Source organism: Crinia signifera, chromosome 2 (genome assembly GCF_055691185.1).
Source record: "Crinia signifera chromosome 2, ASM5569118v1, whole genome shotgun sequence".
In the NCBI taxonomy this organism is placed as follows: Eukaryota; Metazoa; Chordata; class Amphibia; order Anura; family Myobatrachidae; genus Crinia; species Crinia signifera.
The window spans coordinates 145,008,218-145,069,165 of record NC_139218.1 but is presented as its reverse complement, the minus strand read 5'-3'; the positions used below and the strand labels follow the sequence as shown (position 1 = coordinate 145,069,165).

The 60,948-nt window shown below is 43.6% G+C and overlaps 1 protein-coding gene across 3 annotated transcripts; it reads right to left on the bottom strand.

Annotated features, from left to right (window-relative positions):
- Positions 1-382: 382 nt before the first annotated feature.
- On the bottom strand, positions 383-30,083 carry RBM15 (RNA binding motif protein 15). 3 transcript variants are annotated; one of them, XR_014470378.1, is made up of 4 exons: positions 19,732-26,132; positions 5,825-6,185; positions 4,350-4,537; positions 383-3,820 (listed from the first exon to the last, which is right to left on the bottom strand). XR_014470378.1 is itself a non-coding variant. In XM_083173079.1 (4 exons), the coding sequence occupies exons 1-2, from the start codon at positions 29,966-29,968 to the stop codon at positions 6,138-6,140; spliced, it is 2,562 nt and encodes an 853-aa protein (XP_083029205.1). In that variant the 5' UTR covers positions 29,969-30,082; the 3' UTR covers positions 3,093-3,820; positions 4,350-4,537; positions 5,825-6,137. The 3 variants fall into 3 exon arrangements, 2 of the variants coding, with proteins under 2 accessions (XP_083029205.1, XP_083029204.1); XM_083173079.1 differs by lacking the exon at positions 19,732-26,132 and adding an exon at positions 27,455-30,082 and having other exon boundaries at positions 3,093-3,820; XM_083173078.1 differs by lacking the exons at positions 383-3,820; positions 4,350-4,537; positions 5,825-6,185 and adding an exon at positions 27,455-30,083 and having other exon boundaries at positions 20,711-21,193.
- Between the last annotated feature and the right edge of the window lie 30,865 nt (positions 30,084-60,948).

Below are 60,948 nucleotides of genomic sequence, written 5' to 3'. Positions count from 1 at the left end.
CTCTGACACAGGTAATGAGCCCGAAATTCACATTCTGACACAGGGAATGAACTGAAATTCACATTCTGACAAGGAATTTCAGCTGACGCCTAACACATAAATTACAAGCAGTGCCAAACTCATGGCCCTCCAGCTTCTGTGGAAGTACATGTCCCAGCACGCCCTGCCACAGTTTTAGCAATCCATTATATAAAATCTGTGGCAGGGCATGCTGTGTACTTCCACAACAGCTGGAACCATCTTACACTGAGGGTCACTGATTGTTACCTTTTTTTTTTTACTTTTCATAGAAAACATGGGGGCCATAAAACATCCCGGTGGGATCAACAGACCCTGTTCCTCTCCCCCCCCCCCCCCCCAACCGACCACCCCACCCCACCATAACTGCATTAAGCACATTTAAAATCAGTCTAACTTTTTTGCAGCGCCGCTGCCGCTCTGCCCTCAGCCGCCGCAAATATGCCTTCCCGTCTCCACATTCCTTTGGCGTCTGATGAAAGCACCCTAAGCTGGTGCGCTGGTGCATCGTGACATCACCTGTGCACAGCACTGCTGGGAACGGGCTTCAGAAGAAACTTCAATCCCATCACCAGCCCTTGAAGCCCATTCCTGGCAGTGCTTTTCGCAGGTGCCTGCAGGGTGAGTGTCACTTGTTGCTGCTGTTGAGCTACGAGCACCTGGCAACTGTGTGATCCTTGGTCCCAGGCACTGGAGCGCTGCTTGTCAATGTCAGCATCAGCAGCCAGCCCATCAGCCTGTGGGCCGCAAAAGTAGGCGGCCAGGGCCGCGAGTGTGACATGCCTGATGTACACTGTAGAGCAGTAAGCAGTGATCAGGCCGAGTAAAAAAAAAAAAACAATGTGTGGGTCCCAGGGACCCCACACCTTCGTAAATTGGCAAACTACTCCACGGTTTGTGGGTCTAGTCACATATAAATGGCGTTTTGGCATGCAGCAACTGGGACAGTGCTTGGGGCAGGTAGCAGTTAGGGAAGAGGGGGTTAAGGGCAAGCAGCCGTTTGTATAGGTATAAATTAGAATTTTTTTTATTGGGGTCCACCCCCAATGCAGAATGAGCCAGGGATCTTGGAACTTACACTGACATTAAAAATACAGGGAGGGGGGTAGGGGTCCCCCATATTTTAAGAACCAGCACCAGGTTCCACTAGTAGGGTAGTAATGCCACAGCCAGGTTCCATGGCCGCCAAAGCATTAATCCACCATAACTAGTCACCCCAGGCCGGAGATTCTTGGGGAGGTGGGGAACCCTCAAATAAAGGGGCCATCCCTCCTCCAGGGTACCTCATGCTGAAAAACATGGCTATCCACCATGTGTGTGCAGGGTTTATAGCTGGGGTGGGTAGCATAAGACTTATGAAACACGTGCAGATCGAGGACGTTATTGCCAATGTACGTCAGTGGGAGCCCCCCCATCCAGGGCCAGATTAACAATGGGCCTGATGGAGCTACAGCTCCAGGCCCACTCTCCAAATAGGCCCATTTTGTAGCTGAGGTCCAGGGCTTTCAAACGAGCCCAGCCCCGTTTCACTAGCCTCCCGGGAACCGGAGATACTGCCAGGCAACCCTGGAACGTTTTCCCCATAGGATAACATGGGACCTGCTAATTCCGACCCCCACCCAACCATTTCCCCCTCCGGCATCACAGAAGCTCGAGGTTGATCTCAGTCCAACCCAAATCACTGGGCCTTGAATCTGATACCAGGCTGGTCCATATGGATTTATTGGTACTAGAGATATTGCGGGTAAACCAATTTTATCATTTCTGAAATGTCATTTCATGGCTGTTCATGTTGTTTGAGGACAGATTTCTCTGGCAGTTTCACAGGACCAAAATCATTCGAAGCCCACATGTACATGGGTCAGTTGGTTCCGAAGATATAGCTGGTTGTTTAAAGGGATGGGGGTTGTTTTCTCTCCCTCTCAAACCAGAAAATGCAGGAACTAGGCTGGTGTAAAAGGGGCCAGCCGGGGATGTCCCTGCATTATCCTGGGACCATATTCCCGGGTAAGTCCCTGCATTTTGTAGTGTGAAAGGGGTATTATTTCAAATAGCCAGAACCTGCAGTGCTCTGAATACAGCCGGGCAGCCCCCTGCTCTCTGCCCGGCTGTCATTTCTGCCCAGCAGTTACCGTGAGCATGTATTCCCCCCTGGCAATGAGCATGTAGGTAAGCAGCACTTATGTAGCATAATTTTGAATACGCATTATGGTGTTTGGCATAACACGTAATGGACATTATGGTTTGTGGCTTAACATGTAATGGGCATTATGGCCCTTTGGCGCGCAATGCCCCTGTTAATGAAGCATATTGTGCATTATTGCTCAATCTGTTTGGTATAGTGTTTATTTTGGCTCAATCCATGTGGCAAAATGTGTAAGAGGCAAGTACAGTATGAGGGTGTGGTATTTGGTCCCGACAGTCATTAGCCCGATGTCGGGATCCCGACTGGCCGGACTCAGACATCGGGGCAAGTGCAACAAAGCCCCTTGCGGGCTCCCTGCACTCGCCATGCTGCGGGCACCTTTGGAAGGCACCCGCGAATATATCTCCCTGCATTTTTCCTACGCCAGCCACCTGCCTTTTCCAGGCATATATAATTAGTTGAAAGTATTCACACAAATAGAGACACACCCATGAGCAGACCACCCAAACAGAACATTGGTCACGCCTACCACATTATTAGGTGCTGGCCACAACCCCTTTTATTGCGCATAATAGGCCATTGATTATTTTCAGCTCCAGGCCCATTTAGACCTTAATCTGGCACTGCCTCCAGCGATCATATGCCGAAGCTCGTCTGACGCCATTCACAGCAGTGACGAAGGTGGCAGGCTCTGGGATGTTTGGGGGGACTCGGGAGCGCTCAGGAGTTCAGGCACCGAGTCCTCCCGAGCCACCGCGAACATCCCCGAGCCTGCCGCCTGTGATCACTGCTATGACTGGCAGGGGAGCTCCGGTATTAAAAACGCCAGAGCGGAGGTGAGGGACCCCTATGTTCTGTGGTGGGTTTAGCTGGGGTAGGACAAACCTGCCCTGGTAGGTTTGTCCTGCCCCAGCAAAACCCACCACTCAAGGGGTTAATAGTCTCTTTCCTAGTGTAAACATTCCTAATTTGGGTAGTCAGTTATAGTAGCTTAAGTCTTTTATTAGCTTGGTTCTTTTCCTGTGACTGATTGCTGCAATCACAGCAAAAGAACCCACATTGCAGGTAAATCGCCCAGTGTATAGGGGCCTTTAGAATGGTAAGGTCTTTGTCAACCAAAGAAACAGAAAAAAAAAAAAAAAAAACTTAAAACTTATGAACTCAACACTATTTGATCCTTGTAAGGAAATTCATATTCCTATCCCATGCATGTTTAACTTGCTCAACTGCCTTAGCCTCTGGCGGGTACCTGGATTATTACCACCATGCACATCCTGTTTTCATCCCAGATTCTCTTCCGCAGACCAAAAAACATAACACGTTTAACTAGCATAATGTAACAGTGACTTGCTGGTTCATCTGTTAAGATCATTTTATACCTATGGCTTTATTTGTTAAAAAGTACCAGCATTTTCGTGGCAACTTTATATCCACCAGTCCTGGGAATTACTGAATACCCAAATAATTTGTTTACGATACCTTTAGATTTCTCAAGTTCGTTCCAGTAAACAGAAGTTCCTGTGACTCAAGCCTTGTCATATAAACTTGCTCCAAATTTTAGATGTCTCCAGACTAAAATGACAGCCTCACTGAGTCTTCCAGTAGTGCTAGAGGGCATTTCCCAGTCCCATTACAACCTTAGAAAGAGATAAGGATCTGCAAAATCCAGAAAAATCCTATTAAATGAACAATTTTCATACCTTGTGATCAATGAGATCACATTACATATACCACACGCTGTAATGACCATTACACCTTTTACCATACGCTGTAATGCCCATTACACATTATACCACATGCCGTAATGCATTACATTATATTACATGCTGTAATGCCCATTACACGTTATACCAAACACCAGGGATACCCCTACCCAGCAGCCTCCTAACTGCCTGGCTCCCCCCACCCCCAAGAAACAACCTCCTAATTGTACACACCCTCTCACCCAGCAGCAGCCTCCTAATTGTATCCCCCCCCCCTCACCGAGCAGCAGCCTCAGAATTGTATCCCCCCCCCCTCACCCAGCAGCAGCCTCCTAATTGTATCTCCCCCCTCACCCAGCAGAAGCCTTTTTACTGTACCCCCCTCACCCAACAGCAGGCTCCTAACTGTACGCCCCTCACTAAGCAGCAGCCTCCTAACCATCTCCCCCCCTCCACTCACCCAGCAGCAGGCAGTGACTCACCATCACATAAAAGAAGCAGCGACAGGGCTGGCTTGACCAGCAAATTGCTTGCCTGTAAGTCCCAGTGGCAGCGTGTTGTCCCCTGGCCTCAGCTGAGTAGCATCCCCGTGACACAGGCAAGTGAGCAGCGCCTGACCCACCACCATCAAATCCGGACACAGGCAGGTCCTCTCCAGTCAGTAGTTTCCCTGCACAGAAACAAAATAACTCACCAAATCTAAATCTCTCTGCACATTACATCATCCCCCCCCCCCTGCAGTGCACATGGTTTTGTCCTTTTGAAAAGGAATTTGCCTTTGCGAGTGAACCGGAATAAGGGTCCATATTCACAAATAATTTCAAAGATACCTTTATGTGAAAATACCTACTTTGATCCTTGCGAGTGTGGTACACCATTCCCATACATTTCAAACAGAGGTAAAGATACATTGATATAGGTGCCTTTAGCACATTTTATGTGAGTTGGGGTACTTAATACTTACGATTTATCCTGGTGGTCGACTTACTGACACATAGAAGTAATAAAAGAAACCTTGATACATGGGCATACACCCTTTTCTATGCTATGTGAGTCAGGGACCCACCACTTCCATAAACTACTGCATGTCCTTAGACACAATAAAACATTCCAAATTTTATTTTTAGGAATTATTTTTTTACCAATATTTGCATAACTCTTCTATATAATATTCTTAGAACTTTTTGTATCCACCAAATGTCTGATATCACCCCACAGATTTGCAATAACATTCAGGTAAGTCTTTGGACTGAAGTCCATTTCAGGACCTTACACTCTCTTTATCAACTAGTAACTTATGGTTTATTTTGTGGTCTATATTGGATTGCTGCCTTGCTAAAATATACATCCACTTTTTAGCTTTAACTTGTTCTGACTTTGGGACATGAACCCCATGAGTGGTGGGTTTAACTCTGGCAGGACAAACCAACCAGGGCAGGTTTGTCCTGCCCCAATAATACCTACAGAAATGGCAGCCTCTGGCTTCTGAAGCAGCCCCTGGGGCTGCTATTGAAGACTCTGGCTGTTTGCAGCAACTCAGTGAAGTTCATGTGTTCATGCGCTCTCGCATTCATGTGTTTGGGCACCCGAACACTCCCGAGTGGCCCTGAACTTCCCCAAGCGGTGACGGGGAGGATCGGCGGAGGGGACCAGCTCTGCATTTGGGGGGGGGGGGGGGGGCGCTGGAGCTTCCACATGTTGGTGCACCGCTGGATATACCACTGGCACGCACCTGCCTATCAGTGGCATGCCCGGAAATCTTCCAGGAGAGCCCGCTCCTGCGTACATCTGCATATTAATGATGGTCACTGGCTACCATACAACCCTGATAGCTTATTAGATACACCCACCTGCTGGAAAGGTGTTCTTTATTTCAAATGTTTCAGCAAAAAAATGGAAAAGCAGATTACAGCACTGGCAAATGTTTAAGGTGTGTGTCAAGATGTGTTTTACCTACTTCCGACTTTTTGTGATGTAGGCCATTGGAAGGATTTCCTTCTGACGACTTTCCAGGTGTCAATGAACCTCTCTAGGTCATGTGCAGTGATATTTAAGGTCACTTTTATTCCTCTAGATAGTTTACAGTACACTCAGGTCCAAAGGAATTTTTCAGTCATCAAGAACATGCAACAGGAACAGTAGAAATTTCAAGCCGACAACGTGAAGATATTTGTATAGCATCTGACAAATTGTAAGTCTTCAGACTATTACTTAGAGCCACCCATGGCTGCTGTTGATTGTAGGCATAACATCGCAAGAGCTTAGAAGAATTATAAAATCGATTCAACTCTGGAATGATCATCATGTGGTTTTAATGCCTGAAAAATAAAAAGTTCATGATCAACTAAAGGGTATTTAGGCTTTTTCACATGGAGCTATTAAATAAAAAAAAATAAAAAATGCAAACTGAGGAGCAGAAATGAACCATATTTTAAGTATGTTCCCCATAGTTGTATGAATAACCCATGGCTCGGCATAGCTCATTCATCTGGTCACCTAAAAAATAGTCTAAATTGTCTAACTCCTGAGTTGGCAAAGCCCTGCTTTGATCATGGTTTTGCCCTTGCCCAGGGACTGAAGTATGTAGAAGAAAACTCAGGATAGACAGTAAGTAGGGCTCTGCCATCAAACCTGGCATCTAACGCCAAAAGTATATGGTCCAACATGGTGGAGAAGCACCATGTACTATCTCTGGGAAGAAAGAAAATGTATCAAGCTTTGGGTGGCTAGTATTCACCTGGAAATGGTTGAATGAACAGCAACTCTCTCAGTAAGTATAGAGGAGCAGTGTGGATTTATGATAAAGGACCGGGGTTAATGATGGGTTCACTATTATTGTAAAGATAGATAGAAGATGCAGCACAGTGAGGAGGTACACAGGAGGTCAACAGAACTGAAGAGTACATACTATGATACCAGGACTGGGATTATATAGAAAAAGGAGGGGTAATAAGATGGAGAATGGTTTAATTGGCAATGATAATTTTGAGAAGGGGTAAATGGAGAAACACAAGAGAGATGAAAGATTTGAAGGTGGATTCAAGGAGGGTAGGATATGGATTGAATTGTGTCTATAAATAGATGTGTATCAAACATATACAAAGGAATAGCTATGGCTACTAGTGGGTAATGATTATGCTTTAGTTTGGAAAAAGAAAATTAAACTATGTTACCAAGAAGAAAAAAAAAAGTACGAATATAGAATATAAAAAAAAATTCTTAAAATAAAAATAAATGAGCTGTCATGCAACTGTTCTGTATTCAAATAATTGCAAAAGGTCTATATAAAACTAGTTAAGTCCCTCTATTTCAGTATTTCTTAACCTGAGTCCTTAAGGCACATTAACAGTCCAGGTTTTGTGGATATCCATGTCTGAGCATAGATAGATTAATCAAAATAACTGAGGCACTAATTAAGCCACTTGTATTCAAGTATGATGGCTATTCTCAAAACCTGGACTGTGAGGCCGGTTTCACACACTCCGGCTCCTGCCGGACGGTGAAATCCCGCACGGCCAGGGAGCCGTGCCGCACACATTAGTTGTGAATGGACACTATTGGTTGCAGCCGGACCCCGCCACTGGAAGGGACGGCTGCCGGGCTGTGGCCATCCCCTCCATGATAATCTACTGTGTGCGGCACAGCTCCATGGCTGTGCGGGTTTTTGCCGTCCGGCAGGAGCCGGAGTGTGTGAAACCAGCCTTAGCGTGCCTTGGGGACTGTGGTTGCAAACCCAGCAATGATCCGGTATGTTTAGAGGTTCCCCCATTAATGCATCTATAGCTGCTAAAATCCAGTCAATGAATATTCGGGCTAATATAAAAATAAAAAAGGGGATAATTACACTGAAAAAATGGAGTGATGTAATTTAACAAAAAAATAAAATACCTAAGTGAAATAAGTACATTATGAAATGTCTGAACATTTAAATGATTTTGTATTTAGCAACGGCTCGAGAAAAAAAAAAAAACCTTCACAAACCCATGGAAGATACACAAAGTAAGCTCTCACAAACAGAGCCTTCTCATGTATTTCCCAAATGGTTTGAAATTATATTCCTTTAAAACGGCAATTTAACAAAAAATGTGCTCTTTATTTAATAAATGGCATTTGCAGCTTACCGTATATACTCGAGTATAAGTCACCCGAATATAAGCCGAGGCACCTAATTTTACAACAAAAAACTGGGAAAACATTTTGACTCAAGCAGGACCCTCACCTGATTATAAGCCGAGGGGGGCTTTTTCAGCATAAAAAAATGTTCTGAAAAAGTAGGCTTATACTCGAGTATATATGGTACCTAATTGAGTTGGACAAGGTCTAATTTATCCCTTTTATATAAAGTAGGTTTTAATCAAAAAAAAAATGTTATTCTCTCATTGCTAGATTTAAAGTAAAAAAAAAAAAACAAGCTAATCTGCTTCAAGAGGTTTCACATTAGACGGTTTAAAAATAATGAAAATGTGAACTCTTGGTGTATATTATGTACAATGACATCCTATAATTAACTAAAATAAGACTTCTGCAATAATTTGTCTTTCACATATTTTAAGTTTACTACAGATTATTACCACTTGGTGCTGCTGCAAACTGATGCATTGGAACTCAATGCATTTATGCTTAGCATTTCCATTTCAGAAAGGGTACACATTCAAATGGTTGCAGATAACAGATTCACCTTATATACAACATCTATCATAGGAATCCACAAAACACAGATATTCCTTGGGTTTTAAAATGAGGGTGATGTACCATCTGGAAGGAATAATATTACTTTCACGAATGCGAGCCACATTTTGTTAGTATAGACAACATTACATACTGTACCCACTTTTCTTGAAATGTTGTCACCATCTGTTCCAATTGATTAAGTGAGAAAGAAAAGTCTTCACAAAAGAGTTTTGTTGTGGATGCTGCAAGTATGAGAACATGGAATTTCTGGGTACCAGGAATTGTTACTGTGCTTTTAAAACAATCATCCAAAAACATTGGAGTCTTAATATGTTATTGTGTTAAAGATGTTGTGACGTAATAATTTTATCATATGGACATTGCAGGCTTTTGCTCGGGGTGTTAACCTCTTCACTGTGTCAATTACACCATTCATTGCAAGGCCCTTTGTCATGTAGTTGCGGGAAAATGGCACTTTGCTTCTATACCAAAATCATCTTTAGGAGATCACGAATTGGCAAAACTTTTTTTCAAATTGGGTGACTGACCCGTATGAGAAACAAAATCCTTTTCTGGTGGTTTTTTAAATGCTATCTTCATGAAGATTGAGTTTCCTTCTGGAAACAGTCTTGTGTTCCAGGCAGTATGAAGCAACATAGCTAGAGTTTGTTACTCCTTGGTCCACCACAAATGGGAGAATTTGTAGTTAGAGCAAATATTGTGTGTGTGTGTGTGTTTGTGTGAGATAAGTCAGTCATTCTACTATAGGATGCAATAAGGTGACCATTATTTAACGTTATTAATCACTTGCCAGGCAAGGTCTCATCAGATGCGACAGCACAAGACTGGACTTCACCTGACATTGTTACATCTTATGCGACCAGTCAGAAATGCCCACTGGTTAGCTGCTGGAAGATAATTTTCAAGCAGCCACCAATGTAATAGGGACCTCCTAGCTCATATTCCACCCAGTTCCCTTCCCCAGTGCATGTCATGCATCCAATCACTGCCAAGTCTCAGCATCCCAGTGCATGCACAGCAGCAGCAGAGAGTAGAAGCTTCTGGGAAATTTAAAGTGCCAATTCAGAATTAATAAGTAATAAAAAAAAACAAAAAAAATTTGAGCGGTTTTTGAAAAAAAAATAAAAAAAAATTACTAGACGTTTAATGGTTAATTAATGAATGGATTTTCCCACGTTTAAATTTTGTTTCCCCACCCACATAAACACTAGCATCGGCTCTCCAACCATAGCAGTTTGTTAAAATCAATCAATAATGGGAGAGCTTCTGTATACCAGGCCTCATCTTAGGAAAACAATACCTTTTTAATTCCTGCTTTCTCATACCATGTATGAAACATTAAGCGCCACTTAAGAACAATACTACATTTTGTTTAGGATCATTGGATCTCATAATGATACTTACTAATATGACACTGGTATTAAAATGACTTGTCTCCCTCCTGTGTGGAGACCTACTTTGTTGCTAGTAGCCTTATGCTGCCAGTGACAGGTACCAAATACATGCACATACAGCTTCAACAGCAATGCCTGGAAAGCTTTGCAGACACCAAAAAGGATTAGTGACTTAAATTCCAGCAGTGGGAATGGTAATGCTTAAGCAATATATTGATGGCACAATTTTTTTCTTAAATAGTGGTAAACAACGTTTGCAGATTTTTATCATATACAGCATCGCAGGAGGGCAGGGTGCTGGAGGACAAGGGGCACTTTGAATGCGTCAGGGCGGGCCAGACATCACTAATGTGGGCGGGTTTGCCGCTGATGTCACCAGTGTGGGCAGGCCCATCCACCGACACCACCAATGTGGGGGCTTGCCCGGCACCTATGTGTGTGCAGGGCTTCTCCTTAGAGCTCCGGAAATCTGCAGCGGGGATCGACGGGCTGGGTTGTTTTAGCAGGGCACGTTTTGCCCTTTAAAAAACTAAAAAAATAAAAAATCAGGCAGGGTGCAGCACCCTGTTAAAACAGCTCAGCGTGAATACTACATCATAATCTGAGTGCCGAACAAGCACTTGAAGACTACTATCCCACACTAATAGAACATTTCTCACTCTGGTCTCTATAAAGGCCCATACACATAGTAGAACAGTGGTGGCTAAACAGTTGATTGCGGAGTTGTCGCAGGTAGATCGCGATCAAATGCTCATAACATGCATGCAAACTTCTGGCTGAAGCCACTGAGAGGTTCTGAGGATTCAGCATTCCCAGGCACGCAGGGCGGGGTTTCCCGGGTGTACGAGTGACGTCATCTGCGCACTGCAAGTGAGGTGCCTGTGTCACTGTGTGACAACCAGCAGGACTGCTCAGAAGCGGGAAGGAGGTGGCGGGAGGCTCAGCGGCAGAGGCACGTAAACTGCACCCAAGTAGCAGGGCTCAATGTAAGTGGGGACAGTCACTGAATGTGTGGGGAAAGAGGCGTAAGAAAGCAGTTATATGCTGCTATGTGTAAGCTTATACCAGTTGCTGTCTATGATTCCTTTTTTTGCCGCCCCCCCCCCCCCCCCTTAAAAAAGTGTGTGTGTATGTATATGTTTTATTAGGGGGGCACAAAACTCCATTAGAGGCAGAAACTGGGATGAACTTGCATTTTTGACCCCCTCCCACTGCTTAGCAGAAGTTTGTGTAATTTTGTGTGGCAGATTGTGTATTTTGGCTCTTTACATGTGGCAAAATATGAATTTTTCGCTCATTCAATGTGGTAAAATGTGAATTTGTAGCTCATATGGTGTGGCATATTGTGTATATTGGCCCATTCCATGTGGCAAAATATGAATTTTGGCTCATTCTGTGTGGTAAAATGTGAATTTTTGGCTTATTCTATGTAGCATAATATGAATTTTCGGCACATTCTGGGTAGCATAATGAAAATTTTGGCATAATGTGAATTTTGCCACATTCCATGTGGAATATTGTAATGTGAATTTTGTCTTATTCCGTGTACCATAATGTGTAAGGGGCCTATTGCACTGGGTGGGAATATTTTGCACCAGGGGAGATGCTGGTAAATCACCGGTAAGTAAGTGTACAAAAGTCTGGCCACCCCTGCAGTAGAAGATTATCTTTCCAATCTGGCTGGTTGGAATGAAAATCTGGAAATTTCTGGGAACAAAAAGCAGTCATCTGCATAAAGGTTAATACACACTAGAAGATATTGGCATCAATCTAATTCAGAAAGGGGATTCTGAAAGATATTGATTGCAAGATCTTCTAGTGTGCATGCCTAATATCTTTAACAATGCGCCCTCAGGCATCTTCCAGACATGCAGGTCAACCTACCAATATTGCTCATGCACCCATCGTTCAGTGTGGATGCATAATATCTCATGATCAGCTCAAGGGAAATTGTTTACCAATATCTTTTGTCTTTCATTTTGTCTAGTGTGTATGACCAATTTTTCTTTTTCCATGTTTAGGAGCAAATGGAAAGATAATTTTCTAGTGTGTATGGGCTTTTACTTCCAGATGCCTCTCATAATGTTATGTGGAGTTAAATTCATATGAGGCTTTCATGAGGTGCCATCTACTACTTATATACAGTAGTAACAATTCATATTTTATTTTTATTTTATTATTTTCTTTCATCCAAGCTAGATACAGATTCTGTTCTTTAGAATGAAAGATAGCTGCACTTACAACATGAAATGTGAATTTTCACATCAATGGGTTTTTTGTACGGTCTTTTTTTGCAGGCTCTACAGGAGTACAAAACCGAGTACTTGTGTACTTTCACGGCTCCCATCGCATGTCATATGTAGTGGCATGCGATGCGATTTTACCGTGGTTTTATGCATTTTTGGTAAAAATCGCATGCAATCGCATCGCATGTGATCTGATGCGATGCGATGTCATTTTTCACTGAAATTATGGACATGACTTGAAATTATGTAAAATGCACCCCAAATGTCATTTTTCACACTACCACCCCCACCCCGAAGCGTGGCGAGCGCAGCGGTACGTGTCCTACGACCTTTTCATACCCCCACTATCCACGTCGGCGTGGAGTTGAGAATAGAAAGTGTGGCGAGCGCAGCGAGCCCGAAGCGTGGCGAGCCCCGCGAGGGGACGCGGATACCTTCACAGGTATCCGTGTCCCCTCACGGGCTTCACAGGTATCCGCTCGCCACGCTTCGGGCTCAGTGGCTAGCTGAGCTCGTCACACTTTCTATTCTCAACTCCACGCCGACGTGGATAGTGGGGGTATGAAAAGGTCGTAGGACGCGTACCGACGACGCTCGCCACGCTTCGGGTTGGTGTTGATAGTGGAGGTGGTACAGTGTGAAAAAATGACATTTGGTGTGCATTTTACATGATTTCAACTCATGTCCATAATTTCTGTGAAAAATGACATCGCATCAGATCGCATGCGATCTCATGTGATCGCATGCAATGCGATTTTTCCCTTTACGATGCCCATCGTGGGAGCCGTGATTGTACACAAGTACACTAAACCGCAAATCTGGTCCACAGTCCAATTGCACCATTTGAAAAAAAAAAAAAAAACGTTCTTTCCTTCAGTGAGTGCCCACTTGCCTATTTAGGGTCAAGTTTAAGCACTATCGGACTGACAAGCCATGTTCAGATTTTTGGATTATTATAACCAAATCTTTAAGGGTTTTAGGGTGTCTTTACCCTCAATTAGGAATGGTAAAGTATGAAAAAAAAGACAAATAATCAAGAAAAACCAATGTCGACTATATGCTGTCCAGCAACCATTTGACCATGTCGGCCAATAGTGGTAAACCTAATTGTCGATCAAGTATACCAAGTAAAAATAATCTACCTCATTACATAGCATTCCCTTCATAAACATAAAGGGTTCCACAGATTTTATATTACAAAATGGTTTTGATGTGTGAACATAGGGAAAAGGGGAATAGGACAGTTTTACCTATGCACTAATACCCACCAATAGTTGTTTTATAGGTAAATATCATAAATAAAGTATCCACGGTTTTTTGAATTGATGTGCCTCAGCACAGAGATAAACTGTGTGGAGGTGCTCCCCACAGAGTAAGGTAGAGTCAAAACAGAGAAAGGCAAAGTACTCTCTTTGTTTGGGGGCACGCTTTAATTAAAACTTAACGTTTAATTCTTAATCATTAAAAAGTGATTTTAACATAGTATCGGACATACATGACACACGTAACATATATACATGAAAAAAGTTCCTTATTCAAGATCCCCGCCTTATATAAACAATATTATCTGCCTTCCCAGGGTTTGACTAATAATGTGGGTCACATTCCCTGGTTGATTGATATCAATGAGGTAAGACTGTTATATTTTGCGGTGAAAGTAAGGAAACTACTAGAGGACACCTCTATGTTGTGGGTGAGTTAGCGAATATACTCTATTGTGTTTGTCAATGTCTAATCTCCAAAGCTTTATATCAGTCTATGGCATTGACAAACAGATACAGAGTACCCCTGGTATACTTGGAAATAGGGGGAAATTTTCAGCATATGCACATGAGTGATTTCTGTGGCTGTAACAATCTGGTTTGCACGTATTATACCAACAAAACAAATGGTGAGTGGTAGTCAGATTAGAAATGAGTTAGAATTTTGAGGGTTAGATAGATTTATATAGAAAAAGATGTGTTAGTTTATCCCTGCAGTGTGATTGTTTGCACGGCAACTGCTGCTGATTGTCGTTTGATGGATTGATTGTATCAATCCCCACAATTGAGCGGGTTGGATCCGTGTGACAGTTGCAGATATGGATATTTAAACAGTGGTTTACTCCTGTCCACGTTAGAGAAGAGACCTCCCTGGTTGGCTGCCACCCTTGCAGGGAATCGTCACTTCAATCATGAATGGGTGTACCAGGGGTACTCTGTATCTGTTTGTCAATGCCATAGACTGATATAAAGCTTTGGAGATTAGACATTGACAAACACAATAGAGTATATTCGCTAACTCACCCACAACATAGAGGTGTCCTCTAGTAATTTCCTTACTTTCACCGCAAAATATAACAGTCTTACCTCATTGATATCAATCAACCAGGGAATGTGACCCACATTATTAGTCAAACCCTGGGAAGGCAGATAATATTGTTTATATAAGGCGGGGATCTTGAATAAGGAACTTTTTTCATGTATATATGTTACGTGTGTCATGTATGTCCGATACTATGTTAAAATCACTTTTTAATGATTAATAATTAAACGTTAAGTTTTAATTAAAGCGTGCCCCCAAACAAAGAGGAGTACTTTGCCTTCTCTGTTTTGAAAATGGTTTTGATGGCAGAATCAGTGGCTATACTTAGGGGGATATTCAATCGCCGTCGAGCATCTCCCGTGGGGGAGATGCTCGACGGGCCCTATTCAATGCTGTCTTCCCCAACAGCATTGAACAGGGTTTCCTGGCAGAACGAGCCCGACATCTCTAGCTGTCGGGCTCGTTCTGCCGAGAACAGCCGAGAAGTGACGAGCTGCCGGCTGCAGCTCGTCACTTCCCGGCCGCAACTCGCGGCCACGCCCCCTTCTCGCCCCGCTGCAGGCGGGACATTGAATCCCGCCTGCATGTTCTCGGTCGAGCTGACCGAGAACAGGACTGGGTCACGGCGGGCGAGCAAGCTCGTCTGCCGTGACCCGAAGATTGAATATCCCCCTTAAAAGTTAAAAAAGCGTAAGAAATTTTTAGTGGAAAAATATATCTAGGGATACAACAGATTACAATATATAAAAGTAATGAACATGACAGACATTGGGTCATCGAGAATTCTATCTGCATTGATCCATGATCAATGCAGATAAAGATTTCAGCAGGGCCTCTCTAAACTTTATTCTAAAACGGTTTATTTTAATATAGGTTGAACTTGACTGACTAATGTATTTTATTCAACCTCAAACTATGTTACTATATTTATTACAATCTAAGATCAAATCCTACCTCTTAACCTGCCCACATATGAATAGCTTTATTTAAACGATGTAGCCGTTTTTGAATGGTCTGCATAATGATGCAATGCACGGGATAAAGCTTGGTGGTCCCCTCATACAATTTTTGTTTAATTATGGACTTGCTTAACGGAGTGATCCACTTTCTTACCAAAACCACCAACAGTAAGAAATGTTGATCTTCAAATTTTTTTTATTTTTTATAACCTCCTTATCTAATCCTTGCACTTACACCATTTCTTTACCATTTTAAAATGTGCATAACAGCACATAAACCTGAATTAGGTAGTATGTTTAGAATTATGATTGCTAATTCATAAAACATCTTTATTAGAAGTTAAATTACTTAAAAATAAAATAAACAGATGATATGTATTTTTTTTTCTGTGCGGACTGCCCGCCCCACCACTACACGCACAGCCCCTGAGCATTTCATGCTGCCCACCCCTTCACATAGGTGTGTGCCAGCAGTGCTTCACCTCTGGCACACACCTACAGATCGGACCAAAAGCACCTGCAATGTGCAGAGGATGGGTCCAATCCAATAGATTGAACCTACAGCAGGTTCAATCTGTAGGGACCGACCCGATGTGCATGGGACCACGCATCGGGTCGGATGGGATGTCAAACACATCCAATTTGGACCAATTTCTTGTTCCGATATGTCGGAATCGGCCAAAATCAGCCCAAATTGGGCGCCTTAAAGCTGGTTAAACCTACAGATTTGTCTGTCCAATCTGTCTAGTGGGAACAAAAATCTGGTAATATATGGGAGCAAAGGGCAATCAACCATTCACTCCAAAATGCTTGAAAATGGAAAACAATGATTGTGTAAATGCATTTGATTTAACTAATGTATGCAAACAATTTGTCTTAATGACTGTCTGTTTTCCAGTGTTCACATTATAAGTTTAGCTTTCCAATATGGCAGGTCGGTATGAAAATCTGGACATTTTAGGGGGGGGGGGGGGGGGCAAATGATAATTGACCAATGACAAAAATGGTAAATCAGGCAAATTGGTTAAATCAATTTATGTCCATTTTCCAGCTTTTGGGAGCAAATGGTTGACTAATTTGTTCCCCCAGATATTCATTCCAACCAGACAGATTGGAAAGAATCTTATAGTGTATGAGCCTTCAGGAAGAAAATCTTTCATTCTCATACATTACCAGATCTTTGTTCCCACCAGATAGGATTAGAACGACAAAGCTTTAGGTGTGTACCCAGCTTTAAGCTGGGTACACACTGGTGCAAACAAAAATATGTTAATGCATGGGAGCATGAGAATCAAAACATTTGCTTCCTTACACTGGAAAACAGACATATTGGTAAAAGCTATTTGATTTTACCCATTTAATCAGTTGCTTTTTTTTTTTTTTAAATCCATTTGGGAGCAAATTGTTGATTGGTTCATTGCAAAATTTTTGTTCACACTAGATTGGACAGAAATCTTTCGCTGTATGCCCAGCTTTAGACTAACCATACACACCTAAAGATGTTTTGTCCAATATGGTTGGAATACAAATTACAATTAATTTCCTCCCCAAAAAAAACAAAAAAAAAAACAGACTATGGCCAAATTGGTTAAACCCATTTAAAGGCACAAATTGGTTAAACCCATTTAAAAAGGCACATAATGTCTTCCAGCATTTCAGAACAAATGGTCAATTGTCATTTTCTACCATACATTACCAGATTTACTCCAACCAACCAAAAAGGTTGGACAATGTAGATGTATGGCCATCTATAGACTAGAGTTAGTCAATAGGTTAACTTGTTTACAATTAAGTCCAAAAATGTTTGCTTCATTTACCATCCATGTAGATCAATGAGGATAGTAACTTGTGGCAAGTACAGCAAGCCACCTTGCTGTATAGGTCCATTAAAATGGGCGTTTTTAAACGATGATGGGGAAAATCTGCTGGGCTGAAAAACGCTCCATGCGTACACACTGAACGTTTTTCACCCGTTTCAGTGATTTTCCCCAGGGTGGATGACATTCCATAGCAGGGTGCTATGGAATGCCACCCACTCCAACCTTCATCTGCTGGTAATACCAGGAGCTCACCGCTGCCCCATACACATCGGCAGACTTTCAAGCTAAAAGCAGCTGTTTACTCATCTAACTCGCCTAGTGTGTATGGGCCTTAAGCATGTCAAGCATCTAGATTTTCACTAACCGTGGTCACAGACTGTGAAAGGGGCACATTTTGATAAAAAAAAAGTAAAAAAAATAAATTGATTAAAAATCTACTTAAGACGGTCCACATTATCTGATCAGTCAATTGACTATTTTATGTGGATTGATTATACAACACTCCTCTAGCACAGCTTCTAACCGATGAGCAGCAGAGTGGACGGCTTTCCATTGCATGCCGCTATGGAAAGCCGTCCACTCCAGGGAATAAAAAAAAATAAATGCATTCACACTGGGCAAAAACGCCCAGTGTGTATAGGCACTTTAACGGTTTTGCCCATGCTTTTACTAGCTGGGTACACGCTTGAGGATTCTAGCGGCCACCTATCACGAATTCTATTGAGTGTAACACTGCTCGATAATGTTCAAGATATTTGTCAGTGATGTCACCCGCCCCCAGCAAGATTGTCAGATTTAGCTGCATGTACAAACACATGGGATCATTTACTATATTGACTGTACACAATGGACAATCCGCAATATGGTCCACGAAATTGTCCATATCATGGATAACGCCCCATGTGTATCCAGCTAAAGGAATACTTAGACATGCATACATTTCTAAGTAAAACTAGCATAAATAATAAACATTTTCTCTGTCAGATAGATTATTAGTAGTGATTCAACAGGGTTCTTTATTCAGAGATGGACGCAGTTTGTACAGCAGCTCCATCATTAGACAAAGCTGCTGTTATAAGATATGCAAATTCCACAGGAGTCGTCCTGTGTAAATTGACGCCGCTTGAGATCAGCTGCTGGGTCTGAAGACACAGCATGGAATCACTTGGAGTGAACATAGGCCATCTGAGTAACAGTCAGTGTGGTTGGGGAATTCACAATATTGGGTCAGAAAATATGTGTGAGAAGATGCAGATATTGGCGTTGGTATGCCTAAAAAATGTGGAGAACAATACGCTTTGAAAACAGTCTGTCATCGCCCCGAACAGATCGACATGCTGCAACATAGAGGGCACTGCATGTAATACTGTGTACACAAAGTGTGATTTGCAATAGCGATTTTGACTATAGTCAAAATCGCACAGCACAAATCGTACAGTGCTATACAGCACCCGATACCAATGTGCAGTCCCGCGATATCAAAATCGGATGTAGAAATAGACTGTGCTGCACAGTCTATTTCTACTCAATGCAGCACCCCCCCCCCCCCCCCCCCCCCATGCTCTCTCTCCCTCCCTGCAGATGCTGGCCGCCGATATCAAATCTATATGGGCAGCCGTACACAGCATAATGATGTAGGTCCCATTCTGCACATGTGCATCACTACAGACATCGAAGTACACAAACCATCGAGTTTGCACTGCATTTTGAATTAGGCACAGAAACCCTGATTCTGTCTCCGATACCAAAGTAAAATGGAACAAAAATTGTATTGCCTAAGTAACACCAATGTGCATATACATTCACATAAAGTATACACTACATTGATGTTGTGTTTATCTAGTGCAATTTAGTGCCTTGGAATTCAATAAAATGGTTCCCAAGCACAGAACTGGAATCTGTGCCTGTACGTTACTAAAGAAAAGAATGTGCTATTAATTTTCCATCCTGATTAAAATGCTAATTAAGTGACTTAATTGCTCTATCACCATTGATTAAAACATATATATTATCTCAAAACTCACTGTAGATTCAAATAGATTTTGGTCATTTCTACAAGTGATCTTGTAACACTAGCCTTCATTTGGTAGAATGAGTATTAAGCGGAAACAAAAACCATTGAAAAGGAGTATTCTAAAATAAATGTTGCGTAAACCGTTAAAAGGTAATAAAGCAGAAAATGTATCTTAACACTTTAGTAGGCCTGCTTGCAAAGGGACAGATGGAATACATATTGCGATACCTGATGTTTATTAACAATTTTTTGCAACAGCATATTCCATCATTCTTCATAGTTGGGATATGAGTTTTCTTCTGATGCATCTACAACTATGTTAACCTGTCTAAGTACAAATAACTTATCAGGTGCTCTAAACACTAAATTAGTGAATAAATTGTGCAATAGATTTAGAAAATAACTAATTTACAGCTTGGTTTTTCACTACCTTACCTTTATACAAGGGATTTCCATGGGAAGACACCTGCAGATAAGATATCAGGGCAGCTGAAATTCACCTGTTCCCTATAGCAGTAGACAGCTCAACTGGATGCAGCCGCCACAAATTCTCTTCCCATCCGTTGGGAAATGGAAACAGTAACAGCTGCTACTGATCAGCACATGCACGATTTCACCACCTTTGTCACTGCTGCATCCTGACCAAAAATCAGAAGCAAGAGACAGAAGACTCCAGATGTTCTTCTCTAGATGCAGTGTGTCATGCATTCTCCTGCTGCAACACACTATGCTTTTGTAACAGCAAATGATTTCCCACAAGGTGCTACAAATGGTGCAAGACCTGGCACAGAAGGGATGCAGCAAATTCTCATTTCGAGGAAGGCTCCAAAGAATTCATGCTTGACCTCATAGGGAAATGCAAGGCACATATTGTGGTTCCTCATGCTAATGTTATAACAGAACCCTTTCCAAATGGCCTTCAAAATGACCAATGAAAAGGTATAATTACATTCTGGTGATGCACAGAAACTCTTCTCCTGAGAGTAAACCACCCACGCATAAAAGTGCTCAGATCCCAGAAGTGGATGGTTCTTCAATCTGTTACGAAAACCTTTATTACATTTTTTTTTTTTTTATTTCTATGGTGATTGATTTCTGTTGTTTGATTGCTGCAAACGAAACGTGATATAAAGTAAACTTCAAATTAAAATAAATTTGGATCATTCTTTATGATCCAAACAAATCAAACGCTTTAAAGTGCTCTCCAGAACAGCGGCATGTCACACAGAAAGCAGGTAGATTTTTCTCTGCATCTTGTAGAAATTAACAGATCCCTCCTAAGGAGAATGAGGAGCCAAATGATCCGTTCAATAGAAAGAAAACGGATACAGCAATCAGAACTAGAGGTTATTCCAGTTGCACAATAACACAAAAGTTTAAAAATAAAAACATAACAAAAATAAAAACACAAAAATGAGTATGTCAATGTTTTACTTCCTGAAGATTATGAAATATCAATTTGTTTGCTACAATTCAAGCAATCAGGAATTGTGTACCCCTCAACCAAAAAGGTCAGATGTTTGCTGTCAATTCACTTCCAGGCAGAAAGACATTTTCCTCAAATGAAAATTTATTGAGAATGAAAACAAAACCAGTTGAATTGTGTGCACTGTTTCAATGACCATTACGTTAACTTGTGAGCCAGAGGGTAACGCATCACTTTCCAGAAATCTTGTGTATACAGCACAAAGCAATGAAGTCATCACGTTTTCACTTAAAACACGGGAACTGGCATCACAATAGCAGATATACAATATGCATATTTTTTTCAGGGTTTTTTTTTTTTGGCTGCCAATGTAGTTAAATGCGCAAATACTAAACAGACACTTTCCTCCATCAATGTTCCTTTTGTTACCAGCCTCAGGAAGATCAGAATCTTCTTTTTCCTAGCTTCCAGCTGTACAATGGTGAAGGGAAATTGGTTGAATGTTAAATAAGTACCAGCTAAAACAAAATACTATAAATGGAGTGCTGAAAAAGGTTGAAATTGCTATGGAATTACTCTGCACCAACTGCTGCTCAAAATGATTAACAGTTCTTAAATCATTCTGGACAAAATACAAAAAAAAGTAAAAAAAAAAAAAAAAAAATTGAAAAAAAAAAAAAATAAATAAATGTAGTGCCATCAATTATAGAGCAGGTCTGTAAAACTGTATATAAAGGGTGATTCAAAAGTCGCAGTACACCCTTTTGTTTCAGAAACTGTGCAGGAAATGGAAAACTGAATACTCCAGTAAGATATGGGTGAGGTGGGCTATCTTTTATAGTATGTATACCTTACCGGTGTACTTAATTTTCCCATTTCCTGCATAGTTTCTGAAAGTACTGCGACTTTGAATCACCCTGGATATTAATTTGTCATCGGAAACAAAAAAGATTCCAAAGTTTGGCCTAATGGGCTACAGCAAAATAACAGATGAATTGGCAATTGGGGGAATCTAATTCGCCATTGGGTTTGCTAAAGGAAGGTTCACTATTCAATTAAACTTCCTTTTTCCTAGGTGCAAAAACAAGAATCATGCATAAAATGCACAACTAATGTGTTTCCCACATGTTTAATGTGGTCACACACGGTAAGTTTTTTCCTCGATGCGGTTTGTACTAGATCGTATAGCATGCTATATGCTAAAACAATACTAGATGTTCTAGTAAAAAATGCGGGAGTGCACATCACAAGCCAAAAGAGACACAGTCTAATGTGAACTGCATGCAACGATTGCACTGTGTGTGGGCCCCTAAACACCAGGATGGTGCTCCTAAAGCTGCATGGAAAAAGTGTTCTTCTGTTTTCACGTGCTAACCCACAGCTAATTGGATTACTTCCTGTATTCTCATGATCAGCTAAGGAAATGGATACCTCATATAGGTGACAGCTGCACTTTCAAGTGGAGTTCAAAAGATCCAGTTCTTAAGGAACTAGAAGTCTTAAAAGCAATAAATATTCAACTGTGCGCATACAGGATACCAACAAAGATCCTCAAATAATTACTATCTTGTTTTATTTCCTGAAGAAAAAAATTCAATATTTTGGGTTGGGAAGTTTTAAGGAAAACCCCTTAAATGATGTGGTATTTAGTTAGATTATTTCTGATACTATGACCATGACCACAGGGTTCATGTATAATTGATAATAGACATTGAAATGTTGACATACAGAACATAGCATTACAACTAGACTTATCAAAATATCCATGACTATGCAAAACTGCATGGATTATTTGCATTTGCTTTAAGGCTGGCAATCTAAAACAAAAAGGTACAAGTATATTTAGCAGATCAGATGTCATACCATCTGGGTGCCTCTGCACCTAGTTAAAAAAAAAATATGTTTGAATTCAGCCTGGTTGGACGGTTCTGTGCTACAATCATTCTACATCATGGGTCCTCAGACTGCGGCCTTCCAGATGTTTTGAAACTACAAATCCCAGCATGCCTTGCCACAGTTTTAACACTCCCTTATAGCAAAACTGTGCAAGGCATGCTGGGATTTGTAGTTTCACAACATCTGGAGGGCCGCAGTTTGAGGACCCATGTTCTACATGAACAATTAGGTTCCCTCAGGACAGCTTTGTAAGTGTTAATAGTTCAACTGCTTTAGTATGAAATTTCCTTACACAAAGAAGAGGATCAAAATAAATGTATGGCAGACTTCATAAAAGGGATTTTGCAATGGAGGGGGGGGGGGGGGATTCAATTTTTTGCACACCGTTAAGTAAAGGGCGCCTGATGGAGCCATGTCAGCCTTCTCAGAGGCGACTGTCGTAGTCATTCTCCTGAGATAGTGACCAGACATGTGTGGCAAGTTAGACTTTTTAGCTCCCAAAACGATTTTTTGTGCCATAAGATAGGCACACCACAAAATAAATAGAACAGCTCCATTGGGCAAGCATTTCTTACTAGTGCATAAACAATCGAATCCCCCCCCCCCCCTAAACATCAACTTATTTTGATAAAATAGTTGTGCCCTAAACTAGGAGACCACCACCTATATCTACTACAGTAGTCACTAATATCCTGAAATAATCCCCCTTCACGATGTGTTACATTTGACAGGGTGAATAGCCCTGAAATACAGAGGTTACACTATAACTCGCAGGATACCACCTACATATCTTTAAGAAAATCCTGAAATAAGCCTGTTTTACAATGGGGCCCACACATGGAGCAATTCGGGCTGTACGTTTTGGACTAGATCACATCTAGTTCAAAAACGCATGCAATATGCTAAAGCAGCATGCGTTTTAAACTAGATGCGATCAAGTCCAAAAAGTATGTGCAGCACATACTTTTTGTGCTGTGCACAGCCATAAAGAGGTCACTACATTTAGTGATCCCTTTTAAAAACTTTACCTATATCAATACATTATTTTCATCATGTGCATGGCAGTTCTGTGCCCACAGGTCAGATTGACAAATCAGTGGTATTGTGCTGAACTCTGACCTGTGGACCATTGAGACTTTAAACATTTTGCATATAAAACACTGTTTACAATTAATGCCCTCTGTTCTTTACACTTGAAAGAAGCATTTTACAATGGGTATAGTTGGTGCAGAGTAAACGGAGTTTGAAAACAAAGTATAATATTGAAAACAGAAAGAATCACTGCTGTTGATTACACCAATGTGAAACAGCTGCCAATGTAATAAAGAAAAGCACAGACAGCAACCAAATGTAAATAAATCAAATGCTATAAGTTTCTAAAATGCACCAATGCCAGTGAACAACAATATGCATGCACCGGTGAGGAAACTGCATTTTAACAGTTATTTTGGAGTACTCTTTACACACACTTACTAATTCTGAAAAAAATATTTGCACAATGGGTAGTAAAGATTAAAAACCATCCAAAAGGTGACCTGGACAGAGCTACAAAATAAACGATACTGTTCTGTAAAGGGCACATAAAAAAATGTATTCTGTAACTCATAAATGGACAAATCAGCCCTGAAGACTGATAACATTAAATAGCAAAATAAATGAGAATGCCACATCTTCAATGTATATACTCCAGTTTTACAACTGAATGTACCAGGGCGAGTTTAATCATGTAACAATGGGTCTTGACACTACGCAAGTAAATAGATTTCCCCAAACAGCTTGCATTCTTTCTGTTATCAATCACAAACAAGGATACAATGACACAAACAGATGCAAGCATAGGAATGTGTAGACAATATATCTCAGAGTTTCATATCTTTATGCACCTATCTGCAATTAACTGAAAATGTCTGTATGTAAATCTACCAATTCACTTGCATTCTAGAGTAAAGCACAGAATATTCAGTTTAACAGTTTTTTTCTTCCACATTTACCAAACAGAATAATGTCTACAAACCGGGACTGTATTATGGGATACAGTTAAACTTGTAGAGAAGTAACAGGACATTTCCAATACTTAAACAATGGCTTCCAAATATTGTTACATAGCCAGTAAATATATAAAGTATAATATTATCAACTATTTGCTTATTAAGCAAAACGTTGAAAAAGCCATTGTGTAAGCAGTGATCATTATGATAAATGGACATACTTTGTGTACACCCATGTCAAAATGTGCAGAAAACTTTACAACTGAGCTAATTGATGTTTCTCGCTGCCTGAAATTGTATCATAATGAAATGTTAGACACTTAAAAAAAATATATAACAAAATTAAGTCATGCATAGTTATAGGAATGTTAAGGATAGCATATTTCTACTAAAGTAATACCATGCAATTTTTGGAAACACTAAACCAGCATATTCCACAGATACCTAACATTGAATAAAAGGATTACAAATAGTACACAAACTGTGTCATCACTGAGATATTGAGAAATAACATTGGTTACAGGGACCTAAAGCCATTACAGAAAAATAATAAATGGGACAATTTGTAATTTGTTTTAAAAAGGCTTAAGGTGCCCACATACGCTGTGATTTCAACTTTTTAGTTGAACTCGCATCATGTCTAGTGCATGTTTATTTTCCCCTGCGATGCAGGTAGCCTATTGCAAGGTAAAAAATAAAAAAGTATGCACAGGCAAGTATTTTTGAACTAGATTGCATGTTCCTTGTAATCGACTATAGGAGTGTAGTTAAAAAAAAAAAAATCATTGGGTTTAGTTTAAATCTTATGTATTTAAAATCGCACCCAGTGTACAGTCCAAATTGTATGGCTCAAATCACACCGTGTATAGGCACCATAACTCCCAATAACTGAGATCTATTTGATTGGACATATAATTGTTTCTCCAATCAGATTAGCAGTCACATTTCTTGTTGCAGCCTCCTAAGGTGTTAGAAAAAAAAGGCCAGTTTTGGCACCCAAAGCCAGAATAGTTTTTGCAGCTTTGTGCATCTAAACTCAGGGCTGTTTAACTACTAATGGGCTAATCTGAGAAACGACTACCTAGCAAGAATCTGCAAAATGCATCAAGTGCTTTTGCAAAAAAGCCTTGGTGGGTGGGGTGGGGGTGTATTATTACTATTGAAGGTCATAGTAGATTGTTCCTACTTAAGTGGATCACTGCTCCCAACAACAATCTGCTGGACTGTTCTAGAAGGCCAAGCTTACAGATACATGTGCAAACTATTTTCACTCATATTAAACACTATGGGCCTTATTCTGATCTGAGCTCAGTACAAATTTGTTCTTAAAATGGGCAAAACCATGTGCACTGCAGGAGGAGCAGATGTAACGTGTGCAAAGAGAATTAAATTTGGGTGGGGTGTGCTGAAACTGAAATCTAAATTGCAGTGTAAAAATAAGGCAGCCTGCAAAGAAACAAAATAACTCACACAAACCTAACTCTCTCTATACATGTTACATCTGCCCCACCTGTAGTGCACATGGTTTTGCCCATTTTAAGAACAAATTTGTACTGAGCTCAGATCAGAATAAGGCCCTATGTGAGCAATTCAATTGTGCTGTGTATGCCCAGCTAGGCATATATATATACAAATGGACATCTACCAGGGCTATGCAATTGCTGCCATGATCAGACACCCATTATCCACATCACACATTTTTTTCCAAAGCCTCTGGTGGTGCTGGAAAGAGGAAAAAAAAAAAAGTTTGGGCACTTAATGTCAGACTTTAGAACTTTAGATTGTTTTGTGCTGCTAAACTGGGAGCATTTAGGGTGTTAAATGCTAATGGTCATTTCAACAGAGCAGCAACTGACTAGCTTCAAAAGACACCAAGCAGGAGGTATGTAACCAAATTAAATTGCCTCCTATAGTGTTTTTTCATACACAGAGGGGAAAAAAATGTCTGCACAATATCAAATTTCAACGATATTAAGGTTCCCAAATGTTTGTTAGAAAAGGCTATTTTTGAATGCTTTACTACACTTTGAATGAGCTATAGAACAATTGGCAATTAAAGCAAAGACTGCATAGCCACCCAAGAGTTATCTCTACAACAGTTTATACGTTTTGTCATACGGAATATTGTAGAACCCAATTTGAAGGTTTTGTATATTCTGCCAATCTCTCATTTTGACAAGGGTTGGTGACAAAACTTAAGGAAACTATGTGCTAGAGGAGCAGTGACCAAACAGAACATGCTGCCCTCCAAGGCACCCTATGCCCCCCTCGCTTAGGTTCTACCAAACCCTTTTGCTATTAGGATTAGCATTTCAAGAAGGAAACTATACAACCTGTATTATATGGAGACTGAAAAGTGACCTTATTATCCAACCATTTGAATGTTATATACTATACCAACTTGCACTTTAGCTACAATAGTCAACTAAACAGATTCCTTATAGGGGTAAAATGATAATTTGCTGTAGATCATAGATTTGACAAAACAGAAGATGACGCTTTCAGAAAGATATGATCTACAGTAAAATTCATAATTCCAAATCTACTTGCAAATGGCTAGGAATTAAGACATTAATTTCAAGACATTAGAAGAATATTAGGACCTTGCAGCATAATTATAAAAAGGAAAAAAAAAAAGGTCAGCTGCTTTATTAAAGAACATGAAAAGCAAGCACGTATTCTAGAATATGGGATAGAAGATCTGTTTATACCTTTGATAAGCATGGCACAATAGCACTCAATATAGAATGAATTAGTAAACCCAAAACAAAAATTCTGTACTGTATCCCATAATACCATGTGGGCAGTGCATGTGAATATAAACATTGAATTACGATGCCCCGCGTACAATTATCATGACAAGGTAGTCATCTTCTGATCTGGCCAGGGCTTTCGCTGTTGAATCCAGGAACTGCTGAGAAAATTCACAGGGTGGGAAAGCATGAAGAACACCTGTGTTCTCTTTATCTTTACTGCCCCCCACAGGAAGGCTAATGACACCTGCAGCCTGTTTTTGCTTTAAATAGGAGACCAGGTTTCTCAGGGGACGCTGAGTAGAACTTGCTTGATCTCCAGCAAAATTACCCTCTGTTGTTCCAGGAACTGCAAGAAGGATGGCATAACCATTGGGACCTGCCACTTTAATGCGTCGGGTCACTTCATCGAGCTTGGGCTGATCCAGACGTAGACGTTGGGTGATTTTTAACTGTGCAACTTTTCCTCCGGAAGAGCCTTCAATGAGCAGGCCAGATGCTACTGCAAGATCACCCTGCAGCAAATGCATGTTGGACGGAAAATTACTGTTTTTCAAAAGCAGCATACCTTGCCAAGCCAGGCAGAGTTTCTGAGTTGCATCTGGTTTCTGTGGTGATTTAACTTTACTGCTGGGTTCTGGACGTTCATCCTTTTTGATTGGGCTCTTAATCTCTAACATGCGATGTTTTCTATCTCTTTCAACAGAGTTAGAGTTCTTTCGATCACGTTTATCTGCAAGACCACGCTCAAGGCTGCCTCGCCAATCTCTAGAAGGGGAGGTCTGCTCTGTGCGGCTGGCTGCACGATCTGCTTCACTGTAACGACTGTCACGTCCACCACTGCCATCAGGACTTCTGTCAGGACTATTACAGTGTCTCTTTCTGGATCGGTCACTTTCAGGAGATCTGTCAATATGACGGCTTTCATCCATGAGCCTCCTTTTCCTGGGTTGATCTTTATTTACTCCATCTCTTTCACGATCTCTGTCCAAAGACCAGCCATCAACTCGTCTATCTAATGTGTCTATAGACTCATAGGTGATCCTATTTCTGTCTCGAACAGGAAGAGGAACCCATTCAGTCTCTGCATACAAGTCTCTTTCTCTGTCTCTATACAATAAAGGAGGGGTGCGATCTCTGGCTCTAAGAGGATCTGGGGTACGGTGGGCAAACGCATCCCCTACTAAGTCATAATGGGGCAGAGGCAAAGGCTGTAGGTAAGGGGGCTGATAAAGATGTTCTGTGTCAGCAAAGTCCACGCGTAGCTTCCGGTGTTCACCACCCAATGGAAATCCCCTCATTTGAACACAAGCAGCCTGGGCAGCATCTAAGCTCTCATACTGTATATAAGCCCAGCTGTCTCCTTTACGATAATCAATAGACCTGATGGTGCCAAACCTATCAAATTCACGTGCCAATGATGCCATGGGCACCCACGGTCCAAGTCCACCCACCCACAAGCGGTTGGTGGGTGTAGCTTTGCCATAGCCAATTTTAATAGAATTGCGCAGGATATACTTGCCAGACATCGCCATCTTAGCCCTGTGAGCCATGTCCAGATTCTCAAATTTAAGAAATCCATAGGTGGAGGTTTGCCCCCGGCCAGCTCGCTTGATGTCCACTTCTGTGATAGTCCCAAAACGTTCAAAGGCCCTGCGAAGCTCGCTCTCAGTCACATTGATGTCCAGGTTGCCCAGAAAGAGAGTCCTGTTGGCCCTTATATCGTTCTCCGGGGAACTCCCGTCCTCTCGGATGCTGATGCGAGGATCTAGCGGGTAGGTGGGCCGCACCCGATTCTCGTAGAAGCTGTAGTCCCGTTCCCTGTCCAGCTCCCTAGGGGGGGGCGGAGGGGGAGGAGGTGGCAGGCGGCCCAGGGCCAGTTGTTGCAGCCGATAGTCTCTGTAGCCCAGGCCACCCGGGGATAGGCCGCGCTGCCCGTGCGGGTGCCGGTGGGCAGGCAGGGAGGACACCGCAGCTGACAGGCTGGCATACGGGTCCTTGTCCACGGGGGTCCGGCTCCTCCGCCGGTTGCCGCCTGTCACATACACCGCCTCGATCTTCAGCGGCCGGTCATAGAGCACGAGCCGGCCCCTCGCGTGCTTTGCGGCCCGAGCGTCCTCCGCACGCCTGAAGTTCACCAAGGCCACGCGCTCGTCGCCGGAGCGGGAGATCTTCACGCTGACGTCCCCGAACTTCTTAAACTCGTGGAAGAGGCCGTCCTCCACCGCCTCGTCGCTCAGCGAGGAGCCCAGCTCACTGATCCGTAGCGATTTATACTCCGACTCGCCGCGTCCCTCTGCGCTGCGGCCAGCAGCGTTTCCCCGGCTGTCTGCGCCCTTGCTGCTGCCGCTCCCGCTGCTGGCACCCGGTGAACCGTAGCTGTGCAGCCCCGGTGCCCTTCCCGAGGGCTCATACTCTCGGCTGCCTGAAAGGGCCTTGTCCAAGTTCAGGCCGCGGCGGCCGGAGCTGCCTTCCGAGGCCTTGCTGGCCGAGCCGCTGCCATTACTACCACTGGCGGAGCTCAATTTCTTCCCGCACCGTTCTCGAGTTGACTCCTCCGCCCCCCGGGACCGCTTGGCCTTGGCCGGGGAGCGCTCCTTTCCTTTCATGGCAAATTCCTGAGGTATCCGTCCTCATTCACAGCTTATCGGCGCCATCTTGCAGATTTTGCTGTATGGTATCCGCCCTGTACGCTGATAGGCTAGGGTAAGTCAGCCTAACCTTTCCATTGGGCCACTACGCCGTCACTCTCGGAACAGGCAGATGGGCATGGCACTAAATTTACGTATACAGACGTCATTTCCGCTTCTCAGGCCGCGCTGAGCCTGACTGACATGTGAGACTGAGAGGCGAGGTTGTGTCGCCAGGAAAATGGCGTCTACGTCGTACTGGTTACGTTTGCTGGAGGAGGTGTCAGAAGCAGCTGCAGTAGTCAGCGGTGTACAAAGATGGAGCGGAAAAAAGGGTTTTGTCCATATTACAACCTCTTCAGGGCTGAGCCTGTGTTGGCACGTTATTTATTGTCGAGCTGGTTTTATCCTAAAATGATTACTATACTAATATTTATGTACAGTCATTATTGTTTAGCGATTTAGGTGGATTTTGATTTTATGAAAATAACATTAGTGGGTGTTTACTTTTTCTACTATAACTAAGTGTACATGTCTCCCATGAGGGAGAAAATGCTCTGTTGCTGGCATTTCCTGGTAATGTATGATTGCCATCACCTGTGGTGAAACACCTTATCAATTAACTATGCCCCATTTTTGGGGGGATGTTGGGAGTCGGGAGTCCCCCCCCCCCCAGCCTGAAGTAATAGACGCTGCATCTACTCAGAGATACAGAGGGTAAAAAAGGGACGTGGCCTGGCAGGGGCATCATTTGCATAGGCCTAGAGGGTCCGGCTACCTATGTTCCAGAAGTTGGGAGGTATGGTATATGTGTTCAGAGAGAGTGAGAGTGCTCCAGGAAAGGGGGCATGGGCACACAAAAGGGGAGTGACCAGTCAAAAGGGGGCATGCCCATAAGTGTAGCGTACCACACTATGGGGGTTATTCACTCTTTCTGACAAAATCCTTCTCAGACGGACAAAACCATGTGTACTGCAGGTGGGGCAGATGTTACTTGTGCAGATATAATTAGATTTGGGTGGGGTTTTACTTCAAAGTGAGATCTATATTGCAGTGTAAAAATAAAGCAGCCAGTATTTACCCTGCACAGAAACAAAATAACTCACCCAAATCTAATTCTCTCTGCACATTTTACATCTGCCCCCCCCCCCCCTGTAGTGCACATAGTTTTGTCCATCTAAGAAGGATTTTGTCAGAGTGAACTAGAATAAGGCCCTATATACTCACGGAATGATGCGTAATACCCACGGAATGAGCCAAAATTCACATTCTGCCACACAGTATAAGTCAAAATTCAGGGACATATGGAAAAAGAGAGGGAGAGTGACAGCAGGGACAGAGAGAGGGAGGGATGACCGGGAGAGACGATAGTGACAGAGGGAGGGATGGCAGGGAGAGGGACAACAGATACATACAAGTAGGAGTGTAAGATTACCTTACCTTAGGCTGTGATCTACGGAGGAATAGACTGTGGTCGGTGGCAACAGAGGAGGCTGTGATCGTTGGTGGTGTACAGGAGGCTGTGGTCGGGAAGAAGAAAATGACAGCAGGGAAATACAGGTGTGAGAAAGAAAGCAGAAGGGTAAGATTACCTTACCTTAGGCTGTGATTGGCGGTAGCGGTGGTTAGAAAAAGATTTTGGTTTGCCGGCAGCGGTTCAGAGGAGGACGTTGGGTCTGGTGGCAGTGCGGAGTAGGTGAATGGGTTCGGCGGTGGCAGTGCAGAAGAGGGTGTGATTGGTGGCAACGGCTGGGCAGAGGAGGCTGTGGTCTGCAGCAGTGGCCGGGCGGTGAGGAGGAGGCTCTGGTTGGTGTTGCCTGAGGCCTGCAGAGAGGCTCTGGCTGGGAAACAACCATGCGTTCAGTCCACTATCATTTCAAATCGATCTAGCAGCCAATCAATAGCGGCTGGCCCTGATTGGCTAATGGTTTGAGAGCTCCAATTGGCCCATGAATAGGGCACAATTTCAAATGATGGCAGTAGCTGGATTTTTCAGTCAGTGTTTGAAGTGCTGCTATGACATACCAGCCCACTTCAAACACTGGACAGATGTTGACACACTGAAATTGTCACACTAACCCCGAGACATGCTGACACACTGATGCTGACATACAGACAAATGCTGACACATGGACAAAAACTGACACACTGATGCCGACACACAGACAGATACTAACATAGAAAAGATGTGGACACACTAATGCTAATGCTGACACAGAGACAGATCCTGAAACATGGACTCTGACACAATAACCCTGACATACTGTATGCTGACACACTGAAGCCGACATACAGACAGATGCTAACACACGAACACAACGATGCTGACACACAACACTGACACTAACTCCAACACACGCTGACACACGGACACATGCTGACACACTGATACCGACACACATACAGTTGCTAACACACAGAGACGATGCTGACACAGACACATGGACGCTGACAATGACGCTTCCATTTTGCCTCCCTGCACAGGTTTCCCACAGTTGCTGATCGGGTAAAGAAATGGCATGAAGGAAGATAGCAAAGGGGGATGCCCAGACACAGCCAACTGTGGGGTGATTGGGGGCTTGCTGGAGACAGCTGAGCCAGATGGGACTGGATAACGGAGACCGCAATACCGGGCCATGGTTGAGGAGCCTCTGCTGGGTGTGTAAGCAGGGATTGAAAGGGGCAGAGACAGTTCCGTGTGAGGCAGGCGGCCATACAGGCGGGTGGGTGTACAGGCAAATGGGTGTACAGGCATGCAGGGGGGGGGTTGCGGTTAAAGCGCTCACGGTTGGAGACAGGCAGCTCCCTGTGAAGCAGAGCTGCTAAGTGGGTTAGAATATACAGCTTCCCTTGTGGGTGAGCAGGGGAGGGAGCCAGGTTCTGTGCCTAAGTAGAAAAAAAAAAAGCAGTGCTTGAAGAAGTGCCGGTATGCCATACCGGCCCAATTCAAGCACTGTATACAGCATATGTATATATACACACACACAGCAGGTCACCTTTACGTGTGTTAATAACGTAATAACTTATCAAGCACACACACGTGTAAGAAGGCCAAAGAATTTTGGCCAATTATTACATCAGACCCCGAGTTGGGTGGGGTCTCAAAGTAAAGTGCCTAATGCCCAGTTACACCCACAGCAAGAGCATTAAAAATTTTGTAGTGAAGACCGACTTATCTAAGTTTAAAAAAGTTACATCTAATTTTTTAAGTCATGGCAATGGATGCTTCAAATGCATTAATTGCACAATGTATAACTACATGGATGTAGTGGACACGATTAGGCATCCCTATTCAGGGAAACTCTACAAGATAAAGTGACCTCTCACTTATACTTCCCGTTTTGTCATATATGTCATCATGTGCCCATTTGGGTTGTATTATATAGGCAAGGCTGAATGCATGTTTAATACTCGAATGGCACAGCATAGGCAAGCGATACGGGCAGCCTTAAATACGGGCACAGGTGAGCAACCTGTTGCCCATCACAGTGGCAGGTATTCAATGCTGTGGGCGAGCGGCGACAGCGAGCAGAGCTTCCTGCTCGATGTCACCACTCACCCTGTCAGTATTCAACGCACACCCCTCATACGCCAATTACCCCTCGCTCCGTTTTTTGAACAAGGGGGAATTGGCGTATGCTGCTCCAGGAGAAGCGAGACTCGTGGCTAAATACAGCGACTTTTCTGCATTAGCCACGGGTCTCGCTGTTTTGGGGAATTCTCGTCGACGGTGAGGATTTCCCCAGAATGTTGAATAGAGCGAGCGGCCAGTGCGGGGGTTAAACAGCGAGGAGGATCTGTTTAACCGCCTCGCCGGCCGCATTGAATACCTGCCATTGTGTCAGCCAAAACAAGTGTTAAATAATATCATCATGTCCCCCCCCCCCCCCCCTTTTCCCCGTCCCAGAGTAGATGAACAATTGGAGCTTATCATTTATATAGAGTCAAGCGAACGTGTGGTGTCGCAGCAGGGTGCATCTTAAAGGGACATCAGATTGCTCTTTGTACCAACACGGGCAAGACCACACGGGCATTTAATACCCGTGTGATCAAGGCCTCCAGCAGGATTAATCAGACACCCACAAGTACAAGCTGAACCCGTATTTTCCTACCCATCCCCAGCCTACCATTCTCCATCCCCCTCCCTTCTCAACGTGGGGACTACAAACCCAAACAAAAGGGTAGCATCATCTTGGAGCAAGCGGGACTCACTTAAGTATCCATTGCTATCATTTACTTACATTACAGACAAGTGGTTTACTGTATGCCTATTACCTCTCGCAAGTGCAATATGATTATGTTTTATGTAATATTTTATGTGCATCTTTATTAATTAGTTTTTATCTTACTTGATGTGAGAATTAAATGAATTTATATTGATCAATTGATCAATTTTATTTCAAATTTATCTTTTTAGTAACTAAACTTAATTCATCGATACATTATTTACATTAACTTTTTGGGCGCTCCACACACCCCCCTTTTTCTCTTCTCATATTTACCACATCAGGGGCCTGAACCCCCCCCCCCCCCCCCTCCGTGTGAGCAGCCCACATAACAACCCACCCGCTAAGCGCCTTCATCACCTGGTGGTGATTTGTCTTTTTCCTAATATCACATGCCCGAGGTAAAGCAGGAGGTGGAAGAGATGTTACGCCTAGGGGTTATAGAGTGAGTGGAATAATTCAATTGTCTTAGTACATAAGCCACCAGCATACCTCCCAACTTTTGAAGTTGGGAGGTCGGGACCGCACACCTAAACGCGTTTTCGGACCACACAGGGTCCTTCTTCAGAAGTGTCTTCTGAAGAAGGACCCTGTGTGGTCCGAAAACACGTTTAGGTGTGCGGTGGTATTGGACTGTGCATTACTGAACGGAGACCCGGGACCTTGAGCCGGCACTTGGACCCCTGGACCTCCCCTGTTACATCGTGGGTGAGAAATCACCGTTCATGTGAGCGCAGCAGTATCCACCTTGTTGGACTTATATGCCTTTGTTTCACATTTGTTTGTAAGTGTGTTTTTTTCTTATTAAAAATCCTGTCAGTTTTTGGACTACTGCACCAATTGTTTGCTTTTTGTCCTCCAACCAACTCCTTCGTCAAACCCATTATATGGGAGTATGGTGTGGAAGTTCCTATTATTTACAGAAGTGGTTTGTGTACCCCTGAAAAGTGGATTGCCCAGCAGAATTTGCCACTGTGGGAGTGATTGATTTATTTCTTCCATTTCTTGTGAGTGTATCTCTTTAAAATAAAGAACACAAGGCTTTTTAGAAATACTGCACCAAATTGCATATTTTTTTCTCTCCTTTTGTCCGATCGTGGTACCATCCTGGTGTGAGCGACAATTGAAGAGAGAATTTGGAACTCTGGACTGCTAATATAGGAAAGTCATTTACTATATGTCTATGAGATAGGAGATAGCGCTGGTGGTTGTGTAGATCTTTTCCCTGGATATATGTTTACTGTGGTGGTGGTTGACAACCTCACTGTCTACAACACTCCGGCTGCATAATCTTTCATTTGTGCGCTTTACTGTTTGAAATATTGTTCTGTGAAGAATAGGCGAGACCAGAGCATGTTTGAAGGATGAGGGAAAGATGCCAGTAGAAAGAGATAGGTTAAAGAGGTGAGCAAGGTGGGAGCAGCCAGTGGGGGAGAGGGAACTGAGGAGAGGATGAGATGAGGGAGCGGACTTCCTCAGCTGTAGTAGGGCAGAAGGATGACAGAGTGGGGTAGTTGGGAGGGGAGGAGAGGATGATTGGGGTGGGTGGGCAGCAGAGGGGTATGGGAGGAGATATCATATCGGGTTATCTATTGGGTAGAGGACAGGTTAAACCTCAGCCTTCGAGATTTCTTGACTAGAGCAGCTAAACTAACTGAATGTCTTAAGAAACAGTCCCCAGACAAGATAACGTGGTTTAGATCAGTGGAAACTGCTTGGCAGGATTTAAGGTGAGCTTTGTGTAACGAAGCCTGTCTTGCAAGCTCCTGACTTTAAATAAAAATTTGGCAAAATTTACTAATATCTGGAAATATGACTGATGCCGGCATCGTCAATATTTTGGGGAAAATACAATTCGTAATGAGGGCAGATTTACTGATCGTATTCATATCTGGCAGCTGTATTTACTGCCGATAAATACATATTTGAGTCGTCAGCCTGCACAGATCAGTCAGATCCTTGCGGGCTTTAGTGTAAAAAAGAAACCAGCTCTGAGCCGGTCCTGGTTTTAAAAATTCATGGAACAAACTGAATAGGGGTTCCTTGAATTTTTAAAACCAGCACAAGTGCCGGTCCTGGTTCCCAAAATACGGGGGATAAAATGAACAGGGGTCCCCCGTAATTTGTGAACCAGTACCAGGCCCAACCAGCCAGCAGGGTAATGCCACAGCCAGGGTCCACTTATATAAGGTCCCACGGCCAAATCATTTACCCCCTGACCGGTCAGCCCAGGCAGGGTCTCCACTCCCCCAGGGAACCAATAATGGGTCCCCCCTCCAGGATTAACCCTGCCCGTGGTGAAGCCTGGGGCTGTTTCCGGTGACCCAGGACGCATGGGCACCGGGCTCATGGCATTTGTGTACAATTAGCATTCATTTTTGGGTTCTGATGTGAAACTATGAGAATAGAATAGAATCACCTTGATTGGCCATGTGTGCTTGCGCACACTAGGAATTTTTTGTGGGTTTCAGTGCAGCATCAAGCAGGGATGAAGGAGGGGTGCCATTAGCGGCACCACTGGTCGTTGTAGCACCCAGGTGGGTAACAATATGAGCAGAGAAAGTACAGTTTTCACATGGGGACACATACCCACCGATCAGCACAGCGCCTAGGCAGCCATTCAGAGGCGCCACTGGTCGTTGCAGCAGCCAGGTGGGAACAATATAAGCAGGGACAGTACAGTTCTTGCACAGGGAACACATTCCCGCCAAGCTGCACAGCGCTTAGGCAGCCATCATCGGCGCCACTGGTCATTGCAGCAGCCAGGTGGGTAACAGTGTTAGCAAAGACCGCACAGTTGTAACAGAAGACAGTACAGTTATCACATAGAGGATACGGGCAGCCATTGCGGCGCCATCTTGCATCTTCCTGTAGGGAGAGCCGTAGGTGGGGGTGGTAGTCGCAGTGGGGAGAGAGAGTCACTGAGGCCTGGGTCTGGAGTTGGTGGGGGGGTGAGGGAGAGAGTCAGTGAGGCCTGGGCAGAGTCAGTGAGGCCTAGGGCTGGAGTTGGGCCCTCCCTGGGCTGAGATCCATGCCACGATGTCTCCTGTGGGCACCGCTGGTGCCCTCCCATACCTTCCCCTCACCTCTACCACGATGGTCGCCTGGATGCCGGGGTCACGGGATAGACGCCTGCAGACCTCTGTGTGGGGCCTCCACTAGGCTGGACCGCTGCTGCCTGGGGGGGATCCCTGCCCTCTCCTCTTCACTCCTGGTGGCCGTCTCAGCTTGCGATCCCGCAGTGGGGATGGGAGCTCCGTGGATGGAGCTGGAGCTACCAGTGTGGTTACCTCTCCAACCCCAGCAGGGGGGCCGTCCACAGGCCAATGGTCCCGGCCGTCCTGCTGCTGCTCCAGTGGTTAGCAGCGCTCGCCACCGCTTGCTGCCGGGGGTGAGCAGCACCTGCTGCATGTCCGCTGCTCCGGAGGCCGGGGATGGTGGAGCTTCTTGGATGGGGGACCGGAGTTCCAAGGCCCCACCAGAAGTTGTGTCCCAGCAAGCCTCCACCGCATACTGGGACTTGGGAAACACAAGTCCGAGCCAATGTTCCCTCTAATTTTACTAAGGCTGTGTGCGGCAAAAGATTTGGCTGTGCAACTTTGGAAGGAAATTTTAATTTTTGTGCGTCACTTGTATATAACTGGAAAATGACGTTCAGCATTTGTGTTAACTTAACTTCAAAATGATATTAAACATTCAAAACACAGCACACAATGTAGTTAATACGTGAAACACACATTAATTGAGTCCACAACTGCAAAAAGGGACCACTGCTGCTTTGTGCACTTTGTTGTAATGTCTTTGCGCACGCTCATCGAGTTGTGTGCGCATGCGCGCACAGCTTAGAGGGAACACTGGTCCCAGCATGCGGGGCATTAATGGCCATGCTGGGACTCTTGGTTCCACAGCAGAACCAATGGCCCAATAAACACACATACAAAACATAAAACTTCAAAACACACGGAGCCCACTCATCCTGATTCTTACCTACCTTGACCCGAAGCATCTGTCCCCTTGTCCAGTAGAATCCATGTTTGTGTACCTGAGAGAGGAAATTATACTTACCACCTCATCCAGTGAAGATCGTGTCTCCTTGGTTCCAAGTAGGTATCCACATATTTGGCAAAACAAAAAGACGCCAGTATGCAATGCCAGCACAAAATGTGTTTGTTTACAATCTGCACTTCTCCTCCTGAAGTGCGCTATTGGCTGCCTACCGGCCAATTATGAGCCGAGTTATGGAAAACTCGGCTCTTGATTGACCTCATCGTGCACTTCAAGGGGAGGAGCGCAGAATGTAAACAAACACATTCTGCGCTTATCCCAGTTGGTGCTGGCATTTGATAGGATACGATTTATAATAAGGTTCTGAAATTGCACCATATTGCATTTTTTCAAATAGCAATTTTTTTAAATAATCAACTATTAAATGGGATATGAATTTGAGGCTGTAAAATGAGATACAGTATGGTGAGATGTGGTGCAAAATGTAGTCATGTAAATGTGCAAGTTTTAGTCATGAAAATGTGCGAATTAATATACATGTGTGATTTGTGTTATAAAAAAAACAACGGCATTGGTTCCACCTCCTGAGCACAACCAGCACCAGGCTCCGGGGCCAGATTTGGGGGGAAATGTAATAGGATGAGAGATTCAGAAAGTGAGAGATTTTGGGCCTTATTCTAGCTCCCAGCGCCGACTCCCGTCCATCGGAGTCACGCTGGTGGTAGTGGGTCCGGGAACCTTGGAACTAATTCCTGCCTTACTACAACGTCTGCTCCCGGCACCGGCTCCAGCCAAAGGAGCAACACCGGTAGTAGCGGACCCACGTACAGCGGGACTATTTCTTCAAACCCGGTAATATCACCTAATATATAATTATGTTTTCAAATGCCAAGCCATTCAGGCGAATTTCATCATTATTAACAGAGACTGTTTGCACATGATATTCTGCTAAAGAAGCGAGATCTTTTTCCTTACAAAATATATTTAAAAGGAACTTTACCAGCCAATATTAACTGGAACTTTTCCAAGAAATTAAATTCAACAAAGGGGTTTTTAGGCACCCAAAAGTTTAATATTTAGAGTGGATATAATTGACCTATATTAATGAAATAATTGCAACTTTTTAACTACTAAATGTATTAGTTTTATGTGTATGTAATTTTTTTATATATGTGTTATTTTTATTTTGAATAAATAGATCATAATAGATCAATACAGTGCGCTCTCTAAGTACATTTTATTTTTCTTGGGTCCATATTTATTCTGTTATGGGAGCAGCATCACAGCTGTGTCTATTTAAATATTATTATTTTAAATCCATTTTTTGATTAATTAGTGGGTGCGCCTGATTATACTTATTTAAGTATCATCTTTTTCCTTATTCTAGTTCACTCTTAGAGGCAAATTCCGTCTCAGATGGACAAAGCCATGTGCACTGCAGCGGGGCAGATGTAACAGGTGCAGATAGAATTAGATTTGGGTGAGTTATTTTGATTCTGTGCAGGGAAAATACTGACTGCTTTATTTTTACACTGCAATATAGATCTCACTTTGAAGTAAAACCCCACCCAAACCTAATTTTCTCTTCACAAGTAACATCTGCCCCACCTGCAGGGCACATGGTTTTGTCCATCTAAGAAGGATTTTGTCAGAAAGAGTGAACTAGAATAAGGCCCTTGGTAAGAAATCTCCAGTTTTTTTAACAATCATTTACATTTCAAAATCAAACTGGTTTTGCAGTGTAAATGATTGGCACTTTAAAAAAACTGGAGATTTCTTACCAAATCTCTAACTTTCTGAATCTCTCATCCTATTACATTTCACCCCTGGTACCCAAAATATGGGGCAACAGCGCCGAGCCCAAACAGCCAACAGGGTAATGCTACAGTCAGCTGAAAAATTGAATGCAAGTTTCCCCGGCCAAAGCATTAATCCCCGTGGCTGGTCAGCCCGGGCAGGGACCCAGGAGGGGGTGGGCATCGGGCTGATTAATGGTTAATATTAGAAAACTATTGTGTAATGTTGTGAAACTACAAGTCCCAGAAAGCCTGCACCGCATGCAGAGTCTTGGAGAACCACAAATCCCATCATGTGGGGCATTAAAGGACACAATGGGTCTTGTAGTTCTACAACATGAAAAATAGAGATATAAAACACACACGCAAACACAGGAACAGTATAACGTTATTACATACTACATGCATTCACACATACATTACCTATGGATTCAAAGCCCGGTGCTAGTTGCCAAAATACGGGGGACCCCTACTCATTTTGGCCCCCATATTTTGAGAACCAGGATCGGCCCTTGAGCCTGGTGCTGGTTTTAAAAATTCTGGGGATGCCCTATGATTTTTGACCCCTGAATTTCTAAAACCAGGACCGGTTCTTTGAGCCCGGGGCTGGTTATGCTCAGGAGGGAGGACCCCACGCCGTTTAAAATTTTTTTTTACTCTTACACATTTTGTTGGACAGAACCATGCACAGATTGCACTGGTCTGTGCATGGTTCTGTCAAACTTGACATGTTGAACTTGGCCTATTTGTTTTGAGATTTTTGGTAACGTTTTCCAAAAATCGCACCCTTTTAAATTTGAGTTGTATTCCTTATAATGGGAAAAGTTCTGGATGCAAATTGAAGTGTGAAAAAAATCATCAGGTCAGAATGTGCAACTTTAGTAGCAAAAAGTGTGATTTTTACCACAATGAAATCCTATTAATGTGCAAATATTTGCAAAACTCAAAAAATGGCACTCATCACCCCTAGTCTTCTATACACTGTTTCTACAGATCCATACAATACGAATCGTGAAGGAGACTCTCAGTCAGCCTCCACATACAGGGGCATAACTAGAACTTTATTGGCCCCATAGCAAAATCTTGATAGCCCCCCCCCTCCTGAAACTGAATGGTGGTGAGATAGATATTGTCCGGGAGAGATAGGTAGACCGTGTCAGAGAGCAATAAAGAGAAATGTGTGTCAGGGTGAGAGAGGGGGGAGCAAGGTAGGTGGGCATAGACATATTTGGGGGCATAGACATATTTGGGGGCAAGGACAGATAGAGTACCATATTAAGACATAGATGTACAGACAGTGGGGGGCATAGACGGACAGAGCACTATATTAGGGAATAGATGGATGACAGGGGGCATGGATGGACAGAGCACCATATGGGTGTATAGATGAATGGACGGACAAGGTGGCATAGGTGAACAAAACATAGGTCCAGGGCCAGATTGGGAACTTAATGTATAAGTGGAATTGCCGAAAGAATGCTAGGAGGCTAACACACAGAGGGGTGCAAAGGGGGGGGGGGGTAGTGGGATACTGCAACATACTGAGGAGAGAGGAAAAACGTGTAAAAACGATATTTTATCTTATATAGCGTAGCATATTCTACTGTGCTTTACAATTGGAAATAACAGTGATTAAACAAACTGGGTAGAAACAAACCGACATAGGTAGGAGAGCCCTGCTCGCAAGATTACAATGTATATAGGTATAATAGGAGGGATACATAAGGATAGAATTCCATAGCATGGCAGTCCCACCAGATTACAAGACAGTCATGATAGGATGCAATTAGACATGAATGCTACTGGAGGTTGTGTGGGGGTTCCGGAATATGATAAGCTTGCCTGAAGAGGTGAGTTTTCAGGGAACTCTTGACAATTTGGAGGCTAGAGGAGAGTTTTAATGTACATGGAAGGGCATTCCATAGGGTGCGTGCTGCCTGACAAAAATCCTGCAAGTGTAAGTAAGTAATGAGTGTGGATGAGAGACGCAGATCTTGTGCAGAGCTGAGAGGTCAGGTGGGGATATATTTTGAGATAAGCAAATAGATATGTTGGTGTAGTCAGAGTAATGGCTTTGTATGGAAGTAGAAGTATTTTATATTGAATGCGGTAATATACAGGAAACCAATGGAGGGATTGACAGAACGGATCAGCAAACAACAAACGTCTAGCCAGAAAAATCAGCCTCGCAGCTGCATTCAAAATGGATTGTAGTGGTGAGAGTCTTTTCTTAGGAAGACTGGTAAGGAGGATATTGCAATAATCAATGTGTGATATAATGATTGCATGGATTAGTGTAAGGTACGGACAAATTTTGGATATGTTTTTTAGATGCATGTAACATGATTTAGAGACAGATTGAATGTGAGGAATAAAAAACAGTTCAGAGTTGAGGATGACCCCTAAGCAGCAAGCTTATGGAGTAGGATTGATTGTTGTGTTCTCAACAGTGATAGAGATATCAGGTTGGTAACTACTCTTGGCTGGTGGGAATATAATTAATTCTGTTGTGGAAATGTTAAGTTTGAGGTGGCAAGATGACATCCAAGATGTATTGTCAGAAAGTCATTCAGAGACAAGGAACAATACTGATGGTGACAATCCGGGGAGGATAGATAGATTTGAGTATCATCAGCGTACAGATGATACTGGAATCCAAAATAGCTGATTAGTTTGCCAAGAGAGGAGGTATAGATTGAGAAAAGCAGAGGACCTAAGACTGAGCCTTGTGGTACTCCAACTGACAGAGGTAGTGAGGAGGTGGTAGAATCAGAGAAACGAACACTGAAAGAGTGATTAAATAGGTAGTATGAGAACCAAGAAAGGGCTGTGTTCTGAAGATCTAGGGATTGTAGTGTTTGTATGAGAAGAGAGTAGTCAACAGTGTCAAAAGCAGCCAAGAGATCCAGAAGAATAAGAATTGAGAAATGGCCTTTATTTAGCAGTGGCCAGATTATTGACTACTTTAGTCAGTGCTGTCTCGGAGGAGTGTTGAGAGCGAAAGCCTGACTGAAGTGGGTCCAATAAGTTGTAGGAGTTAAGAATGTTTGTGAGGCGAGTGTAGGAAAATCTATCAAGTAGCTTGAAGAGGAATGGGAGGTGAGAGATAGGACGGTAGTTAGAGAGACAGTTTGGATCAGAATTGTGTTTTTTTTAGAATGGGAGTAATAGGTGCATGCTTGAACAGAGATGGAAATATACCAGTAGAGAGAGAGAGAGGTTACAGATTTTAGTTAAGCTTGGGATAAGCACAGAAGACAGATCTTTACTGACTTGTAAGGGTATAGGATCAAGAAGGGAGTTAATAGAGTAGGAGGATGAGAAGAGTGTTGATACTGGGGTCAAATGAGGAGAAAGTGGCAAAGGGCTCAGGAAAGGAAGTAAGCAAGTCACTGGCAGGTATTCAATGCGGCCGGCGAGGGGGTTAAACAGCGAGGATTGCAGAAAACCAGCGATCCTCGGTGAAGGGAGAGAGAGGGTAAAGAAGTGGTTTAAATTTATTCAAAAGTCGCTTGGGGTTAGTGGCATGAGACGAGATGAGAGATTGAAAAAAGTTTGTTTAGCAGTGTCTGGAGCATTACGATAGGAGTGATAGGAGTGGTAGGTAGTCTTAAATGTGACAAAGTCACTTGGATTTGAGATTTACGCCACTGACGTTGGTGTCTTGTTAATTTAGAGTGCCACGGTTGGCATCTAAGCCTACATGGATTGTGAGGAGTAGCTGGAGCAGCTTCATCAAGGACAGTTTGTAGCATCTGGTTCAGGTGGGTTACAGCTGTCTCAGGACAGGCAAGTGTAGAAATGGGTGATAGCAGTTGTTGTAGAGATGTAGAAAGTTGTTGAAAATCAATAGCATTAGTATTTCTGCGGGTTAGAGAAGGCTTGCATGTTTTAGGTATTATAGAGGTTAGAGAAATGGAGGAGGTTGAGAAGGTGATTAGGTTTGATCCAAGAGAGGGAATGGGGCGTTAGTGAATTCAGAAACAGAGCATAGCCTAGTGCAGGCATGTCCAAACTGTGGCCCTCCAGCTGTTGTGAAACTACACATCCCACCATGCCTTGACAAAGTTTTTCCTAATAGCATGAAGGGACTTGTAGTTTCACAACAGCTGAAGGGCCATAGTTTGGACATGCCTTGCCTAGTAAATACAAGATCAGTGTCCCTCCTTGTGAGTAGAGGAGTCAGACCATTGGGAAAGGCTGAGAGAGGAGTTTAGAGGCATGAGGAGAAAGTGGACTGTCAATAGCGATATTGAAATCACCTATGATGATGGTGGAGATGTCAGGCAGAGAAATCTTCCAGAAATTGTTGTTTGAGAAGCCCAGGTAGGTGATAGAATGCTGCAACACGCAGAGACAAAGGGGGGAAAACCCTGATAGAGTGAACTTCAAATGATGATGTCAATGTGAGTGAAGGAACCAGTGGTAGGACTGTGTATGTGCACAACTGGGACATACCTACCCCACCTCCTTTACGGTTACCAGGATAGAGGAGGGAAAGTGAAAACTGTCATACACAGATAGGGTAGGAAGGGCTGAGGCAGAAGGTCTCGGGGGGGGGGGGGCTTCACAGGCATGCACAGGAGAAAAAGGTGGCAGGCTTGTGGGGGGATCGGCGAGCACTTGCAGGTGAGATAACGGAGGCAGACTGTCATTTGCAGGGAAAGGGTTGCAGGCACACACTTACTGGTGGGGGGTCAGCAGGTACATGCATCTTGGAGAAGGGGCAGGCTGTCACGGGGGTGGCAGGCACATTCAGGCGAGAGGGAGGAAGCAGGTTGTCACTTGTGGGGGGATCTGCGAGCACTTACAGGTTAGATAAGGGAGGCAGACTGTCACTGGCAAGAAATGGGGTTGCAGGCACACACATTCACTGGGGGGGGGGGGTCAGCAGGTATATGCATCTTAGAGAGGTGGCAGGTTTTCACAGGGAGGGATGGCATGCACATTCAGGTAAGGGGGAGGAAGATGGGGGTTAACAGGCCCGTACGGGTGGGAGAGGGGTTCAGGCTGTCACAGAGGTGTCAGGGATATTCAGGTGAGATGAAGGAAGCAGGCACAAAGTGGCTTTTAAGTTTAAGACAGAACATGTAATCTCCCCTCCCCATCCCATTCCCTACTGTTAGCTGAGTTCAGTAGTAATACTGTGGGCTCTGCACCGGCCTGGGTGTGAGCACTGGGTAGTTTTACCTATCGATGGTCATCCATTCTCTTTGACTGACTGGCCAGTGGGCCAATCAGAACATGGGAGCAGGGCTTTGTGGGTGTTAGGGGCGGTCGTATGCTCCGTGTCCTGGCACTTTAGGGAAAAAAAGCGAAACATCGGTTTTGCTGTGCCATCGATTGAGGGAAACCATCCGGTTCTCCCCCATCGATGGCAAAAGTATTCGACATCGGTCATCAACCATCAAAGATTTTGAATTATCGATGGTAGATGGCCATCCCTACCTTGTTGTGGCTGCTAGTGGTGACTGGTGAGGAGCTTTATATCAACCTCACTCTGATGTCCCTGGCCTGCAGGAGCTGCCAGGCATCCGCTGTTAGCACAATCTCAGTGAGTGCCCAGTAAATGGATGGGGCAGATGCAGCACCCTCTAGTCTGGCACTAGATGCAGCCTGCCCAATCAGGACCCCAGCACCCGCCTCATTTACGGATCCGACCACCCAGCGCCGAACTACATAAAAAAAAACTATAGGAAAAATAAATGTTACTATAGAGGGGTGTAGATCGATCACACTAAGTTCCACAATCATTCCGTCGACATGGTTGAAGGTCGACAGGTGTCTAGGCCGACAGGGGACAAGGTCGATGGTTTTAGGTCGACATAGTGTTAGGTCGTCATGGGTTGTGTCGACAGGTCGCGAGGTCGACACAATCAACATGGACATTGTTTGAAGTCAACCGCAGCCCCACCATGCTTCAGGCATGGTGCCTCGCTGCGCTCAGCACACAATTTTTTTCTCCCACCACGCCCTAGTGCAGGGCTGGGCAACACCGGCCCTCCAGATGTTAATGAACTACACATCCCAGGATGCTTTGCATTAGTTTTTCTATGTGGCCATACTGAAACTGATGCAAGGCATTCTGGGATGCATAGTTCATCAACATCTGGAGGGCCAGTGTTGCCCAGCCCTGCCCTAGTGGATGGTAGGGCATGAAACACTGCTGCATCGACCTGTCGACATAATGCATAACACTATGTCAACCTAAAACCATGTCGACATTGTCCCCTGTCGACCTAGACACCTGTTGACCTTCAACCATGTCGACCTTCCTGCCTGTCGACCTAATGACTGTCAACCTAATGACTGTCGACCTAAGTGTGGACGATAATACGACCGTAAGCCCTATAGAGCAGGGCTGGCCAAACCGGTCCTCGAGATCTACCGACGGTCCACGTTTTCCAAATCATCCTGCTGGTGCACAGCTGTAGTCATTACTAACTGTCACATTTCAAACCTGCTGCATTCATTCCTACTATAGATCCACAGGTTGCCTGAAAAACATGCACTGTTGGTAGATCTTGTGGACAGGTTTGGCCACCCCTGCTATAGAGGATGCAGAGGATTGTCTGCTGCATCCCCGCCCCCCCCCCCCCCCCCATGCCATTAAGCGCCATAGCAGCTGCATCCCCTGCACCTTCTATAGTTACGCCACTGTCCTCATACATATAGGATATCTTGTGCATACTTGCCTACCTGACCCTCTCCATGCGGGAGTAAATGCTCTGTATCTGGATTTCCCTGGTAATGTATGATTGCCATCACCTGTGGGGAGATAGGTAAAGGTGTTTCACCACAGGTGATGGCAATCATACATTACCAGGGAAGTCCAGGAGCAGAGCATTTTCTCCCGCATGGAGAGGGTCAGGTAGGCAGGTATATCTTGTGTGAAGTGAGAGCTGCATGATCTGACCAGGGAAGGTGGCCAAACTCGTGATTGTCAATCATGTGAAGGTGTTTAGGTTCAAAGAGCAGTTCAATCCTGGAATAGACTCAGCATTCTCTCTGCAATCCCACCTATACTTTAAGTTACCAATCTGGCCCTGGACCTATGTATTGTCCACCTATGCCCCCTTGTCCGTCCATTCATCTATACACCCATATGTTGCTCTGTCCATCCATGCCCCCTGTCATCCATCTATTCCCTAATATAGTGCTCTGTCCATCTATGGCCCCTCCCCACCTGTCTGTACATATCTGTGTTCTAATATGGTACTCTATCTGTCCATGTCCCCCAATCTGTCTATGCCCACCCGTTTTTCCTGCCTCAGTAATGTCCTCCCAGCTTTATCTCCCTCTCTCTCACCCTGACACACACATTTCTCTTTACTGCTCTCTGACACTATCTTCCTCTCTCTTCCTGACAATGTCTATATCAGACTCTCACCACCATACAGTCAAAGGGAAGGAAGGGGGGGGGGGGCTGGCTATCAAGATTTTGCTATGGGGCCCATAAAGTTCTAGTTTTGCCCCTTGCCCCCCCCCCCCCCCACACACACACACACACACACACACACAAACACACTAAGGGGGACATTTATTTCAGATGGGATGTTGATATAGGCATCCAATCAGAGACTACATTTTATCTTCTAGATGGTGCTCATTAAAGTAGATTGTGTTTGTTGCTCATAGCAACATCTTATGTGAAATAGATCTCTCATCTTAGTTGTTTCCACCCTAATAGTAATTTACACATTTGGTGTCTGATGAGTACCCATATGCAGTAGGCTGCCAGCAGTCTTACAGCATTAAGTAAGTGAGGCTTAAGGTGAGTACACACGGGTGCAATTTCATGTAAAATGGCTGGGAATATGGTCGCTCCCGTGTGCACTGCCTAATGGTCGCTGGTCGCAGGAGCATGCTCCTGCGACCAGCGGCTTTCCCCGGCGATCGCTGTTCCGGAGGTCAGCTCCGGGGAGATCAGCGTTGATCTCCCCAGCCCCGTGCCGCTGCTCCCTCCCTCCTCCCATCAAAGTGAAAGCAGCAGCGTCTGCTGCTGCTGCGCTCCCCCTCTGCCCCGTAGCAGTGTCTCCTTTTCATCGCTGATGAAAAGGAGACACTGAGCAATATGATTGCTGGGGATATATTGCTAGCAATATATCCCCAGCAATCCTATTACCCCGTGTGTACACAGCATAATGCTATCACTTTTTTATACACATACTGTAATATGGAAAGGCTCTGAGCCCCTGTTCCTGCATGTGGTGTTTTTTTTAGCATCCTGACATTAATTTATTACCATTGATAGTGGTGATATGGAATTCTGTTTATTGGGCCTGAAACCCAATAAATATTGACTGGGCCGGGCTGGGAATATGCACAGTGTCTATTCATGGGTGACAGGGGGACTCCCAACGGTCCACTCAAACTGTGGGACACTGCCGTCCCCAGGAGAGGTGTGGGAATGTTGCAAAAACTGGGACATTCCTGCGTTGAGCTGTTGGGAGGTATGCTTTAGCAATGGAAATCCTATCAATGTTATCTTTTCGTATACCACATTGCATTACATCAAAAACTTCTGATTTATAGACAGTTTCTCTTTAACAGGACAATTGATTTGTAGATATTTCTTTATGTTGTAACTCAACAAGCATATATAAGAAATACGTAGTGTGTTCTGCATCCATCTGTGAATCAGGCCCTTTGTTTCAGGATTGAAGCCATTTAGAAACATACCTGAGGAGGGCAGCACTGCTCTTTTCACGAAACTGTGTTTATCATGGACATTAATTCCATTGAAGAAACTGTAAAATGTTTCTGCAAACATGCAGAGCTATTTACGTCCCAGTAAACAAGCTTTACCTGTGTGATTATTAGGGATGAGCGCTTTTGGATCTCTTAGATCCGAACCCCCTGAACTTCTCGATCTGAGACGAAATCCTAGCGCGGCGCGACTGTTCACGCCAAACGGATACAGAAACGAGGCAAAACGTCATCATCCCACTGTCGGATTCTTGCGAAATCCGGTCCCAATATAAGTCCAAGCAGCTTTGTGCCATCTTCATTCCAGCATTGGAAAGGGACCAGGGCAGACGTGTGTGGTGTTCTGTGCTGCCAGCCTGCACAATCAATTACACTTCAGTATAAAATCCGGTTGTGTCCTATGCTGCCAGTGCTGGGGCTGTACTGTTGCCACATAAGTGGGTGCTGCTGTGCCCTTTAAAAAATGGGGGGCTGCCATGTACCATAAATGCGTGCTATTGTCCTTTGATGTACTGTGTGCTCCAAATAAATGCAGAGGATATCTTGTGTGCTATAGATGTGCTGTGACCTGTGTGTTTGCTCCATTAAATTAATGAATCCCACCATGTGCTGTAGGGGAGCTCTGCCCTGTGTGTTCCCTCCATTTAATATTATAAATAATAATTGAAGGGGTACAAGTGCACCCGTTTTCTGTATTGGTGCTCTGCTCTGTGTGGTCGCTTCATTTAATTTTTTAAATAATATAATCAAAGGGGTTCCAGTGTCTCAAGTGCTGAATTGGTGCTCTGCCCTATGTGTTTGCTCCATTTAATTAAGGGGTTCCACCCATGTGCTGTAGGGGAGCTCTACCCTGTGTGTTCGCTTCATTTAATATTAAGGGGTACCAGTGCACCCATGTTTTGTTCTGTATTGGTGCTCTGCACTGTGTGTCTGCTAATTTTAATTTTTTTAAATAATATAATCAAAGGGGTTCCAGTGCACCCATGTGCTGTATTGGTGCTCTGCCCTGTGTATTCGCTCCATTTAATTAAGGGGTTCCATCCGTGTGCTGTAGGGGAGCTCTGCTCTGTATGTTCACTCTATTTAACATTATAAACAATACCTAAAAGGATACCACCAGTGCACCCGTGTTCTGTATGGGTGCTCTGCCCTGTAGGTTCGCTCCAAATGAATTATGGAGGACAACAAGTCGTAGGATACATTAGGGAAAGAGAAAAAAATCACTCCTTAGTGATGAAGCTGCAGCCACTACTCATGAGCATGACATAGACAATGAAATGCCATCAATATCGTCTGCCCAGGCTGATGACCATTTCATTTACGACATTAAATGGCAAGGAATGGGTAAGGCCCTGTCTTGTTAATGACTAGTGGTTCGGCTTCACATGATGATAGAAGCCATCCTTCCGATTGCAAAATGTAAAAAAATTAAGCTGGTAAAAGCACAGCAAAAAACTGCGTTCTATTGAGAAGATATCACAAATCACCAAGAAAAGTCTATGTGTCGGTGTTTGCAATGCCTGACCTCCCCAACAGTGGACAGGAAGAGGTGGCTTCTTCCACTATTTGCTTGCCCTCTGCAAGCGCTGGAAGGTGCACCCACAGTCGAGTTGCTGATATTGACATTGAAGATGACACCGTTGAAGTACACCTGGATGATGATATTGATGTAGCTAGCGAGGAGGAAGTTGACAAGGAGGATTCTGATGGTGATGTGGTTTGTAACGGAGGAGACAATTGTCCATGGGGTGAAAAAGCCCATCATGCATGGTCATAAGACCAAGAGATCCACGTCATCAGTCTGGAATTATTGCTACCCCAATCCGACTCTCCATATGTAGCATGTGTAAAGCTGTAATTAGGTAGGGGTAAGAATGTTAACCACCTGGAAGCATCCTCCCTATTAAATCACCTGCATCGCATTCATAAGTCACTATCAAGTTCAGAAACTTTGGCTAAGAGCATAACCAGTCCTGTGACACCTAAATCCCTTTGTTCTGTTGTATCCAATTGCCTGCAATCCATACCACCAACTCCCTCCTCCTTAATTTCAGAAGTAGTCCATCTGTCCTTTATGTAATGGGGAAGACAGTCCAGTAAACAAAATTCTAGGGAGGGACGGGACCCCGTGTGGAGATTTAAAAGCTCCGGATAACCAGTGTCGGATCTGAAGAAATTTGTAGAAATCTTGCTTAGGGACCCCATACTGTGTCTGAAGAGTGGAGAATTGTAAGAGAGTACCTTTGGGAAATAGTTGTTTCAGGGATGTAAGGCCCACGGCAGCCCAGGAGTCCAACTGTAGGTTAGGGATTAGCTTTACGATGGATTTTAGTTGTAAATCGGGACCTGGTAGGGAGACAGCATCGTCATCTAAGATAGTTCTATGTCAGACAGAGATTGTAGCTCTAATAGCTGCTCCTGGGCCAGACCAAGTTGGGGATGCATGTGATGGGATCGAAAAATGATCGATAAGATGGACTTTGGGTAAGAAAGAGCGTTCTATAATTACCCAAGGCTTAGGAGAATGAGAATCGAACCAGTCTCTGGCCTGGCTGAGTAAACATGCCATTTGGTAGCTATCGATATCTGGGTAGGCAACGCCGCCAGAGCACTTGGGAAGTGTAAGGGTCTTCCTAGCTATTCGGGGCCTAGAACCCTTCCAAATATATTTAAAAAACAGGGTGTTGAATTTGGAGATCAGGATTTTGGGAGGGTTCCTTGGGATGGCCCGGAAGATGTACATGAGCTTGGGCAAAAGGACCATTTTAGAGGCCGTAATCCGACCCATCCAGGAGATCTCATGGAGAGACCACTCTGAAATAAGTTTTTCAAAGGAGTTAAGTAACGGTTTGATGTTACAGTCATATATGTTGCTGTCCCTAGTCACATGCACTCCCAGATATTTAATAGACCTTGGTTGCCAGGCGTAACGGTATTTGTCTTTTAGTAGGGCCACAACCATCGGGGGGACGTTTAAAGGGAGGGCCTCTGTCTTGGATGTGTTCAGTTTATAGAAGGAGATGTTAGTATATTCCTCCAATACCCTATGTAGCGCGGAAAGGGAGTTCTCGGGGTTCAATAGGCATAGGAGGATGTCATCCGCAAGCAGGCATATTTTATGGGGTATCCCTCCAATGACTGGTCCGCTAATCCCACTAGTTGATCTGATCTTTTCAGCTAAAGGTTCTATGGCTAATGCGAATATGAGCGGGGACAAGAGGCATCCTTGCCTAGTACCGTTAGATATGTTAAAGCTAGAGGAGAGGCAGCCGTTTACAAACACCCTTGCGGATGGGCATGAATGTAAGGCGAAAATGGAGTCCAGGAACCTGCCCCCAAATCCGAAATGTAGTAGTACCGATTTGAGGTAACCCCCGTGCAGTCTATCGAACGCTTTCTCGTTGTCTAGAGAAAGCAGCAATAAGGGTTCCCGGTTCAAATCGCAGCTCTCTAAAATATTGAACACCCTACGTGTATTGTCTGGGGCCTGTCTGCCCGGGACAAATCCCACCTGGTCGGCCGGCACGAGTGAGGGAAGCAGAGGGGATAAACGGTTTGCTATCAATTTTGCGTACAGTTTGAGGTCGGTGTTCAGTAATGCTATGGGGCGGAAGTTCTGTACTGCTGTGGGGGGTTTACCCATTTTAGGGATTGCAACAATCCGGGCTTCAAGCATTTCTTTTGGGAAGCTTTTCGATTCCAAGGTTTCATTAAAAACTCTAAGCAGTATAGAGCTAGGTCTGTCTTGAAACATTTATAGAAATTAGTAGGGTATCCGTCAGGGCCAGGGGCTTTATCACGTGGCATGGCATCAATGGCCGCTTCTACTTCAGATATGGACCAGGGGGAGCACAGGGACAGGCAGGTCCCAGAGTCAAGTTTCGGGAGATTGATGTGATTCAAAAACGCATCAATGTCGGCTGGGATAGGTTGAGGAGTATAGGCATCTGAATGTTACACTCTGTCCTGTCCGGCCGTCTGCTAGTAGCAAGCACCTAGGAGTGTGTGCTTCATGTGCTCTCAGCTGCTTCCACTGATTAACTCGCCTGATGGTATAAAGGGGAATCAATAGGACTCCGCCCTGCTGGTCATAGTTTCTGTTCCTGCTCCATGTGGGGAATGCCTGTACTCCAGCTCCCCCTTGAAATCAGCCTTGGACATTTGCCTTGTCTCTGTCATCAACCTGCTCTGGATATTTGCCTTGTCTCTGTCTTCAACCTGCTCTGGATATTCACCTTGTCTCTGTCATCAACCTGGTCTGGATATTTGCCTTCTCTGTTTGCAAAAGGACTTGTCAGCTAAGTACTTTAGATCCTGTTATTACTTACCATAGTAGCTGGCCTGCATTCTCCCACTAATCTGCATCCTGCAATAATCCATATACTCTGCATTATCCACCTGCAATTATCCATAGTACTTTGCATTATCTACCTGCATTTCTTGTACCATTGAAAGTCACTTTGTTTTCTATGGAAATTATACTTTATTCTATGATGCCTGAATAAAGTATTTCATCATTATTTTCTGTGGAGATTCTTTTGAGCTGGATCCAGGTCCTGGCTAGATTTATGTCATTGCTAGCTGCTGCTTTCCCCTGCTTCCAGGCATTGTGTTGTTTCCCAGACTTTCTGCACAGAAAGGGTTAATCTGACAATACTCATCAGTTACCTTTCAACACCTGGTCCAGAGTAGAGATGGGCAAAACGTGTCACTAACAAGAGCTGGGATCCAGCAGATCAGTCCTTGAAAAGATCTGTATCTTTTAGGCGGATCAACGTTTCACTTTGAAAGAAGGGGTAATTTGATAATAACAAAGCATAAATTGTTTTACAATCATTTATTGACATTTTTTCCTTTTTTTTCCCTTTTTTTTAAACCGTGAGCTGAACAAATAACCGATACATGACCGAGTAAAACACTGATCGATGGCTGGTTGCAGAATTGCCATCGATGGCATCTGCACCGATGGCCACCCCTAGCAGCAACAGCCTTGTTATTCCTTCTTTTACTTGCAGCAGCAGCACTGTACTCAGTCTCCTGAGTCAGTACATCTCAGCTGCTACAGGTGGCAATGCTGAGCTCCCGCAAATGCATTGTAATGAAAAACGAAACTGGAAGTAAAACAACGACGGTTCACCTTTTGGGGATCGGCGGCTCTCAGTCTTTTATGGGATCCGTTCAAAAGACCCGCTTCGTTCGCGAACGACCCATCTCTAGTCCAGAGTCCTGAACCTGTATGAATTACTCTGCAGCCACAGTTTTGTCTCTTTGTACCAGCCCATTGCTTACTCCAGATACTGACACACAGTTTCCAGTCTGCCAGATCCTAACACTGAATTGAGGTTATAGAGCTGGGAATAGTAATCCGCAAAGGTGTTTGCTATGTTGAAAGGGTCAACAACTCTAGCTCCCCGTGAATCATATAAGAGATTTATTCTTGCTCTAGCTCTGTGGACTCTTAATTTCCTAGCTAAGAGACGGCCTGCTTTATTCCCAAAAGAATAGAAATGCTGATTTAGTTTATCTATATTCCTCTGAACTTCCTGAAGGTAGAATGTGTTCACCCTATCTCTTGCCAACAGAAGAAGCCTATACAGGGATCTGTTAAGGGGATCCGCCTTATGTTCAGACTCCAATCCAAAGGGGGGGTGGTCAGACCAGGTCATAGGTAATATATCGACCCTGTGAAGGGAAGGTAACATCCATTTGTCAGTTAATGCTAAGTCAATCCTCGAGTAAGACTGATGTGGGTGGTAAAAGAAGGTGTAGTCCCGAACCGCAGGGTGTTTAGCTCACCAGGCATCATACAGATCGAATTCACCTATGAGCTGACGGAAGCCAGTGGAGTGTTCTACCGCCACTTGGGGGACTCCTGGCCTACTAGGACGAGATCTATCAACAGCGGGATCTAGGGCCATATTGAAGTCCCCAAGTATTAAAAGAGCCCCCTTAGCATGTTTCTGCACCAGAGCGCAGAGTTTCCTACAAAAGGACATCTGTCTTGTGTTAGGGGCATAACAGGAGATCAGGGTGATTTCAGTGTGGTCAAGCAAGGCCACTAATATAATGTATCTCCCCTCTGGGTCACAGTGTTGAAAAGTAACTGTAAAGGGACAGTTAGCCGAAACCAATATGGCCACCCCTGCCTTTTTAAGAGGGCCATTGGCAGTGTAGCACTGTGGGTATCTATTATCAAAAAATTTAGGGGGGGGGGGGGCAATTTCTTGATGTGTGTTTCCTGGACGGCTACTATCTGGGCTTTTAGTTTGTGGAAGGAGGCCAAGGCCACTTTACGTTTCTGTGGGGAATTCAACCCTTTCACATTTAATGAGAGAATGTTAACCATTATTCAGAAAGTAAATGTGATGCTTAACATCTTGAAACATTGTACCAATCACATAGGACATACACGTTGAGGCAAAGGGAATGGAGAGGGAAAGACTAACGGGACACAGAGAGGGAAAAGAAAGGGAGGGAATAGAAAGACAGTGACTCTAAGTGAGGGGTAGTGGCAAACCACCCCGCAGTCTTCTAGGTAACCGGAATAAAATAGAATAGAGCACAGGTCATGCTAAACAAGGTAGTCTTTAAAGCATAAGGATACTAACAATGGCTAAATCCGGACAAATCAGAAGTATACTTAGAATTGCTACCCAAAAGGCTTATTCAGAGAAAAAAGGGAGACGAAAAAAATAGCAGGAATATATTAATTTGAAAATCACCAACTATACAGAACCAACTGGGCACACCCCATGACGCCAGTAGTGAGCATTTGTTATTGCGTACATTAATTAAAGAAGCATAAAATAATAAGTACTTAGGGCCAACTAAAAGGGGCGCCCTAGCATGTGCCCAGAGGCGTCCGATTGCAGAGATATTATCGGTATATAACTTACATATCAAATGTCTAAATAACTAGTTAAACGTGCCCTAAAAATCCCCTAGGAGCTAACAACCGGGTGCACAATAATATGTATAGTACATAAATGACAATCCGAGACATCCTGAGGGGGATGAGTCCCCTTACTAATGGATCACTACTCCACCGTCGACCAGTCCTGCTGGAGTCGACGAGAAGGAGAAGCATCCGAATGGGACCCAGATACAGATACATTCATTCTTTGCAAAAGTTTCATTCCCTCGTCTACAGAGGAGATGGAAGTTGTAGACCCCTCACGCATAATTATCAAGCAGGTCAGGAATCCCCAGCGGTAAAGGATATTTGCCTTTCTAAGAGCAGATGTTACAGGATGCAGGGAGCGCCGTTTGGCAAGAGTCGCCTGGGACAGGTCTCCAAACAGCTGGTATGATTCCAGTGCAGCAGCAGTCTCAGAAGAAGGTCTGGCGGCTTTCAATAATGCTTCCTTAATGTGGAAGAAATGAACCCTCATAAGGACATCCCTGGGTACCCCTTCAGGAGCATTCCTAGCTTTTGGAAGCCTGTGTATCCGGTCCAAGAGCAGATCTGAGGATGAGGCTGAAGGCAGGAGTTTTTTAAATATGTCCATGACAAAATCGTGAAGGCTGCTATTAGAAACGTTCTCGGGAATGCCCCGCATTTTAAGGTTGTTTCTGCGTGACCGATCCTCCAGGTCCGCCAATTTATCCCGTAGGATTGCAACCTCACCCTCCAGTGCGGCATGCGACTCCACCAGATCATTATGGGAACCAACCACTTCCCCCATTTTAGATTCCAGAGCATCTGTGCGTTTGCCCAGCTCATCTATGGAACGTTGGCACGACTGAAGCGAAGTGCGAATCTCTGCAGTGACTTCATCCTTAACCTGTGTCAGCAACATTTTCAGTGTGCCTACCGTTAGGGCCTCATCGTCTGCAACCTCTGTGTGAATTGGGGACCCCAGCTGGATGGACGGAGCAGGGGGAGACACACTAGTCGGTGGGGTAAGAGCCGATCTTGAAGAGGGAGGCTGGGTACATCTAGTGGCAGAGGATTGGGGTGACGGTTTGAAGAAAGCCACCTGTGACACTGTTTTGGAAACTTTGCTCCTCCGTGAAGGCATAGTGACGGGGGTGAAATACTATAATTAATACTGGAATATGTTATACTGCGGGCATGAAGGGCCAATAGGAGATATTACATCGACACTACCATTCACTGCCAATCAGTAGATACCAGGCTCATATGAAGAGTGACATCCCACAGACTGCAGGGTGGGGAGGGGGCTGTTAATGCATATAGCTGCTGCTCATTATGTCTACGCAGATAGGAGCCTCACCTCAGCACTCTTGACATATGCTGCAAACTGTATTATAATGGCTGCCCCCCTCACATCCAAGGAGAGGGAGAACAGGACCACCATATATGATTTGAGGGAGCTGTGTAAAGCAGCATCTCCCAGCTTGGGACTGCAGCTTCCCCAGGGAGAGGCACACCACAGGGAGCAGACACCAGAGTAGTTTTGAGTGAGTGAGTGACACTAAAGACACTCCTCACTCGAGCGCAGTTCTGTGCCCCCAGGTGTTAAATACCTGTTGTGAGGTGCTGGGCAGGGTCTGATTTGTAGAAGAGATAAACCATTTTTATGTTACCCATGATACTTAGTTCCATGTACAATCTACCATACCATGGTACCATCCCTTCTATTGTTCTTTTGGACATTCCATCACTGGACTGATCTATACTGTACATTTATGTACAGTACATACTTTATTGGATATATGCTACGGATAGCGACAGGGTATGTTCTCCCTTTTTTATACCCCAATCATCATATTTAAATCACACCACCTATTGGGTAAATCTTGTTGACTAATGGTTGATGGTATTCAAAATCATTTTCAATATGGTGATATTTGTGTTGTTTTTTTTCTCCTCTTCCTTCTTCTCTGACCTGTTCGTACTTATATTGTATATTCTGTTTTAACCCTGAACTGTTCTGATTTATCAACTGTTTTTAAATATTTGTGATGATTACCTTTTAATATTGTATCATAGTTTACAGTCAAATCGGTTTTTCTTTGCCCCTGATTAAGTTATAATGATAATGACGAAACGCGTTGGTCCTTCTGCTTCGACCAAATGATCAATTCGCCAAGTAGGATGTTATACTGACATACTACGAAGATGTATATGTGAATTGGGCAATTTTTATGTAATTTTATAACTGTTTTATGTATTAAATACCTCTTGAATACAGCTGCTTAAGAATTTCTTAGCGCCCTCTGAAACATTCTTTCCTTTTCATATCCATATGCTGGATTCTATCTAACAGAGGATCCTTCAGAGGTGCTGCTCTTGCCGAACCACAAAATATATATATATTATATATATATATATATATATATATATATATATATATATATATATAGAGAACAGACTCTTGTTTCGCGCCACTTATTTGTTTGATATTATACTCTGGCTGCCGTACTCACAAGAACCCCTGTTGGATGGGGGAAAGAAGAATATGGATAGCAGTTGTGAGTTGGCGCCCTTTTTTATGCCTTTAAGTACTGGGTCTCTATTAGCCTTTGATGAATAATAACGTGGATAAGAGTGAAGTCCAAAACTTTGAAAATATTTATTAAAAGGTCTTTAAAACCACTTAGTAGTGGTGAATATTCCAGATCATAAAAAGTTTTTCACATTAGCAAACAGATGTTCCCTGGAATCTGTTTGCTAATGTGAAAAACTTTTTATGATCTGGAATATTCACCACTACTAAGTGGTTTTAAAGACCTTTTAATAAATATTTTCAAAGTTTTGGACTTCACTCTTATCCACGTTATTATTCATCAAAGGCTAATAGAGACCCAGTACTTAAAGGCATAAAAAAGGGCGCCAACTCACAACTGCTATCCATATATATATATATATATATATATATATATATATATATATAAACCATAACATAAGACCGCACTCCATCGTAGGATCCTGCTGCTTGGCCCAGGCTGTGCTTTAATTGAATTGTTGCAGAACTCCTGATGAAGGTCCTTATGGGACAGAAACGTTGAGTACATTTCTTGCTATCTTTTTGAATTGCCAAAATACACAGCTTTTTTACTTGCATTTATATACTGGAGAGTGCGTCCTTTTTTTCTATATATATATATACATATATATATATATGAAAAAGAGAGTGAGAAGGGCGCCTCCTAGTGCAATATGTCGGTATGTTTTTTGTGAAGTAACCCTCCACCAAAGAGAGAAACAGCACCCCCAAAAAATTAAGGAGTACCGTGAATAGTGGTATCCAACCACTGTATTTTTAGCCTGTTATGTTATCCTTCTGTGAGCGGGAAATGTTCACACAGGTCCTTTATTCTTCACGTCTCATTTAACATATATATGAAAAATATGCAGGAGGCAGGAAATAGTGTAATACTGTTTAAAAATTTAATTAAATTGACATAATGACAAAATAGTTGCGCGTACAATGTTAAAAATCATAAAAGCTTATCTGGTGTATGCTCCAAGTTGCATATATGAGCACAGTCACCGGTCAGTCGTCAGAGTTCCCTCAACGCGTTTCATCCGTGCCTTCTGGTTGGCTGGACTTCCTCAGGAGTATACCCTGACCTGTTCCCTAACCTCTATTTATACTAGTGCTGGTAATTACCATGTTTGGGGCGGTTTCCCGCCAAAAAACATAGGACTTCCGGTTTCGGCACCACTTCCGGTCCGTGACCCGCAAATTGCGTCACTTCCGGTTTCTGCTGTGAACCGCACATAGCTTCCGGTTCCGGGTTCCATGACCCGCATATGATAGTGGATTTGACTGAGCCCACCCTTTCCAACAAAGGGGGCGGTTATTTAATCTGCATATTTCTTCTCCAAAACCGCAGTATGTATTTTCTATTAGATCCAGGTCCTTTACGCTTAAAGAGATACAATGTTTTTCTTTCTTTAAAAGGACATTATCACGGGTCCACCTCCGTGAGGGTTTGAATGGTCACAATGCCAGCCCTCATGTTGTTTTTCCGCGACGTTGTCCTTTATTTTGATTCTTTTAGTACGGTATATAAAAGGAAAAAATGGTGGTGAAAAAAGTGGTAAAAAAGAGAGATCTCTTGTTTAATGTTTCCCAGAGAAAAAATTATGCAAATGTGCCGTCATTGTGCAAAATATGCCATCATATTAGATAACAATATATATACACATATATATAAAAAATTCTTAAAAATACTAGATAAAAGACAATAAAAGACTTAAAAAATTTTACCAATTAAAAATTACCAATTAAACCGATCCAGACTTTATAAAAAGGGGGCTATCTCATAATTGTCATTCAAACCATTCGGAGTGAGGGTCCCTATTTCATGGATCCAGTACATTTCTCTCCTTGAGAGGAGATTCTCCCAGTCTCCTCCTCTGGGTCCCAGGGTTACATGTTCCAGTACTTTAAATTTTAATCCATCTACATCTCCGTTATGATAGCGGTTAAAATGTCTGGGTATGGTGTGTGTTTCAACTTTATTTTTGATCCCCCTCACATGCTCCTGGATTCTTATTTTCAGGTTTCGCTTGGTTTTGCCTATATACTTGAGGCCACACCCACACTCCAACATGTAGATCACCCAGGTGGTATTGCAATTGACCAAGCTTTTCAATTTATAACTTTTAGTCTGGTTAAAATTTGTAAAATTTCTAAAATCTGTATGTGCAAAACGGCATATGTTACATTTATTGCACTTATAGAACCCTTTGGCCTGATCCCATGGGGTGGTCGTCTTTGTTGTTTTCTTTGGTAAAAGTGTACTCGGTGCTAGGGAGTCTTTTAGGTTTTTTGCTTTCCTGAAGGTCAGGACTGGTTTTGTTGTTAGGATTTTATTCAAAACTGGATCTGTCTGTAAGATCTCCCAGTGTTTTGTTAAAATCTTCCTTATCTCCTTCTCTTGGGTGTTATACTTGGTTACGAAGTTGAGTCCTTCCTTTTGTTTACTCCTCTCCCGGTATTTTAGAAGATCTTTCCTTTCCACCAACTTTGTTTTTTCGACAGCCTCTTGTACTACTTCCTCTGGGTATTTTCTTTCCGTAAATCTTTGTTTGTAGACTTCTATTTGTGTCTCGCAGTCAGATGTATTCGTACAATTCCTCTTGATTCTACAGAATTGGGACAGTGGTGTGTTTGTCTTCCACTGCTTCTTATGATTACTCCTGAAATGTATGTAGGAATTTGCATCTACCGACTTGATGTAATTCTTGGTAACCACCTTGTTACCCTCACTTGTTAGAATCAAATCCAGATATTCCACTTCTTCT

Coding starts and splice junctions, on each gene's coding strand:
- RBM15 (XM_083173078.1), bottom strand. CDS start 29,968: ATGAAAGGAAAGGAGCGCTCCCCGGCCAAGGCCAAGCGGTCCCGGGGG. Junction 21,194..27,454: donor ACTACCTTGTCATGATAATT/GTACGCGGGGCA, acceptor ACCATTGTACAG/CTGGAAGCTAGGAAAAAGAA.